Source organism: Pinus tabuliformis, chromosome 1_1 (assembly GCF_031772625.1).
Source record: "Pinus tabuliformis cultivar Carrire ecotype Pingquan chromosome 1_1, CPIR1, whole genome shotgun sequence".
In the NCBI taxonomy this organism is placed as follows: domain Eukaryota; kingdom Viridiplantae; phylum Streptophyta; class Pinopsida; order Pinales; family Pinaceae; genus Pinus; species Pinus tabuliformis.
This window is the reverse complement of record NC_142297.1, coordinates 748729006-748801094: the sequence shown is the minus strand read 5'-3', so window position 1 is coordinate 748801094 and position 72089 is coordinate 748729006. Positions and strand designations below refer to the sequence as shown.

At 34.9% G+C, this 72089-nt stretch overlaps 1 pseudogene; it reads right to left on the bottom strand.

The window, feature by feature from the left end:
* Positions 1 to 21689: 21689 nt before the first annotated feature.
* Positions 21690 to 38869, bottom strand: LOC149216164 (uncharacterized; annotated as a pseudogene).
* Positions 38870 to 72089: the final 33220 nt, after the last annotated feature.

Here is a 72089-nt window from a genome sequence, read left to right as displayed (position 1 = left end):
GTTGGCATGGTTACTTGGGGAGATGTCAGAGGAGGGTGTTACAGAGTAATATCAGAGCATGGTTCAACTCTCATACTAGATGGGTGGTATGTGTTGGTCATGCATGCATGTCAATTTCATGTGTGTCTCTTACACTTACATTCCATGTGCTGGTTGCATTGGGTTAATGATTTATTATTGTTGTAGTATGGTTGTTATGGAGAATTTGATATTGATTTCGTGAAATCTAATTGTCATGAGTATTTGACTGGTTGCATATGGTTACATGTCGCTTACATGTTGTTTTATGTCGCATACTTACATCCTTGTATGTTAGGTTACATTATTTAATATTTTTCTTACATGTATTAGTCTTTTAGGTTGATTACAAGAATTGATCACTTATGTTCAACCACATGTGTTTATGCATATGTGTAGTTAATTAGGCATTGCATATGCATGTTGTTGGTTGAATGTGGCAATGTCTACAATGGAGTAATGGTTATTGTTATTCATGAGGTCATAACATGCATTGTTGATATGGCCTTGCATTGATAATTGGACCCTAACTAGATTGATGTTTATTTGTAGATACATTTATTTGTGTATGTCAACTGTATGTTGTTATGATTATGTTATACATGTATCATGCTGATTTGGTGATCTTTCAAGTAAGGTATCCTCCCCGAGCTATACTAAGGTATGTTGATTTATTTATATTAGGTTTATCTAACATATTATGCATTGCAGGAAGAAATATCAAATGGCTAGCAAGATGGTTAACTACAAAGAGTCTCCTTATGAATCCGAAGAGAAATAAGATGTTGGGAATCCTTTTGAATTGGTAGTTACATTGAGAAGCTTTAAGGAAGAGATAAGGAGTTGTAAGGGATTTAATGACTGGATCATATAAGAACAAGAGAAACAAGCAAAGGTTAATACTGTACTTCTTCAGATTTTGTCATACTTGCAACGACAAGGGCCACTTTGGACTATCTATGGACATGAGGATGGAACTAATGGGGCATATGGCAGTAGGTCTCCTGGTAGATGCAAGTCAGATAGACATGACACAGTGAGAGATGGTAGGTTATTGGACACTCCGGATAAGAGGGGTGATCAGTACAGGTATTATTATATTTTTGGTTCTGATGGACATCATGATCATCATCGTTATTATCCTTATAGGATGAATGATAGGGGATACTTGCTAGATGAATTCAAGAAAGAAAAAACACCTTCTTTTGATGGATATGTGAAGAATCTGGAATATACTGAGGCTTGGATAGTTGGGATCAACAAATAATTTGTGTTGCATGAGTACAGAGATAACATGAAGGCCATAATAGCTATCTTCAGCTTGAAAGGTGAAGAATACCTATGATGGGAAGTTGTTAATCTGGTCATATACATCAGGATAGATGACTTGAGTTGGTGGGAATTCTAGAGGCTTTTCAGGAAGAAATACTTATCAGGGAGGTGCTACGACACTAAGGCTAAAGAATTCTACCAGTTAAAGATGGGATCAATGACAGATGAAGAGTACACGACCAATTTTTTGGAGCTATTGAGGTATGTATCATATCCTACCGATGAGAAGGCTAAACTTCAAATATTTATCAATGGTTTCCATTAGAATTTATAGATCAGACTCAATATGATGAGCCTTAGTCAGTTGACAATGTCACTAGGAAATTGAAGCATTTCTATGAGTAGTCAAAGTGTAAGAATGAATCTCGGCATGGATGGAACTAAAAAGACAAAGTTTGAGGTAAACGGTGGCCTAAGAGGACAAGGCCTCAATGCAAATGGGAAAGAATATGCCACCGCAAAAGAGATTTAATGTTGCTAGACAGGGACATGGGTCACAACAGTAACAACAACATAGAGGGGAGGGAATTGGTCAGTTGGAGTGTTGGACATGTGATGAGGAACACCTTAGGAGATATTTTTGACAACATCAAGGTGGAAGGCGTAAGATATACAATGCACATGAGGTGCAGATTGGTGGGGATGTTGGCTAGAGTATTCCATGTATTCGTGTAGTAGTGGAGAACAGGCATGCTGAACACCATGCATCTATCATTGAGATGGAAGGTAAGATTTGTGATCAAGCTATTTGAATTTTGATTGACCCTAGATCTAATTATAGTTATGTTAGTCCTAACTTTGCGGATAAGTGTATTTTGAATAAGGAATTGCATGCAGAGTCTTGGTTAGTGTAGTTGGCTACAGGTACAAAGAAGTGATTTCATCATTAAGTAAAATCTTTTGAATTTGACCTTAATTGTATGACTACAAAAACACATGTAAATGTACTACTGTTGGGATCATACAATATGTTATTAGGCATGGATTGTTTGTATCTTCATAGAACCAAGATAGATTGTTGTCATGTGTTGATGACAATGGGGAACCAAGAGTGTTGCAGGATAGGAATAAATACACATCAGTTAGGATGGTGACAACTATGAAAGGAAAGCGTGGTCGCAGGAAGGGATGAAAGATATTTGTAGTACACATTTCTAGTGATAGGGGTAAGGAGGCTGAGGATGCAAATGTCTTGAAAATGCACCTATTTTTATAGTAGTTTGAGGATGTATTTCCTAAGGACATTATATAGTTGCCACCACATAGGGATGTAGACATTTCTATTTATCTAGTGCCAGGGACAACTCCAGCATTGAAAGCACCGTACAGGATGAGCTCACTTGAGTTGGTTGAGTTAAATTTACAATTGAGGAAAATTTTGGCGAAGGGATATATTAGGCCAAGTGTATCACCTTGGGGCCCAGTGGTCTTGTTTGTGAGGAAGAAATATGGTACTCTCAGATTATGCATTAATTACAGGTGGTTGAACAAAGTGACTATCAAGAATAGGTACCCTTTGGCGAGGATTGATGACTTGTTTGATCAGCTGAAGGGAGCAGTAGTGTTTTCGAATATTGACATGAGATTCAGATACCATCATGTATGCATCAAAGAGGACATTTACAAGACTACATTCAGGACAAGGTATGGGCATTATAAGTTTGTTACTTTTTCATTTGGCTTAACTAATGCTCTAGATACCTTCATGTGTTTGATGAATAATGTGTTGCATCCATATTTGTATAATTTTTTTATTCTGTTCATTGATGATATACAAGTATATTGTAAAAATTAGGAAGAGCATGCCAATAACTTAGTAGTAGTATTAATATTGTTGAGGGAGCATCAATTGTATGCTAAGTCTAGTAAGTGTATTTTATTTCAGACTGGAGTACACTACTTTGGGCATGTGGTCTCCAAGTAAGGCATTGTAGTATATCAAGAGAAGATAGGGGCCATCATGGAGTGGGTAGATCCTAAGAGTGTGGATGAGGTAAGATCTTTCATGGGTCTGGTAGGCTATTATAGGAGGTTCATCAGAAACTTCTCACAAATTTCTTATCCCATTACATCATTGCAAAGGAAAGGTAAGAAGTTTGAATGGACAGAAGAGTGTGAGGCTAGATTTAAGAAACTTAAGTAGTTGTTGACACATGCACTAGTGTTAAAGATTGTAGATCTGGACAAAGAATTTGTGGTATGCACATATTCTTTCCAGAGAGGAATTGGTGGAGTCCTCATGTAGGATGGACAAGTGATATGTTATGAGTCTCATAAACTAAATGAGCATGAGTAGAGCTATCCAATAAATGATCTTGAGTTAGTAGCAATCATACATGAATTGAAGATGTGGAGGCACTATCTTCTTGCCAGGAGGTTTGTAGTTATGATTGACTCCACTGGGTTGAGCTATTTGTTTGACCAGCCAAATCTTAACACCAGGCAGGCTAGATGGTTGGAAATGATCAACGAGTTTGATTTTGAGATCGGGTACATCAAAGGTAAAGAGAACAGGGTGGAATTTTCTCTCAGCAGATGGGTATAGGTACATCATTTGGCAACTATGACCTCCTATTGGCCAGACTTATAAGATAGGATATCGCAAGTAGGTCAGCAGGATGTTAGGTATATGGATATTGTGTGTAGGTTACAACAAGATGCTAGTACAGGTGCACGTACAGGTACAAGTAGTGGTACAGGCAGAGGTAGTCATACAGGAACATGTACAGGTACAGGTAGTGGTACAAGCACAGGTACATTTACAGGTATAGGTGCAGGTGCACAGGGTATGGATTATTCTCTCATAATTGATGGATTGGTTAGCTTCTAAGAGAAGATATATGTACAAGAAAGTAGGGAGTTCAATAAGGTGATCTTGAGGGAGTTTCATTTAAAACCTTATTCAAGTCACCTAGGTTATTAGAAGACACTGGCAACAGTGAAGGGATTCTACTATTGGCCGAATTTGAAGAGGGATGTAATAGAGTTTGTGGCAAGGTGTTTCGACTGTCAGCGAGTGAAAGAAGAGTTTAAACATCCAGGTGGACTACTATAATCGATCATGATTCTAGAGTTGAAATAGGAGGTTATTTCAATGGATTTCATCACAGGGTTGCCGAAGTCAATGAAGCAATATGATTCCATCATGGTCATTGTGGATAGGTTAAGAATGGTTTCACACTTCATTCCAATCAAGTCTACGTTCTCGGATAATGATGTGGCACAAGTATTCTTGAGAGATGTGGTTAGACTGCATGGTGTTCCAAAGAATAATGTGTCAAACAGGGATGTGAAGTTCACTTCCAAGTTTTTGAAGGTGTTATTCTCATGTTTGGGCATAGAGTTCACCTTTAGCAAAACTTATGATCCACAGACAAATGGATAGATACAGAGGGTCAACGGGATATCAGAGGACATGTTGAGGTTGTATGTGATGCATCAGCAATGGAAATGGGAAGATTATCTCCCCTTGGTTGTCTAGTTCTCGTATAACAACGGTTATCAGGAATCATCGAGGGTGAGTCCTTTGGAGGCATTATATGGGAAGAGTTGTAATAATCCCATCAGTTGGAGTGATCCGGTTGGTAGGGTATTATTTGGACTAGATATGTTGGCAGACATGGAAGATGAGATGCAAGTGATCAACAAGAATATAAAGGTAGCACAACATAGGTAGAAGATTTATGTAGATAGGAACATGTTGTTCAAGGAGTTCTAGGTTGGGCAGCAAGTGTACTTGTGCATCAAACCTAAGAAGACCTCCTTGCAAATTGGATCATGTGCTAAGTTGGCACCACAATTTTGTGGACCCTTCAGTATCATTGAGAGGATTGGTCCAGTGTCCTATCGATTTGCATTGCCTCTGACAGTGAAATTCCATGATGTATTCCAATTATCTTTGCTTAATAATTATGTTGATGATGTTTATCATGTGATTGGATGGTCTGTATTGTAGGTGGAACCAGATGGAGAATTCCAGCCGAAGCCTCAATGTATATTGCAGAAAAAGGTGCTCATGCTCCAGAACTGAGCAATCAAGCAAGTAAAAGTGTAATGGAATCATTTTGGGCTCGATGAAGCTACATGGGAGATGACAGATCAGATGTGGGCTATGTATCCTTCCTTTCTTTCCAGTTGAGGAAAAGAAACTTCCATATGCTAGTTTGGTATATGCTTTATGGTGGTTGGTATATGATTTATGGTGGTTTGCTATGTGATTTATAGTGGTTTGGTATATGCTTTATGGTGGTTTGATATATGCTATATTATTTTTTAATATATGTTTAGATATGGTGTTTATTATGTGTTTTGATATATTCTTTGGTATATGTTTTCGTATATATTTTTGGTAATATTTCTATATATACATATGTGTATGGATGTAAATACCGCCATTCACTATGTTATAAACCTACACTATGTAGTATAGATCTTATGTCATTATAATTGTGTTTTCATGTTATTATGCTATCATATTGTTGTGTATCATAATGTTATGATGTTATGTGGGTTGGTACTTAGCAGGATGATCATTGTAAATACCATAATGAGCTGTGTTATAAATCTCCACTATGCAGTATGTTGTCATGTTGTCATAATGTTTTGTCTTGAGTAGGTCTTTCATTGTAAATATTGCATTGAGCTATGTTATAAAGGTCCATAATGAGCATGCCTTCTTTAATAAGGTTGAGGTATATGTGTGATTGAACACTGAGGACAGTGTCCCCCAAGGGGGAGGGTTCTCTAATAGCCCTGGTGAAAATTCCATGTAATAAAAATTAAAAACAATAAGCATGATAGATGAGACACATTCCAAGTTGAATGTTGGGCCAGACATCCTAGGCAGAATTCATTTGGTTGTTTATGGCTAAGGAAATGGCTAAAGATTTGGAAAGGCAAAATGTTATTTTTGGCACATTTTTTTGTGAAAATAATGGAAATTAGGAGAAAAAGGAGGTGAAAGGTCAGATGTTGCATGTGAGGAGGAAAATGAAGGAAAATAATGGAAAATGACGAAAATAGAGGCCTCGATCATAAAAAGTCTTCTAAGGATAAGTTGGTAACCTTATTCTCAGTTGAGTTTTGGAGATCTCTTATTACTCTCTCTCTCTCTCTCTGTCTCACTCTGGACATTTAAAGTTTCTTGGATAAATTCAGCATTGGAGAAAGAAAGGAAAAGAAGGCAATAGGAAGAAACTATCAAGTAGGAAAAGGCAAGATCAAGGAGCTAAAATAGGCTTCATTGCATGTATCGACTTCCATGTATATTTTCCTTGCTAGAATTGGCATGCAAGGGATTGCATGTGCTTATTTTCTCCCATGTCATGGGTTTTTCTAGGGGTCATAGTATTTTGAGCCTAGCCTTGCCATTTTCTTATAGTTTTTATGAGATGGGTTCTCTCATACGATTTATGTGGGATGGCTGGATTGGATTCAAAGATGAGTGTGGTGGATCCCCAAATTGAGAAACACTTGGTCTGAGTGGCCCATGAACTAGATTGAGGATCATGAAGCCACTGTCCTAGTAACCCCTAAACCAGACTGTGGGTTATGGTAAAGCCACATTGTGTGCCTCGATGGGCCTAGGAATTCTTGTTGGTGAATGGATGGATATACGGTAAAGTTAAGAGGTGGATTTTGTCTCCGTTGTGCCTACTGACCCTGAGATGGGATGCACAGTAAATCATGGAGATTATGTCTCAATGTAGGACCTAATGATCCTTGGATCGAATGGTGGATGCACGGTAAAGCGTAAGAGACAAGGAGGCACTCAAATTCCTCACGGTGTAGGCAAAGAACTCCAGTGGCATCCACATTGATTGGTGTTTTTGATGTTTTCTATGAGTCCCGATTCTTGCTTGGAATATGGCTCGGGGGTGATTGGCTAAAGAGAGACTTTTCTTAGCCAATCTATGGTCCGGTGGAACATGGTAGTCCCATCTCTAGTTCTTCATGGCATTCATTAATGAGAAGTTAATCCCCTTTATTTTCATCTGTAAATATATTGATGTATATGTGGATTTTGATGGTTGATATTTCTATGGTAGTTATGTTTCTATTACGCTAGTTATATGTATATTTTATGACAACAACTATGTATGTCTCTTAGCATGCTTTTACTTGTATATGAATGGATAATGTGTATACGACCTTTTTGGGGAAATTATATGTGTTATAATTCCAAAATTAAGTTATCAATCTGGGACTTGTAAGCTTTTAGGCACAAGCGTGGGTAACATGGGATCAGAGAATCTAATCTAAACTAAAATCATGAAACTTGAAATATATTCCTAGATTAAGTATGGAATTTCTATTCCTACTTTGAAACTAATTTACTGATGCAAATGAATAACTTCAATAAAATAATGAATTAATTAAAACTTACTGAGAAATTAGGGAAAATAATGAATGATCTGTTCAAATCACTGCTACTTGATTCAAAACAACTCGACATGTAAAAGATAAAATTTATGCCTAAAGTTAATTGTTCACACAACAAAATTTCTTAATGAATGGTCATTAATTACATAGACTCCAAAATAAACAAATGATTAACTATGATAATTACTCTATTGAAATCACAAAACTCACGCTTTCAAACTAGATTTTTCTAATTAACTAAATCAGAGCAATTCTGAGTACATAATGTAGCTAAGTACAAAACGTGACCTAAGAATAGAATGCGGCCTGAGTACATAATGAAGTAGAGTATAGAATGTGGCAGAGTGCAAAATTCAACCAAGTACAGAATGTGGTTGAGTACAGAATACAATCGAGTGCTTACTCCACAACCTGCAAAGTGAAACCAATAGAAATGCACTCACTGCCCTCTACTCAAATTGTTTCCCTCTACTCAAATCTACAAAACATAAATGAATCTAGAATACAAATTGAAGTGTTGGAATTATGTAAACTATTTAGCAAAAGATTGGAAATAAAATATAAATCTATTGACTAAAAGAAAAAACACTTCCTAAAATTGTTCCTGTGATCATAGCATAAATCGAGAAGAAATTACATAATAAAATGCATAAATAAATTGTAGAAATAAATTGACAAAAACATTATATCTAATTCAATTCATCTGCAAGAAATTCAATATAAAAAGGAAATAAACACACTTATAGAATCTATGTTAACCCTGCAAACATGATGGGCTCAGGAGGCCTTTCTTGTCCATGTGTTACAGGTCTAAAATCAATTCATAAGATGGACACCAAAGCTACAACAAATTCATCATCCTTTATTCATCCAAAAAAAAATATTAATATACAATAACCAACAAATGTAATTGTGCTTCCTCTCCTATGTAACTCCTTTTAACTCTTTTTGTAACTCCCTATCTCTGAATGACTGAAATGTATACTAAGATTTTACAATCTAAGATCCCAAGCTCAAGGATTTGATCTTAGCAAAATGATAACAAAATTACAAAAATCCATTTCAAATGATGTTTTTGGAATTGGTTATGGCAAATTTGTCTTGGGAAATCTCATGATCCATGCATAGCATGGTTTCGATATAGAATATCTGATTGCAGCTCCATATATCTTGAAAAAGTAGAAAAATATATATTCAACCCGAAATATATGGAATTGTGGCTAATCCAAAATCGTCAAACCCAACGAATCTGTACTTAACTCAGATTTTTGGCACCGAATTTGTACTTAACTTTCAATCGAATATTTCCCTGACGATAACTTCTTCTTAATGACGAATTTTCCCAAACGATTTCTGGGTTACCTAAATGATGTTGCTCTAAACAAAAAATGTCTATTGAAATTTCAAGATTATTCTTCATTTGATCACAAATTGAGATTCTAATCTACAACCTTTCTGTACTTAACCTGTAGAAACTAGTTTAATTGACTTATGAAGAATTTTGGCAATGAATCCCTGAAGTAAATAGACATGGGAAAAACATCATTAGTAAATCATGACAAAATCATCTCTAATCACTGAAAATTCAAGAAAACTAATGATAATCAAGCACAAAGTGCAGGATATGAATTAAAAACAAAGTGTGGAATGAGAGTCTAAATTGATTTAAAAACATAGGAATTTGGGGTATAAATAATGGTATTTGTACGAGGTAAAAATGGGAATATTCGAGGCCCCATAGACCCAATGGATGATAGTGTAGCAAATGACATGAGTAAAAAATGGTCCATAGTGATTCCGAGATAAATATGAGGTCCCTACACTTAATTCTATTGTTTACACTTGTAGGTTACATGTTGATGATATGTTTGACAAAATGCCTAACATGGATAGTAGGGGTTTGATTGTGGTCTTGTTAATTTTCTTGATTTTGCATCATTGTTTCCTTGTACATTTACTGGTTTGAAGCTATCAGTCCATTCTGGATAGTGGCCTGGGCTCTTGGCCTAAAAAAGTGGCTTAAATCCCAGGGTCACTGGCACATAATTGGATGTTTTGGTCTCTAGTCACTGGCAGGTAAGCCTGTGAGAGAGACTTTAGGTTTTTGGTTGCTCCCTTTCCAATAACATGAGAGTGACTATGGCCTAAGAGATCCAGAAAAATAGTGTGACTGAGGGACAAACTATCTGAGTGGTTGACGTCTCTCCTGAGGGTTTTTTTGATGATGTTGGATGATTGTGTCTGATGTTCCATCGATTCCACTTCATTAAGGTCACATAGGAGGTCGAATATGATCATAGTAGCCTCTTGTCTCATGCTTACCTTGGTTGGTCTGGTTCATTTGGTGAATGTGGGAGGAGGGTGTTACAGAAAGAAAATGTTTCAACTTACAACTAGTTTAATGGGTCATGGCATGGAGGGTGGTAGAATAAAGGTGATGTTATAGGATGGTTGCAATATTGGAAATGTGGCAAGGAGTATATTAAGAGGTATTGTCTACAAAATTAGGGTTGTAGGCCTCATATTTATAGTGAACTGGAAGTGCAGAAAATTGGGGATGTTGGGCACAACATTCCATGGGTTTGTAAATTGTTGGATAGGAAGCAAGAAAATCACCAGGAAACTGCTATCGATATTGACAGTAAGATATTAGATCACTTTTTTTTCATTTTGATTGAACCTAGATCTAATTATAGTTGAGTTAGTCCTAACCTGGTGGATAAATGTGGTTTGAATAAAGAAGTTCATGTAGAATCCCAGTTAGCGGAGTTGTCTACAGGTACAAAGAAGAGAGTGTATCACTAGGTAAGAGATTGTGCATTCGAGTTGAATGGTATGCATGCTTCAACACATTTGATTGTATTATCATTGGGATCATGTACTATGATTTTGGGTATGGACTGGTTGTATCTTCATAAGACGAAAGTGGATTTTTATGACTAGCATAGATGCATCTTAAATATTGATATAACATGAGCCGAGACGGATACAATTTCTTCACGTGTAAATTTTTTTATGAACCGACATTATTTATGTATTTTGTATAGTTATTTAGTTTTTCTTCTTTTGGTCCAAATTTCAACTTTGATGATGGACAAACAAAGTTACACATTATATTGGAATGTAGAATGAGTCTCTCGGCTCAACAAGGCCATTGAGTGCTTGGATGATAATGGAGAACAAAGGAGCTTGTAGGGTAACAAGAAAGCAACATAAGTTAGAATGGTGACAACTACGCAAACAAAGCACAGCCACAGAAAAGGGTGTGTGATATTTGTAGTGCATATTTCTAGTGATAAAGGTAAGGATGTTGAGCATGCGAAGGTGTTGAGAAGGTACCCGATCTTGAAGCAATTTCAATATTTGTTTCCTATAGAGATTTCAAAGTTTCCACCTCACAAAGAAGTGGAATTTCCCATTGAGTTAGTACCATGGGTATCACCAGCATCAAAGGAACCATACACGATGAGCACACCAGAGTTAGTAGAGCTAAAGTTACAATTGAAGGAAATTGTTTATAAAGGATACATTAGGCCAATTGTATCAACTTGGGGTGCACCATTATTGTTTGTAAAGAAGAAGTATGGTACTCTCAAGTTATGCATTGATTACAAACAGTTGAACAATGTCACCATTAAGAATAGGTACCTATTGCCGAGGATTGATGACTTGTTCAATCCATTAAAGGGAGAAGCAGTGGTCTTGAAGATTGATATGAGATTCGGATATCATCAAGTACACATCAAGGACGAGGACATTTACAAGATAAATTTCAAGACCATGTATGGGAATTATGAGTTTTTTGTCGTTCCATTTGGTTTGACTGATCCTCCAACTAGTTTTATGTGCTTGATGAATAGTGTATTGCGTCCTTATTTAGACATGTTTGGTATCATATTCATTGATGACATCTTGATATATTCAAAAAATGAGGAAGAGCATGTTGAGCACTTAACAACAATGTTGAGATTACTAAGAGAACATGAGTTGTATGCCAAGCTTAGAAAATGTAGTTTCTTTCAAGAAAAGGTACAGTACTTAGGACATGTTGTTTCCAAGGAAGACATAGCAGTGGATCCATAAAAATTAAGTGAAATCATGGAATGGACAGATGTTAGAAACGTGGATGAGGTAAGATCATTTATGGGGATAGAAGATTATTATAGGACGTTCATCAGGAACTTCTCTCACATTGCAGATACTATTACGTCATTGTAGAGGAAAGGTAAGAAATTTGAATGGACAGAGGAGTGTGTAGCCAGTTTTGAATAGTTGAAGTAGTTGTTGATGAATGCTCTGGAGTTAAATATTGCATATCTGGATAAAGAGTTGGCGGTGTGAATAGATGCTTGTAAGAGAGGACTTGGTGGATTCCTTATGTAGGAAGGACATGTAGTATGCTATGAGTCACAGAAACTGAATGAGCATAAGAAAAATTATCCAATCCATGCTTTCAATATGTGGAGACACTATCTTTTGGGAAGGAGATTCATCTTGATGAGTGATCATAGTGGATTGAGGTATCTATTTGACCAAACGAATATTAATGCCATGAAAGCTAGATAGTTGGCCATGATTAGTGAGTTTGACTGTGAGATCAGGAACATCAAGGGTAAGGAGAATAAGGTTGCAGATGCCTTTAACGGGAAAGTAGAGGTGAACCATATAGAAACTATGAGTTCTTATGGGATAGACTTACATGATCAGATCTTATAGGAAGAACAACATGATAGCAGGTAAATGGAGCTTATGCATAGGTTACAATAGAGTAGAGGTGATCAAGATGTGGACTATCATCTCACAGGAGATGGCTTGGTTAGATTTAGGGACAGGATATATGTGCCAAATGACAGTGAATTCAAAAAGCTTATCTTGATGGAATTTCATGCTAAGCCATATTTAGGTCACCCTGGATACCAAATGACATTGACAATAGTAAAAAAGTTCTATCATTGGTCAAACCTGAAGAAGGACGTGGCAGAGTTTATGGTTAGGTGTTTGGACTATCAACAGTTGAAGAAAAATGTAAGCATATATATGGACTACTATAATCGATTATGATTCCTGATTGGAAGTGGGAGGTCATATCCATGAATTTCATCACAGGTTTTCAAAGGACATATAAACAACATGATTCCATCATGGTTGTCATGGAGAATTTGACTAAGGTAGCACACTTCATTCTAGTGAAGTCTACTTATTCAGCTAGTGATGTGGCACAAGTATTCATCATGGATGTAGTGAGGCTACATGGTGTTCCAAGGAATATTGTGCCATATAGGGATGTTAAGTTCACTTCCAAGTTTTGGAAGGAGTTGTTTGGAGGTTTGGGGACAATGTTGGCCTTCAACACAACTTATCATCCATAGAAAGATGGACAAACAAAGAGGGTCAACAGGATATTGGAGGACATGTTGAGGATGTATGTGATACATCAGCAGAGGAGATGGGAGGAGTACCTTCCATTGGTTGAGTTTTCTTATAAAAATGGGTATCAGGAGTCACTAAGGATGAGACTGTTTGAAGCATTATATGGGTAGAGTTGTAATACTCCCATTGGTTGGAGTGATCCAATGAACAGGGTTTTGATTGGACCAAATATGTTGGCAAAGATAGAACAGGAAATGTAGGTAATCAAGAGGAATCTGAAAGTATCACAGGATATGAAGAAACGTTATGCAGATCAGAATGAGTTGTTTAAGGAGTTTTAGGTTGGGGAACAAGTGTATTTATGCATCAATCCCAAGAAGAGATCATTGAGGATTGGATCGTGTGCCATGTTGGCACCTTGGTTTTGTGGACCTTCAATATTCTTGAAAGTATTGGACTAATAGCTTATTGACTTACACTACCTCTCATAGTGAAAGTCCATGATGTTTTCCATGTGTCATTACCTAGCAAGTATCCTAAAGATGTTGATCATGTCATTCAATGGTCGGTATTGCAGGTGGAGTGAGCTAAAGAATTCCAGCTTGAACCTCAATGTATATTGTAGAGAAAGATGTTCATGCTCCATAATCGAGCAATCGAGCAGGTTAAAGTGTATTGGAAGCACTTTGGGATCGATGAAGCCACATGTGAGATGGCAGGTCAAATTCAATCTATGTATCATTCTGTATTCACTGGTTGAGCAAATGTTTTTGGTATATGTTTTGGTGTGATCTTTTTTGTATATGTGCATACATATATGGATGTAAATATTATCATGAACTGTGTTATAAAGCTCCAATAAGTGGTATGAGTGTAACGTCACTATGGTTGTCATGTTGTCATGATTTCGTGTTGGTTTGCTTCTTAGCAGGTTGATCATTATAAATACTCATCAAGATAAGTTTTAAAGCTCCATGGGTAGTATGTTTTTCTTTCAATAGTTTTGTTTTTTTGTAGGTTTCATTGAACACGAAGGATGGTGTTCCCCCAAGGGGGAGGGTTCTTTAACAACCTTGGTCAAAATTCCATGTAATAAAGTTAATAAAGGAAAAATAATAACTAAGGTCGTGGGACACGTATTCAAAGCTGAGTGTTGGGAAAAACATCCTAGCGTGGGTGGTCATTTGGTTTATTATGGCTAAGGAAATTGGCAAAGGAAATGGCAAAGGCTTTGGAAAGGAAAATTTGCATTAATTGACATTTTATTTATGAAAATAATGGAAATTATGAGAAAAGGATGGTGAAGGGTCACACGTTTCATGTGAGGAGGAAATTGAAGGAAAATAATGGAAAATTGAAGAAAATAGAGGCCTCATTAATGAAAAGGCTTCTAAGGATCAGTTGATACCTTTTGTTAGTTCATTTTTAGAGCTCTCTCTCTCTATTCTCTCTCTCACTCTCACTCTTGGATGGTTAGAGAATTCTTGGAGCACTCTAGCATTGGATCAATGAAAGTGAAGGAAGGGCTATGAAGGCAAAGGAAATCAAAGATCAAGCAAGGAAGAGCATCATCTATTATCGACAGCGGGATTATTTGCAGGTATCAAATTGCATGTGAGATTTCCTTCCTAGCTTTGGCATACGTGGTAAATGCATGTTTATATTTGATTCTCTTGCTATCATTGGCATGGGATTCGCTAGGTGTGATATTTTTATTCAAGCTTGCCTCGCCATTTCTAGAAAACCATAGTGTGATGTATTCTCTTTTATTTTGTTAAGGTGGATTGCCAAATGGTCTCAAAATAGAGCAACGTGGTCTCTGAAAGAAAGAACAAAAGGCCTACAAATTCATGGACTGGATTGGAATTGTGGTAAAGGAAAATTTTGTGTGCCTCGATGTCCCTACGAATCCTCAACTAGTGAATGGCAGGATATATAGTAAATCCTAAAGGTGTGTGCCCTCAATCAGGCCTAGGAATCTTTGACTGGTGAATAACAAAATATATGGTAAATCCTGGAGGGTGGAGCCTTGATCATGGCTAGGAATACTCAATCATTGTATGACAAGATATACAATAAGACCTAGAGACCAATAGATAAGAAAATTCCTCACGGTGTAGGTGGAGAAATCTGGCGGCATCCATGCTTGTGTTAGGGCCTAGTGATCTGGTGGGGATTGTGGTAAATACTGAGGAAACCTATTTTGTTTTTGTTTTGAGTCCCACATTCATGCTTGGAACATGCCTTGGGGGTGTTTAGATGAAAGAAAGATTTGGTTCAACAAGTATATGGTAGGGTGTTTCATGGAAGTCTCAAACTTGTTTGGCTTGCATTCATTAATGATAACTTCTTCTTCTTGGTATTTCATTTGTAAATGTATTGGGTTACATCCTTGTTATTTATGTTGGTTATATGTTGGTTATGAGTATTGTTTTATGATAGACTTGATGTATGTCTCTCATCATGTTTTGATTTGTAAATAGATGTACAATGAATATATGATCTAATAGATGATAATTAAGCTATTGTGATATGGGAAAATTTATTCTTTACGAATCTCAGATATGTATGAGACCCTTATGCTCAGATATGTTGTTATGACCTGTAGATTTTATATTTGTGACATGTTTGATGAAATGTCTATCATGGCTAGTAAGATTCTTGTCAAGTCATTGAAGTGTTTTTTTTCACCTTTTTTCTAATGTCATTTATCATTTTTGAAAGTTTCATGAAGTTCTGGACAGCAGTTTGAGCCTTGGCCCTAAAAAGTGACAAATAATATGGGGTCGTAGGCTTAGAACTAGGTGGAAAAGTCAACAATCCCTGGCATGTCCTTACTGTGGGAGTGACTGGAAGGCCTCAGTCACATCCATGGCTTGTCATTGGAGTAGCTAGGGGTCCATATTAGTGAAATGTCAAGTTGCCTCAGGGGTTGGTCACCTAGAAGGGTTGGTTGGCTCCTAAAGGTTTTGTAGCATGCATGAAAGGTCAGATTGATTTGGTTTTGTCGGTTTCACTTCCTTAAATGTGCATGGGGAGTAGAATCACATCATAGTAGCCTCTCGTCGCATGTTTACCCCATCAGACCGGTTAAATTGGGTAAATGTTGGAGGAGGGTGTTACAATAGCTATACCTTAAAATCCATGTTCAATCACAGTCAAGCATAGGTGACCATAGTTAACCATTGTCAAATAAGCTAAGTGATAGGAAAACACACTCAATATGTCAAGATGGACAACAAATTCAACCATGGTCAAACCATCTAAAATATAATCAAGCTTGGTAACCATGGCCACGGATACAATGCTTGGTCAGCCATGGTTAGCCATATTTGATGATGGCTTAAGAGGTCAAAATTTTCATCCATTATCAACTATAAATATCCATAAACAACATGGTCAACCATGATGAACTCGTTTAAAGGATGTTTGGGCATAGTTAATGTGGCCAACATAGTCAATCATGGACAACCATGTTCAACCATAGCCCACATGGTCAATTATGAACATTAATGTTACATTGTTATATTAATGCCACATAAATACATTGTTATATTCATGGTTAACCAAGATAAACCAAGGTCAACCATTTATTTACGGTTGACCATAGTGAACCATGCTCAAATATGTTCACTAATGGGAGAAAATTTCCACCATGGTGAATCATAGACAACAAGTTCAACCATGGTCAAAGCATGTTAACTATAGTTAAGTATGGTCGCTATGGTTGTACATACTTTACATGGTCAAACCCATCAACCATGGTAACCTCAAGTCAACCATAATCTTCTCCTTAGTCTCTCGTGAACCATGATAATCATTGTGAATCATGGTAAATTGAGGTCAACCATGGTATTCATTATTAGTCATATTCAACTCACGTTATCCATGGTCTGCCTTGTACAACATGGTTGATCCTCTTCAACCATGGTCAACCTCGTCCACTATGCTCAAGCCCATCAACAAACTTCAACCATTAATGTAACCATTTTTCTAACATTAATGTAACATAATCATTAACTTTAATGTAATATTAGCATTAACTTTATGGTAACATCAACCATGGTTAACTATGGTCCATATTAATGTAGCATTATTGTAACAATGTAACAATGGTAAAATATGGTCAACCATAATCTTTCCTTTTGATCACCTGTCATCCATGGTACTCATTGTCACTCATTGTCAACTAAAGTGAACCACGATTTTCCTTGACAAACAATGATCGACTGTCTTCAGTCATGCTTAACCTCATTAACCATGGTCAACCTGTTATATACCTAGGGGGGATAATATGGGGTACCAAGGGAGGTACCCAAGGTAATAATGTAATAATGGGATGGGCCATAGTAATAAATAAGGTGGTTAACCCATATCATGTAAGGGACCACCAGTAGTTAGTAATAATGTAATGGGACCATGCTATTAGTTCGATCGTATAAGGGAACCATGGTAATGACCCATGGTATTGTATGTATGAGGCCTATATAGAGGCTAGAGACTCCACATGGAGAGATGTCAAGGAATTGTGTCAAAGAATATTGTATGAACAGGTATATGGCTTGTGGAGTGTTCTCCTTCCTTAAGGAGTGAATGTATGGTGTTGCCCTACCTTAAGGGTTTTGATCAATAAAGAAGCATTTCTATCTATTTCGATCTTTTTATTATTGGGTATATTTGTTATTTCTCATATATTCTGGGTTAGATCTATAACAAGATACCACTTTATATAGATTTAACCCGGAAATACTATAGATCTGATATGAAAATATAAAACAATGCAAATAAACCCAGAAATAATAAGATCTGAATATAGAAATAGAAATGCTTCTTTATTGATCAAACCCTTAAGGTAGGGTAACACCATACATTCACTCCTTAAGGAAGGAGAACACTCCACAAGCCATATTCCTGTTCACACAATAATCTTTCACAATATTCCTTTACCTCTCTCCATGTGGAGTCTCTAGCCTCTATATAGGCCTCATACAAACAATACCATAGATCATTACCATGGTTCCCTCATACCATTGAACTAATACCATGGGCCCATTACATTGTTACTAACTACTTGTGGTCCCTTACATGATATGGGTTAACCACCTTATTTATTACTATGGCCCATCCCATTATTACATTATTACCTTGGGTACCTCCCTTTGTACCCCATATTATCCCCCTAGGTATATAACATTCCACCCCCCTTAGCATGTTTCGTCCCCGAAACATGGGAAGAACATATATAATAAGATCTACTCAAAAGAGTAGTCCACTGGTACCATGCACGTGCATCTAGCCATCCAAGAGAAAGATGAACCCTCGATCTCACTAGTGTCGCGCTCACTTGAGATGGAAGCTGACCGTGGTAGCTCTTCGGTGTTGATGTGTAGTATGTGGATCTTCGCTCCTCTTTATCTGTCCTGCAGGGGTTGTTGTCCGTGGGGCTAATTGGTTGCCATCTTGATGGTTGTCTTGCGGGGTGATGTGGGTGATGATATGTTGAAGTTTTAACCCACGATGACTTTTTCTTTAATTCACCCCTTATGGGAGCCTGACTGTTATCTGGTGCATGTTGTGGTGCCTACTGTGGTGTCTTATCTTTCAATATTACTTCAACCACTGAGCCCTCCTCTGATGTATCAGCACCTGTAACATTTTCTGTTTCTGTCTCTGTTTGTGTTTGATTATCTATCATCACTGGCTCATCATCTAATATGTCAGACCCTAGAACATCTTCTGCTTCAGCCTCCTTGGACTCCACCTTTTTATTAATGGAAATATCCTGTAATGTAATTTTCTTCTTTTTATATCAGAGCTTCAGGAATTCTTCTATACATTAATATTGATAGTACCCACTGATTCCATCCAAGGGTATCCCAAAACAACATCCATGTTATCCATATATGAAGCATAAAAATCACCATGCAACACATACTTATCCATAGAAATCTTCAAATCCTTGTACACTTGAGCATCCTCATCATCCACTTGTGTGTTTTCAATGTGTTTTGCTAGAATTTGAATTTTTTTTTGCCAAGTTGACATTTATGAGATTTTTCTTGCAACTCGGATTTATAGACACAATGATTTTCTCCTTCTGAGTAAATCCATGAACCTACAATAAGGAGATACCAACAGAAAATAACCCTTTAGATTCCTTAGTTTCCTTCTTTCCTGTAAAAATAAAATCCTTGCTAGGCTGTGTGTCTGTGTGTGTGAGCTTATCCACAAGATTAGCTTTGCAGTCAAAGTGGTCCATAAGAGATTTTGTGAATGTGTCCCAAGTCAAGGCCCTTCGATAGCAACGTTGATGCCCTTGCCACCATTTTCTTCTTTCATTGTCTAAGTACATTTTTCCCACACTCAGCTGAGTCTCATCATCCATGATGTAATGCAATCTAAAAAATTTCTCCATTCGTGCTAGCCATTTGGTTGGATGAGAGCCATCAAATTTATACAAGTCCCTCAAATTCTGATCTGGGCCCGCCATCACAAAAAAAATTGGCGAAAATTTGAAATGGTCACAATTCCGTCAATATTGCTCGGAATGCCTATTATGACTTATTTTTGGAAATGGAAAATCCATTTTGCATTTGCCCATATGATAGAAATCCTAATCAAGGCACTAGAATTTCAGATCTGCGCTGCTACTCTCCCGTTGTCACTAAAGTTTCTGAAAAAAACGTTGATTTTAAATTAGCGATATCTCCCTCATACGGGCTCCGATTTGATTGATTTTTTTTTTTGAAATTGAGTATTTTTTCACAAAGAATCCAGATCTACAATTAGATTTTGTAGATCTTGCACCAAGACATCTAGATCTATGTGGCAAATTTGCTGCCCCGAAAAATTGTCTGCAACCCCACTGATTTTTAAATCTGCAATATCTCCTTCATCCAGACTCCGATTCGACCTTTTGAAATCGGGTATTTTTTCACATAAAATACAAATATACAATTATATTTTGTAGATCTTACACCAAAATGTACAAATCTGATTTCCAAACTCGCCGCCCCCAAAATCCTGCAAAAAAAAAAAAATCTCCACTTTTTTGCCCAAGAAAGTGCTCTGATACCACTTGTTATAGATCTAACCTAGAATATATGAGAAATAACAAATATACTCAATAATGACAAGATTGAAATATATAGAAATACTTTTTTATTGATCAAAACCCTTAAGGTAGGGAAACACCATACATTCACTCCTTAAGGAAGGAGAATACTCCACAAGCCATATGCCTATTCATACAATATTCCTTGACACAATTCATTGACATCTCTCCATGTGGAGTCTCTAGCCTCTATATAGGCCTCATACATACAATACCATGGGTCATTACCATGGTTCCCTCATACCATCAAACTAATACCATGGGCCCATTACATTATTACTAACTACTTGTGGTCCCTTACATGATATGGGTTAACCACCTTATTTATTATTATGGCCCATCCTATTATTACATTATTACTTTGGGTACCTCCCTTTATACCCCATATTATCCCCCATAGGTATATAACACAACCTTGTTGATTCAGTTCAACCATTAATGCAAACATTTGTTTAACGTTAACATTAATCTAACGTCGCTCATTATCAACGATGGCTAACAATTGTCACTATGGTCAACATTAATATAATAATGTAACAATGGTCAACATTAATGTAAAATTATTAGATTAATCGCACATTAATACATTGTTACATTAATAGTTGACAAACCTAGCAGACCATGATAAAAAATTATCAAAGTTGGTCACATATGTTCAACGGCAATGAACCTTATCAATCATGATGAAATTCATCAACCCTCTTCAACCATGGTCAACTTATCAATTCTTTTTACACATTGTCAACTATGGTCAATTATAATCAACAAATCCACTTCACACATCAACTCTCAACTAACCATTCTAATTCACACATCAACTCTCAACTAACAATACTAATACCGTTGATATACTCCCATACATCTTTTATATATCAATTAAGATATATAAAGCACATTTATTAAAATGATTGTGCTAATCACGTTGCTTTTCAGCAAAGTTTATATCCTATGCAGATTGTTTTACGAACTCATTCTGTCATGATCACTCACGACAGAATATTCTATATTCAAAATAGAGCCATCGTTATAGGATATTATAATTCCAAACGATACAACCTAACTTCGTTCGTAAAGCACATTTATTAAAATGATTGTGCTCATCACGTTGGTTTTCAGCAAAGTTTATATCCTATGCAGATTGGTTTACGAACTCATTCTGTCATGATCACTCACGACAGAATATTCTATATTCAAAATAGAGCCATCGTTATAGGATATTATAATTCCAAACGATACAACCTAACATCGTTCGTTCCGTTCACATGATGGGTACAAGCAGCAATAACAACTTACCATAAGGACTACTGGTTATCGGTGGTTTTTAGTTAATGCTTGATTAGGATACGCTTTAATATGTATTAAGGAAACTTAATACGATTATAAACGTCCAATGAAATATCAAAAAATAACATCCCATAAATAATCATTACTAGAAAAAGATGGGATACAAGGCTATATAGACATGGACACCGAACTACCACGCTATTAACTTCAAAATCACACCGTCTGGTTTTATTACGCTTTCCAAATTTGAAGCAGCCAACGGAAATGTGGGTGCCTGAACCTGAATATTTAACACACGCCAAACAAAAACAGAGTTCGCTACAATTATCTTAATCTTTTTTCACCTCTTCGCGAGAAACTATCTGAACTCCTCGTTCTAAAAGAGTTGACGTATTCAGTGTCTACTGGTAACTTATCCCGATTGCAGGTTCTTGGAATCGGCTTAGGTGGACCGCTCGGGCCCACCTCTAGGCCTCCGTTTACATAGACGGACGTTGTGGGAAATTGTTTGTGGTCGGAAACTTTGACTGCCGGGAATCCTGCGGTAACTTTTAGATGGTACGGGTGGTACCAGATCGAGGAGAAGGTAGCAGGCACGGAGCTATCCACTGTAGAGTCATTAAGACTCTGTCATCGAATAGTTAATTAAAATCAAGGACATCCATGACATATGGTCATCCACCAACGTTTCATTTTCAAACTCAAAAGTTCTGTGGACCACAATGTAGTTGCCTCCTCCCCCTTAAAAAAAAATGAAACGCTATGAATCTAGCATAAGCATGAGCCAACCTTTGCACCTCCACTAAGCGACTCAGCTTAGGGAAAATGTAGAGTTTTCGTTTTGTTATCTTTGGATATTTTTAAAGGTTCTTTTTTTTCAATTTAAATGCTATCGATTGATTTTTCTGTTTGAAATGTCTCTTACGGGTTGGAATGGATGGATGTATTCGAGGATAATTAAACTTTTACTTTTTATAATTTATTTTAAAAATGTATATATTTTTAGATGAAAAAAAAAAATACATGCAAGTTTCATCAATGCAAAGAATAGGTGATTATCTTACTACAAAATCCTATCTAAATGTTTAAAATGGAGGGTAATTTTTTAACGTATTAGAAACTAAGTTACTTTAAGGGTTTTGGAATAGGATCTCATCAAGAAAGGTTATTGTTCATTATCTTGGTTTTATGGTTCCACTTTTTCTCATATTACTTTAACAATTTTACCAATCTCGATGAATATTGATCATAGAGTAATTGTTTGGATTTTAACTTATGGGTTGAATCTCTAAACTTCTTGTCTCATATTACTTTAACAATTTTACCAATCTCGATGAACATTAACCATATAGTCTCAGCTATCAACCAAATTTAACAGGAAAGAAATGGCTGGTAACATCAACATTTTTACAATTTCACTAAACCCAATTTTTCATGGAAGAAATGCCCAACAAATGTGGAACATACATCAATTTTCTTGACCATTTCAAGAAGGTGCATTTAAATGTCCCAATTTTGAGATAAGGTTGGTGTGGTTATGATGTGTTGTAATAGGTACTCTTTTGAATAGTCACATTTAGTCTATCTACATATTTTCAATATATTTAATAACAATTTTTTTGAAGGTTGGTGTGGTTATGATGTGTTGTAATAGGTACTCTTTTGAATAGTCACATTTAGTCTATCTACATATTTTCAATATATTTAATAACAATTTTTTTGAAGTAACTAGTGGATTTCAAAAAATCTCTTAGAGAAGCAATTTTAATTATAACTAAAAACATGAGTATCAATGAAGATCATTAAAAAAACGCTACCTTCAAATAAAAAATAAAAAGAATAGTCTCTTATAAATGTATCTTTTAAAATTATTTGATAAAAAATAAAAAGAATAGTCTCTTATAAATGTATCTTTTAAAATTATTTGAGTAATTAACAGATATTATTATATACCATTAAAGTATTTTATGGTTAAAGCAATATTTTTTTATACTTTGAAGTTTTTTATGATTTATGACTAGAGCTTGATAATCATTATCTTATTGCTAACCATTATCATGCTTGTTTGAGCTTCTATATTGTGCATGCAATGCAATATTTAATATCTATTCTAAGTCTTTTATGTGAAGCTTTTAAATTAACCATTTATCCTACTTGTATGGGACCAATATAATTGTGAATTTTTTCATATACATTTTGTTACTTTCTAATATATTTTACTAACTTTGAATTATATTAATGTTTTGAAAATGATGCTAAAAAAAATTGGGTGTTTTTATTTCATTTTTTTTTAAATAAAAATAGCTTTTTAATTATTTTTTTATGGAAAAATGTTAATTATCATCCACAATGAGATGTATCTTGGTAAATTTAATTCCCCCAAAATAGCTTTCATCCTCCATCTTCCCATAAACTAGCCAAGACTACATCACATACTAACCAATTAAACTACACCTAAAAAATATATCATATATCACCATTAATCTATATGAGAATATTCCACAAACTAATAATATATGTTTTGTTCAATGCATAATACATAAATATTTCATATTTTGTATATTTATTATATTATAAATATTTTAATTTTTAATGTATTTTTTATTAATTTCAAAATTATTTAAACATTTAAGATTGTATTTTTAATTTAAATGAATATTATTTTTGAAATATTATTTAAACTTTAAAAATTTATTTAAATTTTAATATATTTAAAATTTTGATTTGCATTTTTATTAAGAAGGTTGAAAATTTTGTTTTATTTATAATGTTATATAAATATTATGATTTATTTTCTATATGTTATTATTCCAAAAATCAAAATAAGAAAGGTAAAAAAAATTATAAAACTAACAAAATTAATATAATAATTATATTATTAGTTTAAAAAAATAAATTATTTAAATTAGTTTTATTGTTTTTTTAAATTGAATTATTGTTTCTAATAAATTGACTGTTCATTTGCAATTTTAAAATTTATATTTATAATAATTTTGGTTTATAAAATTAAAATTTTGATGTTGATTTAGTATAAATACATATTAACTATTATTATTATTATATGGGGTATTTTTTTATGTAACTATTAAATATGAATTTTTATTCTATAAATATATTGATGCTTAAAATTTATTATTATGGTATTTATTTAATTTGAAAACTGTCAAAAACCTCTCTCTCGGTTCTTTCTGCACCTAATTTCATAAAAAAACTAAGAAAGCTATGCTTGTTACAAGTTTTTCCCAATTTTCATAGCTAGACATCCTAAAATTCGGCCCAAACCTCGCTTGAGCACCCCAAACCCGGAACCAACATGTAAACCTCGCGTACAATCCCGCTCGTCGAGTGAAATTTTCACAGAGTTAAATTGTCCATTAACCCCCCAATTCCAAAATATATGGTCATATGGGAACCACATGCCCAGGGGTCGAGGCTAACCACCTACCCCCACTAGCTAGGCCCCCAACACATTGCATCATGGTTTTATGCGCCCATAAAGCCTGGGCTTGGTGCCCACCTGGTGCGTGCGCCGAAACTCTGTAGATTGTGGTCATGTGACGAGTTATATGACCTAGGGTCGGCGCGGCTGCAAGAACCTAGGGCTAATCCCCCTTCTACTCTGTGTTGGTGGTCATATTAGCTACATTTGGCCTGGGGTTGGCCCCCTCTGCTCTCCGCCTGCGATTTTGTGCTATGGCTCTAGTGTGGTTTCATGGTTTGAACATTGGGACTGTGGTCCAGGGCTAAGCCCTAGCCTTAGGCTCCCTCCGCCATGGTCCTATGGTGTGGTGTGTGGAAGTGGGCTAGGGCTTAGCCCTGGCACCTTCCCCCATTACATTGTGCTACCACTATAAATATAACCCATGAACAATATGGGTAAGAAACAAATGAATAGTGCGGTAGTATGGCTTGTTGTTGCTAGGTGGTAGGTCATGAGTTTGATTCCCATGGGGTGCTTAGACCCCATACTAAATTTAACTGCACATTTCAGAGTCCATGTGGAAGCCAACCATTGGCCCATGTGGCCCTCCATCATTGAACCACATCAACGAACCCACAACCAATCAAAAAGTAAGAAATTTCGACCAACCAGATTGAGATACATGGTGAAAAACCATTGGCCCACAAACACACAATCAATTTCCGAGTCACCTGCCTAGTCAGCATACATACTACTGACTAGTTGTACCTGCAACCAATATTACAAATATTTCAGTTGTTTGAAAAATCGATTAGAACGCGATATTGGGAGCATACTATATCGGTTTTGAGTGAAACAAGTTATGTCGGATTCAAGACAACGAGATATTCGCTTTGGCACCAATTTTGAGAACTTTTGAACACTCTGAATTTTGAGAATTTTAATGATCCCCTGGATCATGATGACAAATAATAGTGGAGAGTTCTGCAAGAAGGAATTCAAAAGTGTTTTAAATTAAGTATGGTATAGCATGGTCAAATATTACTCCATACATGCCTCAATAAAATGGAGTTACAGAAAGGATGAATAGGATGTTGATTGAAAATGAAAGAAGCATTCTTAGTGGCATTGGATTAGGGTAGGAGTTCTAGGTAGAGGAAGTGGATACCACATGCTACTTGTTTAACAGGTCACCTTCATCAGCGTTGGAGGATAAGACGCCACATGAAGTGTGGACTCGTAAGAAATCCTCTCTTTCACACATCAATGTGTTTGGTTGTAATGCATATGTACATGTTACACAGGAGAAAAGAACCAAGTTGAATAGTAAATCTGAAAGGTGCATATTTATCCCATATTTATTTTGTGTAAAGATGGTTTAAAAGGTTACATGCTTTGGAATCCAGAAACAAGGAAGATTTGTACTATCATAATGTGGTACTTACAGAGGTGAAGGATGTTATCAAATAGGAAGTCCTATCAAAGGAAAATGAATGATAGAAGTATAGTTTGAACTAAATGAGGAAGAATCAAACTCTACAAGAGAATATGAATCAGAAGAGGAAGAACCACACACTGCGGTTTTCAGGAGATTAGTTTAAGAAAGAAGGAAGCTAGAGAGGTATAGTCCATCTAATTTTTCAATTTTTTTATTTACGTTTTACTGATGATGATCCTAGAACTATCGGGAAGGTAGTGGATTCAAAGGTTGGAAAACTCTAGAAGAAGGTCATGATGGAAGAAATAGTAGCCCCAAACAAGAATGATATGTGAGATCTGGTAGAACTACTAGTTGGAAGAAAACCGATTGGAAGAAAATGGTTGTTTAAGAAGAAGATGAATTTTGAAGGAAAAGTGGAGAAGTAAAAAGCTTGATTAGTAGTGAAATTTTATTCATAGGTGTCCTGAATTGATTTTGGTGATATTTTCTCTCATGTTACCATGTTAGCTTCTATTATATTACGTTTATCTGTTTCTACTACTCTATATTTTGAGGCAGAACAAATGAATGTGAATACAACATTCCTACATGGGGATATGGAAGAAGAGATATTCATGAAGCAACCAGAAGGATTTTCATTGAAGGGTAAGAAAGAATGGGTATGTAGGTTAAATAAGTCTTTCTATGGGTTAAAGTAATCACCAAGGATGTTATATTAGAAATTTGATACATATATGCAAGGACTTGGTTTCACAAGGAGCAAAGTGAGTAACTTTGTGTATTTTAAAATAGTTGGTGATAGTGTTATTTATTTGGTCAGGTACATGTGGATGATATACTGCTAGTTATAAATGATAAATAAACTATCTAGGATGTGAAGACCTAGTTGTTCTCTAGATTTGTCATGAAGGATCTTGGTGCTACAAACTTAACATTGGGCATGGAAATTAAACGAGATCAATAAATGAGGAATCTCTGGTTAAAATAGAGGAATTATGTCGAGAAAATTTTGCAAAATTATAATATGCAGGATAACAAACTAGTGAAGGTTCCTATTCATGTAGGTGTACAACTATCTGCAGAACAATGTCCCAAGACACATGAAGAGGAAGGGGACATGTCCATGTTTCATATGCAAGTGTAGTTGGTAGTTTGATGTATGCAATGGTATGTACCAAACGAGACATTACACATGCAATGGGAGTATTGAGCAGGTATATGTCAAAACTAGGGAATGATCATTGGACAATAGTAAAGCAAGGCGTGGCACTAGTGATTATGGTCTATGCTACCAAGTACGACTAGAATTGGACAGAGTGTTGGACATATGTAGCTTTATTTATGCATCCTGGGTTGGAGATTTGGATCAAACAAGATTTGCAAGTGAGTATGTGTTTAACCTACTTAGAGGAGCAGTCAGTTAGATGAGAAAGAGACAATATGTAGTGGCACTTCAAACTATAGAGGTTGAATACATGGCAGCCACTCTTGCAAGCCTGGAAACAATTTGGTTGTAGATATTTGTGTTTAGGTATGGGTTTGGTACAACAAGCTATAAGGATATATTGCGACAGCCAAAGTGAATTGTTCTTAGAAATAAACCATGCTTATCATTCGAAGACAAAGCATATTGGTGTCCAGTATCACTTTGTGAGGGATATGGTTGAAGACAAAAGGGTGTTGCTATTAAAGGTGGAAACATTGAAGAATATTGCAAATGCATTTACAATTTTTGTGAGCACTGAGAATTTTTCTTGGTGTAGAGAAATAATGGGCATTACAACCCTGGACTGATTACTTATGTACTCTTGCGACCCCTTGTGTGCAAAGAAGACAATAAGAGGGAGACTATTGGGTATTGTGTTATATCCTTTGCATGACTAGCACCAGGTGTTTTCATGGTGTGCAGGGTCTAGTGGGGGAGTCGTAAGGGATTTGGAAGAGCCCCATGCTAGGGGGATTACAAGGGGGCAACAAATCCCCTTTCCAAGGTGTTCGTCCAAAAAAAAAATTATGCAGGCCTCAGGATGGTTGGGTGGACCAAGGATGACAGTGGACCCAAGGATGGGAGCAGACCTAAGGATGGTGTGTGGACCCACCCATGGTTTTATGCATGGTTTTGGATATAATGGTTTTTCCCATGACATTTTGTAGATCTGGTCAAGGGAACTATGATTATGTTCCAATCCATGGTTAATGGATTGGGGGTTTATGAATGATTTGACATGTATATAATGTATTTTAACATTGAAAGGAATATAATGAAAAATAAATATGGTTTTCCCATTTTTGGGTTTTGGGAGGAAAATCTTTGTGTGTATTTTATTTTCTTGCCATTGTATATTTTTCTTTCTTTAAGAATTCATTTGTAGGTAGTTTTTGTACAAGGGTTAAAACCATCAATTCCTTTTTCTTTCATAGATTCAAAGGCCATATTTCCCTTGTTAATGAGGAACTTTGACTAATGAGAACTTTATTTGGAAAGAACCATGACCACAAGAACAATGACGTGGCAACTTTGACTATGCATGGAAATATTACATTTCTTCGTCAATCATAATTCTAGGGAATAATTCCTTTGTCACCTAGGCACCTTGACTCGTAGGAAGTATGACCAATGTTTATTATTATTATTTATAGGGAATTTATCGATCATGAACTTTGATAAATGAACTATTATGACCATTTACCTATAATCATCTTATCCATTCATTGATCAAAGTTCTTGCCACTTAGAGTCACTACAATAATATTTCCCATTGGATATAGTTACTATGGGTTACAGTTCCTATTGGCTAGAGTTCTTAAAATCATAGTTCTTGTCAAATTGATTCCAACGTCTATTTTTTCAATGTATCCATTATTTAATAAAAAAAATTTGAGATGGTTAATTTCATGTTTTGGTTATTCCTTATCTAAAAGCATTATAGCTCGAATGGTTAGAGTATTTATTAATTTAACCTTTGTTTGGTCATCAATCAAGAACTTTAAGAACTGTGGCCAAAAGAAATATGATGAAGGAATGTTTACAAACAAAGGAACTATGACCTTCACTTGTTGGTCATAGTTCTCGGGAATAGTACATATCAATCGAAGTTGAGATCATAATTGGAGGGTGGAGAGAGGGAGAAAGAGAAAGAGAGAGTGATGGGGGGAGGGAGAGAGAGGGAGGTGAGAGAGAGGGAAAGAGAGGGAGGTGAGAGAGAGAGAAAGAGAGGAAGGGAGAGAGAGAGAGGAGAGAGGGAGGTGAGAGTGAGAGGGAGAGAAAGGGAGAGAGAGAAAGAAAGAGAGAGATGGGGGGATAGAGAGAGAGAAGGAGAGAGGGAGAGACATATATATGGAGTTGGAGGGGGAGAGAGTGGGAGGAAATAACAAAGAAATAGAGAGATAGAGGTGGAGAGAGAGTGAGGGAGAGAGGAGAGGAGAGGAGAGAGATAGGGAGAGAAGGAGAAGAGGGAGATAGGGAGACACATAGATGGAAGGGAGAGAGAGTGAGAAGGAGAGAGGGAGGGAGATAGTGACAAATTCGGAGGGAAAAGAGAGGGAGAGAGTGATGGGGGTGGAGACAGAGGGAGGTGGGAGAGAAAGGGAAAGAGATAGGGATGAATAGAGAGTAGGAGAGGGAGAGAGGCAGAGAGGGAGAGAGAGTGAGTTGGAGGGGGGGAGAGGGAGGAAAGAAGAAAGGCATAGAATGAGAAAGGTGGAGAGAGAGAGAGAGGGAGTGACAAGGGAGATATGGAGAGAGAATGAGGGAGAGAGGAGAGCAAGAGGGAAGAGAGAGAGAGGGCGAGATGGGAAGAGATAGAGGGAAAGGAAGAGGGAGTGAGAGAGAGATATATAGATATGAAGAGAGAGCATGTATATTTGGGGGGTGAGATAGAGAGAGGGAATAAGAAAGAGATACATAGATACAAATATAGATAATATATGACTAGCCTAGCTCCATCTTAACCTTGGATCTATAAAGCACCAAGAGGGATATAACATCTCAAGGTGAGAACCTTTCGTCAAGTTTTGCACTCAAAAAAGAGGTTTGCACCTCGAGAGATTTGATCCCTCTCACTGCTTGATAGATCGGGATTAAGATGGATTTAGGATGGTTTATCTAAAGATGTGTTTGTAATTTTATTAATAAAAACAAACTTTCTATATAAAAAATTTGAATTTATAAAATATTTATGTCTAACATCTAACATTTAACTCCTACATATCTATTGATTAAATAAAATATTGAAACAAAATTAAAAGAGGAAAAAAGTTACTTATAACTAATATATTTTTATATGAGATTTATTTTATTTCTATTTTATTAAATTTGTAATGTCTTTCTATGATATTTGTTAAATATATAATTCAGTGAAATGGTTTAAAAACAAAATTTTGAAGTTAGATAATTACACATTCCACAATTTGGAAGAATGATTAAAATGAATTCAAACATTCCATAAGAAGTTCAAAAAAGTAAGACATGTAACAAATTAATACATAAGAAGTTAATATTTTCATATGAAATTTTTGTTAAATACTTTTACATTTATCTTTTTTGTGATTTTTTTTTCTTTATAAATAATAATTTTACTATTGTGGACTAAGTTATGATGAGGATCATTTGGTTATTGATAAATGTGTATAACCATTCAAAAAAAAAGGGTAAATTGAAATTATATATCTTCATGAATATGAGTAACTTTATGTGAATATAAAGGTTTATTATTACATTTTAGATATAATGAGGTTTATATAGTTATTTAAGGGAGGATAAAGGAATTTGGAACCTTACTTAGTGCTACAAGGGAGAGGGAATATAGATACGACGAATAAATAGTTGTAATGTGTGGGAAAATAAATTTTAATAATTATTTTATGAACTAATTGTCTTTTCTACTTGTCCTCATATTAGAATATTTTTATTCTATTAATGAAAGTAACAACCTAGCGATCATGGCATAGTTTGAAAATGCAATTCCATTTGATATGAATGATGGGTTGAAATAAAAAATGAATTCAAGATAGTTGTTGAGCTTGACTCCTAATTAATGATTATTGGATTGCATTTCTTTGAGGATGTTTAATTTTGAAGATGGGAATAATGGCAATAAAAACCTAACCATGGACATCAACAAAAGAACATCAAAGATAAAGTAACATACAGTCACATAATATGTTAAACTGGTTGTCATAACATGTGGTAGTAAAGAAGACACTAGTTGTTTAGGCAAGATGTGGAGATAATCAGTAAATTGTCATGGTTATTCCATTGGAACAATTCACCATAATAGATATGATAAAATATTGAAATTTTTAATGTAAATGTTAATTCCTTTTAGATCTCGAATTCTTTATTTATTGTTTGTATGCTTAAATATAAATTCGCTAAAATTCAAGAAATATAAACTGAAAATACATACAAACACTAACCACAATAGGCACAATTTTTCCCTAGGAAACCCTTACGGGAGAAACCTAGCTAAAAGGTGAGGTTTCATTGATATCTATTCTCTAGTATGGAAAAATGTGTAGATAAAAAGAAAGAGGTACTCTCTATAGAGTTTCCTAAGACCTATAGCTTGTAAAGCTGCTACAAAATCTTAATCCCCTTTTTCTTTCTCTCTGACATCCCACTCCTAATTGCTTTGCTCAAATATGGAATAAAATATAATACCATGAAATGGAACCCTTACTCCTCTAAGTGGCCTAATATTTAACATAACCCCATATCTAATTATATGAAAGGTTTGACTCCCTCAACCCTCAATTAGAGTTATAATTTTGTACCTTCTAGAGTCTTTTTGAAATTCCATACATGGTTATCCCAATATGCATGAGTAATAGTGATTAATGTCACATTGACTTGTACCATGGCAGTAAATATGGTAGATCAACTTGTGAGAGGCATAGATTTTATATACAAACTTCGAGTATCAAATGGTCTCACACAAGAGATAATTTTTTTACCCCAAAAAAAATTGTTTAATGCGTCAAAATGGTTATGGAAGATTTCATACCCAAAATTTTCAAATTGGGACCCATTGATAAAAAAGACCCTACAAGCTCATTCAAGTAATTCTTCCACTCTGAAAGCATTGAGATAGATAAAGAACAATATAATAATTCAATATGAATCAAGAGAAACTGTAGATGATAAATAGTATCACAATTCCCTAAATTACATACAAATGAAGTCAAAATTGGAAGAAAATTACCCCTCAAAGAATACAAAACCTATGAATAGAGAGAAAAAATAAGTATAAAGAAATGGGGGTTTTAAGAAATGAGCAATGATAACCTATTGTAGTGCTCATAACCATGATCAATCTAGAATGATGATATGAACATAAAAGAGTAATAAATGGATACATAAAGTTATATATGTGAAATTTTCTCAAACAAGTGTAAGAAATGAACCAGAACATTATGGAGGCTTTTGTAATTAGGGAATAGTAATGATGAAATAAATTAGCACTCTACTCGTATATTGTAAATAAGTGTGTGGCAAGTGGTTGTGGAATCACATATGTTTGGCAATGACTTCATATGTGGAAAAAGAAATAAACTATGTAGACTAATGAGAAAACACCTAGCTTGAAGTGTATGAAGGAATGTTGTGAGAAATTCTATAATGAGACCTTGAGAAGGATCATGCATAATTGAAAAGACTAGTGAGAATTAAATAAGGGAACTTGCACAAGAATGATGACCCCAGAAGTGCAAATGGGGCTATCATGAGGAACACATGTTGTCCTTAGGAATGCACACGCGGTCCTAGTTGTCTAGGCTCTGTAAGGCCCAAACTAGGCTACCTCCTTAGCATGGCTCAAAAGTGTACGTGCATTATTAGGAAATATCATTATGAAATTTGAAAACCTTAACTTTATGCACTATGAAAAACCTAGCTTTGAGGAATTTGAAAACCCTATCAATGTGAAATGTGGAAACTCCAATATAGTGAGTTCAAATTTGAGTGCATAATTATACAATGTAAGTAAAAAAACAACATTTACCTTGTATCACAAGTTGGTGACGTTTGTGAATGTATATTGAATTGAAATTTGAAGACCTTAATTTTGTGCAATTTGAAAACCCTACTTTTATGGAATTTGAGAATACTAGTATTGTAGAATTTGATGGAATGGAATTGTATGGATGTAATTGTTGTTTATACCATTATGACTAATTTATTCACAACACTCTATATCTCTCTATTTCCATTTACACATTTTCTACTCTCTCTCTCTATTTTTATTTCCCTCCCTCCCTCATTGTCCAACAAGCACTTCATCGATTCCCATTGAAGAAATTTTATGAGCTTTCTTATCATTGGAATCTCTAACCAATAGAAAATACGACCCATGATAAATATGACCATAGTAACTATGACATTCAAGAATTATGAACTTGAGAAATTTTACCGTTATGAACTATGATGCATAATAACTGTGACCTCGAGAAGTTTGATCCTCATGAATTATGACCTTAGGAATCATTCCTTTGTTGTTCATAGTTCCCTTGTCAATTAGGAACTTTTAATTTATTTTACAAGAATCATGACCACAAGAATTATGATGTGGGAGCTTTGACAATGAAATTAAACTACGACCCTTTTTCCAGTCATAGTTCTAGGGAATAATTCCTTTGTTAGTTAGGAACCTTGACTCACAATAACTATAATCAATGTTTATTAGTCATAGCTATAGGAAATTTCTTGATCAGATAACTATTATGACCAACCACCTATAATCATCTTATTCATTCATTGATCAAAGTTCTTGTCATATAGAGTAATTGTGGTAATAGTTCTCACCGGTTATATTTACTATCGGTTATAGTTCCCATTGGATAGAGTTATAAAGGTCATAGTTTTTCTTGAATTGATTCCAAAATATATATTTTCAATGTATCCATTATTTAATGATGAGTAGTGGGAGAAATGTATCCATTATGTGGGAGAACAATGAGAATTATCCACCTGGATGAAGAGACCTTAGGATTATGTTATCTATATGTATGCATGTATGATATTGATAATCTTGGCACTTTTATAGCATCCTCTTCCTCCCATATTTTGGTCATCCATTTTCTGTCAATCACTTCATCTTAAGTAATCTTCGTTAGGATCACTGTTACAGCGTCCGAATGGTTGAGTAAGTGATATGGTGAGTTGAAAAGGTAGTTTAAATATTAAATGTGATGGGGCAGTTTTTTTTGAGTTTTAAAATTAAATTCAAAATCTTAAAGTTGCAATATACCACCTCCCATTTGTCTTGGAGACTATTTCAAAAACACTTTTTTAGTTCGAACCGATGAAGGGATATGGAAGAAAGTAGAGCCAAGACATAAGCAAGAGGCTCCATAATGGACATTTATGTTTTGTGTCTTTTTCATTGTTGGAAGCAATCTTAAAATAATATCTTGAACATTCTATGGTCTCTACATTTTCTATTCACGATCTTCTCTAACAACAATTTTACATGGGGTATTTCAGACAATGAGTCTTTCATTGGCAGTTTGGACTAATCTTTGAGTACTCTACAATTATCAATCTTAGATATAAAGCGACCCAAAGTTTGGATAACTAGTTATGGCATCTAATTACTTGTTTTCCCATTCTTTTCCCTTTTCTGAATTCCAGCAAATAAGTGTATTCAAATATTCTACATTACAATTAATAGGTCGATTGTTGAGTTACTACTTCCAGAAAGCATCCATTTGAAGTAAATTAAGCCAACTTGCAAAACTATAATGATGAAATTTTCTAACAAAGAAAGCCAAATGTTTGTAGCAGAATTGCACAGGAACCAAATGGAATCTTTGTATACACAACTAGAATCTCCATTGTTGCTACACCACTATTTATACAGATAGACGCTTCATCAATTCCTATAAGATGTCGTCCTTTGATAAGGGAAACGATGTGCACACCTAAGAGACCCTCAATGAGAAACCAACATTGCAATCAAAAGTAGACGAAATCTACATCTTATCATATGGGTCATTAGTATAAGATAATCTATAGAATCCATCTCCATGAATAGGAACCCACACATAGAGACATAGAGAATAGTAGGTAAAAACCAAAAAGAAACTCTTATATCTTTATTAAATACTTAATTGATAAGTTATCTTTATTTTGTAACACATTTATTAGATTATTTAAATTTATATGCTTTTTTGTTACTTTCTTAATTATTTTACTTCTTATCCTATGTTTTCAACAAGAAAGTGTGTTGGTATCTGAGCTTTTTACTAATTTGAATTACTATAGAGGTTTTTAAAAATTTTAAACCCATCAATTAAAGCAATTATAGTTCACAATTTTTTTTGAACAATATGAGAGACATGATTCAAATACTTCACTATTTTAAATACCATTCAACGCGAAAAGTTTGTAATTACAAGAGAAGAGCTTTTCATTCCATCACCACATAGAACCTTACCATAAAACAATGTATTAACAAGTTTTTGTTGTTTCCTTGAATTTATGCCTTCTTACTGAAGTCAAACTGACAAAAATAAATTGAGTACTATAGAATGACTTAGCATATTACAATTAGAAATCCATAAATATTTTACCTTCTTTTAATAGTTGAAATATTTTTCCATTTATCTTATTTATTGAAAATAATTGTCTAATATATTCTTTTGAATAAGCATATTGTGAGGCTAAACAAATAACTTAAAATGTAATAATTTCAAGTAACTATTTCAAAATAATACATTTTACATCCTATTCTTAGGATCATGTTATACCGCGCTGAAATTTGTTGTTCTGCTTCAAGATACAAAGATCCCCAGATAACTAATCTATAAAAAGCCTTGGCAATCATAACCCATACCTCTAGGCTGTGCATAGGAGAGGTGGCTGTGTCCTGAAGTGATAGATCATCATGCTCATCTTTTTTCAGCGTTCTCATTTCGTTATTCCTTGGAGCCACATCCGCCAACGAGCAAGATGCAATGCATACCGAATCCCCATCTTTATTGGCATGAACATCAGGTTTTCTTATAGCAACCGACGAATATGTACCAGTCGTCCGCCGCCCTTTCTCATACTCATATCCTGCACGGGCAGAGGAAGTTTCGGGGGACCAGACGAAGCATCGGAAACCACCGAAGACTCCTCCTCCCTTCCTGTAATGCTTGATGCACGACAGTCATAAATTCGATATCTTTTTGCATCCTCTGTAAACGTCGAACTTTTCTTTGGCTTCTCCTCAATATCGTCATCGATGGTCCTATACTTATCGCTCCAACTATACATACTGATCCAAATACATTGTCCACCCGGACTCGGACATCTCAGTTTCCATAGCCTCTGCGTCCTCACTTTGCAAATATTGGCACTGAGCTGCAGAAGCAGGTCTCATTTTTTCAATTGTAGGAGAGATTAACGGTCCCTGCAAATTGCTGTCCATGTTATTACTCGACATATAGGCAAAGGATTGGTTCTCAATACTTCCCAACTCAGAACCTAACATAATATTGGAGTTGACATGAACAAGTCATGTGCCCAAATTGTAGCAGAGCACCTAACACCAGATTGGAATTCATATGAACAGGCCATGTGCCAAACATGTAGCCCGCTGCTTTGCCACCAGTGTCATCATTAATTAACATTAAAAAAATCCAGGTTTAACGGTCTATCTCTTAAAAATAGTGCCGAGTTTAACCACCTATACCTCAGTTTCCTTGAGGCCTTGCATTGGATTCATTTGTTTCTTATGGATAATTCAGAGCACCCCTAAGTTTTTGCCAGCTTTCAATTCCATTAAACTCCTCTGTTTCAGGGAGACACAAAATAAGGACACTTCATGAGTTACTACGGGATATACCGTCCACGCGGGGGTGTTCTTCTAGACATTAAAATAAGCTGTAGTCTTTAACGCGGCTTTTTGAAAGTCTTTCCGGCAATTTTTTCCGGTGAAAATCCGGCAGTAATTTATTGAAATCCAAGTTTGATAACTAGTTTCTGCACAATGAAAGCGTCCCAGGGGTTTTTCAGGGTGCTGAATCCGAATATGCAGTTAAAAAACCATTTTAACTGCAACAAATCATGATTTCATCTCAATTTCTTCCGCCGGATTCCGTCACCGGAATCTCAAAACGTCTCATTATAGACAACTCCTTAAAATAATTATTTCTTTAAACGTTGAAACTGTTTGTACTGCTTTTTCCATTAAACGTTGACACTCTTTGTACTACTTTTTCCAGGTTATTTTTTATTTTTATTAATATTGTGTAAACTTTACACATCATTCCCAGTAATTTCATTATTCCTTTATTTATAAATATATAATTCATATCATTTATCATTAATTTTATTATTTTTTTCTAAAAAATTTGACATAATTTAATTGTCAGATCAGCAATATAAATACTCATAACAGACTAACGGTTTATAAATAAAAGACTTTAACCATTACTATATACTTCTAATTTTTAAATTATTAACCTATTTTCTTATATCTAAAAAAATACAAACTCTCAAATAAAAAACTTTTAATACATACCTAAACCCTTAATAAATATATATATATATATATATATATATATATATATATATATATATATATATATTCATAATTTGTTAAAGGATTTTAATACATACTTGAGCCTGTCGTTCATATATATTCATGATTTGTTTTCCGTTGAACATTGAAAACATTGTTTCCCATTGTACCTGTGAATATTACATTTGTCCACATTATCTATTTAGATTTTATTAATTTAATTTTAAACCTTCTTTCTTTTCTAAACGCAGGAATTTTTCATCAACTAAAACCAAATTGAAAAGTTATCATTAAATCATTTTTATTTTTTAATAAAAAATTTAGAATTTTAAACTAATTATTAATAATTATTAAGTAAAAATTAAATATTTTATTTTTATGAAATATTTTCTTATTAAATATATAATATTTTATTTCACAATTATAAAATATTCTAGAATATTCTTTATAGTATTAATATATTAAAAGTTAAAAATTATTTCAAAAATAATTATGTCTTTTTTATTTTTTAATTGAATTGATTAATTAAAAACAAAATCATATAATCACTTGATTTTATTTTCTATTTGTTTTTGGATCGTGTCTTCAAGAGATGCAAATTTATTTTCCAGCATGGCTTCTAACTCTTTTTGTAGCTTGGCTTCTCTTTCTTCTCTACGTTTCTCTAAAGACTGTATATACTCATAAAGGCCTTGTAGAGTAACTATGTTAGGTCTTCCCTTGGTAATCTTTGGTAACTGTGGTGAAATATTCATACTTGAAATTATATGAGCAAATATGTATTGGAAAAAGAAAAATATAAGGAACGTGTGCACCTGATATCATAAAACCTGACTGCAGATCGCCTGTCTGCCCTTGGTAATTTTTGGTAACTGACTGCAGAGCGCCCGTGTCCACCGCAACCCGCAGACTCTTTCATCGAGCCTCAGAACACTTTCACCCTGCCCTTGGTAATTTTTGGTAACTGACTGCAGATCGCCCGTGCCCACCGCAACCCGCATACTCTTTCATCGAGCCTCAGAATACTTTCACCGAAGAGTATGTTTTTAACTCTTTCACCAGAAATCTTTCACCGAAGAATATATGCGAAGAATATATAGAGTAAGAATATATGCCAAGAATATATAGAGTATGTTTTTAACTTTTTCACCGAGCCTCAGAACACTTTTACCGAAGAATATATGAGAAGAATATATAGAGTAAGAATATATGCCAAGAATATATAGAGTATGTTTTTAACTCTTTCACCGAGCCTCGGAACTCTTTCACCGAAGTATATATAGAGTACGTGTTTAACTTTTTCATCGAGCCTCAGAACACTTTCACCGAAGAATATATGCGAAGAATATATAGAGTAAGAATATATGAATATATAGAGTATGTTTTTAACTCTTTCACCGAGCCTGAGAACTCTTTCACCGAAGTATATATAGAGTACGTGTTTAACTTTTTCACCGAGCCTCAGAACAATTTCACCGAAGAATATATGCAAAGAATATATAGAGTAAGAATATATGCCAAGAATATATAGAGTCTATTTTTAACTCTTTCACCGAGCCTCAGAACTCTTTCACCGAAGTATATATAGAGTACGTGTTTAACTTTTTCACCGAGCCTCAGAACACTTTCACTGAAGAATATATGCGAAGAATATATAGAGTAAAAATATATGCCAAGAATATATAGAGTATGTTTTTAACTCTTTCACCGAGCCTCAGAACTCTTTCACCGAAGTATATATAGAGTACGTGTTTAGCTTTTTCACCGAGCCTCAGAACACTTTCACTGAAGAATATATGCAAAGAATATATAGAGTAAGAGTATATGCCAAGAATATATAGAGTATGTTTTTAACTCTTTCACCGAGAACTCTTTCTCCGAAGTATATATAGAGTACGTGTTTAACTTTTTCACGGAGCCTCAGAGCACTTTCACCGAAGAATATATGCGAAGAATATATAGAGTAAGAATATATGCCAAGAATATATAGAGTATGCTTTTAACTCTTTCACCGAGCCTCAGAACTCTTTCACCGAAGTATATATAGAGTACATGTTTAACTTTTTCACCGAGTCTCAGAACACTTTCACCGAAGAATATATGCGAAGAATATATAGAGTAAAAATATATGCCAAGAATATATAGAGTATGTTTTTAACTCTTTCACCGAGCCTGAGAACTCTTTCACCCAAAATATGAGTAATGGTTTTTATGTTTATATAACATTACTAAAATTACTATAACAAAGTCAACTTAAAAATTAAAAATTTAACTGATAAAATGAAGTAAATAATTAAAAAATTTGTTAAATGTGTACTATATATATAATAAACAACTTCCATGTAAAATAAAAATATATTTAGTTAATTTTTATAAAATTATTTTTAATCTTAATAAATTTAAAATCCATAATAAAATTAATGTTTAGATATTTATTGAATTCCCCCTGATTTAATTTAGATGGCTATTTTAGTATTTGATATTTTATGTATAAATATTAATAAAAAAATATTTACTCAATTATATTCATATTTTTATTTTTAGGAATAAATACATAAAATTTTATTAATATGAAATAGATTCCTTTCACGTATATTAATGGGTGGCCAAGTGTTTTATTGGAACACATTTTATATAAAAGTTACGGCTTTAAACATCAATTTACCAATGAGCTGAAATAACCCTAGTAGGAATATAAAACCAACGTAGGAACTCATTATCCTAATCACCCTCTCACAAGAATAATAATAATAAGCTAATATATATTATATAATAATAGATTTTCAGTGAAATTAAATATTTCACAGTAAAAATATAATAAAATGTTATTTAACTACAATTATATTTCAACCTAGTATTTATTTACATATATTATTAAAAAATAATAATCATTTCAAACATTACTTTTTTAGCAAGATGGTATTTCACATTCATATATAATTTTAATGATTTTTTAATAATGATGATGGTGGTGGTTAATGTCACTAAATTTTGGTCTATCGGACATAAGAAATGAATTATTTATTTTGATTTAATATTTTATTCTTATGCTTAAAAATCTTGGAGAGAGGCCTCCCAAGCTCACTATAATATTGACATCGTAAAAGGCTAGGAAGGTCAGTGTTGTAACAAATATTATGACACTGAGATCTAATGTGGTTGTATGCAGGGCACTCTAAGAGGACGCCATTTTCATCCTCGATGTTCATATTCTCATAGAGATGGAAAATCCTTCCATCCATGGTGTTTTAGGAACTGACCAACGACCCATTTCACTATGGATCTCATGAGATTTCATTCTAATCTTGGCTATATTAATTTTCTTCTTTGAGCTAGTTGAAAAAGAGAGATACTTTTGATATTCTAGGGTGGGGTTGATGACCTACTTATAATATCTTAATTTTCTTTTAGCTGCTAAATCTTTCTCACACCACATTTTTTCTTTGAACTTAAAAGTAACAATATTTTTAATGTTATTAATGTTTTGCAATGGAACATTCTCGTTGATCTCCCAATGGTTTAACCAAGCCCTGGTGTCTTTATACCAACCTCATTTGAGCCTTAAGTGGTTTTGGCTAGAATTTAAAGCTAACTTAGGAAGTTGATGGTCTCCTATGTTATTGAGTTTGTGCTTGTACAACAGAAGCCTAGTCATACCTAGACTCTCGATAGGGGAAGACCCACTTCTACAAGGAGAATATGGTAGGGTGTATTGGTTTTAATTTTGAGGTTATACATTATAAAATGCTTCTGGATTTGTTCAATCTTTCTCCAGGATTCTCTAAAGATGTGTCAACCCCAAACCTCACATCCATATAAGATTATATGAGCGATTAAAGTTTCAAAGAGGAACTTCTTTCTATCCCACATTACGAGGTTTTGATTTTACAATGAAGACCAAAATAAGCTTTCCACCTCCCATTAATCACTTTCCCAATGCTATAGTTCCAGTTGAGCTTGTGATGAATATCAATTCCTAGGTACTTGTAAGAAGACACTTCCTCCAAGTTACTATTGGCATACATAAAATTAGCATAAGTGTCTTTCTTGGATTTGATAATCATAACTTTTATTTTGTCAATGTTAACATTCATACCCATGGTAGAGTAGAAATCCTTAAGAAGTCTAAGTTGCTTATCGAGATCAGATGGGCACCTTGTGAGAAGAACAATATCGTTAGCATAGAGAAGAAGGATGATGACTATCCCAACTAAGATCGTTCGAGCACAACCTACTTCCTCCAAACAACCTTCTAGCTTGTCAATGTAAATGCCAAATAGGGTAGGGGAGAGGGGGCAACCTTGTTTAACTCTGATATTACACTTAACATATTTCAACCACCCCTCATTTTTTTTTACTTAGCAATTACATTCTCATATAACCTTATAGCGAGAGCTCTCAACTCGAAAGGAACATGTAGCTCTTCTAATCCATTCCATAGGTTGTTTCTAGGAACCGTATCGAAAGCCTTTCTAAAGTCTACAAAGAAAAAAAAGAGATTGGATTTATCATTGCGGAATTCCTCCACAATGATCCTAAGCGTAACAAGGTGGTCCGTTATTGAGTGCTACCTTCTAAAACCACTTGTCCTTTAGCCCGCTTACCTTCACTTTCAAGCCATATGCTCAACTTCTTTTCCAAAATAATACCAATACCATATAACTTGCCCAAGAGAGGGTTGATCATAATTTTATAATAATTAGAGGGGTTATTTGTATCCCCACTTTTAAAAATAGGGATAATTAAGCTCTGAGTCCATGGTTTAGGGAACCTTTTGTTGACCGCTTGATTGAAAATCTTGTGGATGTGGGGGATGAGGATGATGACAAGACCTCCAATTTTTAATATTTCCACTTGGTAACCCTCAATGTCCTTAGATTTCCCATTTGTCAAGCGTTTATCCCCAAAATCAATGTCTTGTAATGAGAAAACTTCTTATGTTGTGAGCAGGGTTTCAAATTTACCCATGACATTTGGAGATTCATAAAGCTTTTTAAGATAGGAATTCCGGTCATGGAAAGCAATTTTATTATTATCTTTAATTTTCCTAGTTAGAATCTTCCTCCATAATTTCTTAGGAGCTACCTTAGAGAGGTGTAAGAGATTCTCGTGTCTTTTACGAATATACTACCTTTTTTTCCTTTTAGTTAGAGCTTTGTGTATTTTTATCTTGCCAATTTTAAGAGATTCATCAATATTTTCCTTAATTTCTCTCCTCACACTTTTACAATATTTGTCATACCATGGGTTGGTTTTGTTATTTTTTTTATTTCTTGAAACTTCAAATGAGAACTTGTTAATATAATATGAGAGGGTTGTAGTAAAATTATGATAAAGGTCTTCTATGTTGTCTATACTAGATAAAGGAAGAAAATTAGTTTTTAATTCATTCAGAAAGAGATCGTTTTCATTTCTATCAAAGATTAAGTTCTTTTGGCTATAAGGATTATCTTTTATGGGATCTTTATGCATGACAAAAGTGAGAGTTACAAGTAAAGGCCTATGATTAGAGTTAGGCTTGTGGTTGTTTAAGATGTCAAAATTTAGTATTTTGTTGTATAAAGGGAGATCAGAAATAACATAGCATACCACGCTACTACCAAGCCCGTGGATGCAGGTCATCTAACTAGAATTGTGCCACTTCTTTAGACCATTGCAAATTATGAGTCCTGAGCATTACAGAGCTTGACTAGGTCCAACCCAAACAAATTCTCCCTGAGGTCTTCAGAGCTCCTTTTGTACCGACTAGTCAGAATAAAATCTTCATCTAACCAAAAAAGATTATGGTTGGAATGATTGAAATTTGAGCATTAAAAACCCCATTAAAAAAATATTGCCTCCATTCCTTAAGCTAGAAATACATGTACGTAATCAATAAAAATATGTTAAAGTTTACAACTTTAAAATGAAAAAATAAAACTATTTAATTAACAAATATATCAAAACTTTTAAATATATAAAAAATTTAAAAATTATTTTATTATATATAGGTTTATGTTTTTAAACCATCTCCAATGAGAAAGAACACAAATAATATAATGCCACAAAAATATTTGAAAAATATATTTTTCAAATATATTATAAGAAATTATTTAATTATATAATTTGAATGGTTCAAACGTTTCAGAATATATACTTGGTGGCATCATATATGAGTAAAAAAGTTAGTATATATAAGTTGATTTGTAAATATAGATAAAGTGATTTTATCTTCACACCGGATTAAGAATATAAAACGAGTTGTTGATTAAGTAATATTTTTTAATTGTCATTGAAATAGCTATACGGTTCGAAATAGCTATAATTTTTATAAATATCAGGTAATTTTTTTTCATATTATGGTAATTTATTTTTAAGAAAATTAAGGGTTGTTTAGTGACATTTTTTTATGTTATGGTATTTTTTTTAAGGTGGTTCATAGATAGGAGAGGAAAATTTAGGTAGATCAATTTGAAGAGATCTACCCATCAGTCAAACTAGCAAGGCCTAACCTCAAGGGAGTTAAGGATATTTGACCCCGTCACCTCCCTATAGGCAAAGTACTTAACAATAGGAACTCCACCAATTGACCTATCCTTGGTGCTTTAATTTGATTTAAATTATATTTTTATACAGGTAATATTTTATTTTAATTATGTAATTAAGTGTGCTTACTTGTAATAGATATTTCATAATTTTAATTTAATTACTAATAATAATTTAATTTAATTTTTTTATTTTTTATTTTTTCTTGAGCAAGACTAATTCTATTAAAGATACAAAAATAATGTTACATGGAGGCACCGGCCTCTGCAGATCCTATCTCAGAGAATTTACCAAGTATTAGCAAACAATGACTGAAAAGGCGACTGCCCTTAAGGGGAAACCAGTCCAAAAAGGTGAGCTGCCCACGCAGGGGACCCAACTTATAATTTCCATGTTTGAGAGTTTTTCAGCAAAACAAGAAAAAAACCAAAAAGACTCCATGTAACAGCAAATACAACTTAAAATAACAAAGAAGACCCCAGATAGGGTGACCTGGTGTCTAAGAACCTGGAAAAAGAACCGTAGTCTGCTAGGTGTCAGCAGGTGGCAGGGGCTCCTCCACGATGAGACACTCGTAAGCATAAGGGTCATTTTCGGCTTGCAATTGTCCACTGGTCATGGAATCTCGCTGCTCTTTCCCAGTTGGAGCATTCGTCCTGTCTTCCACTTTCCCATTACCACATGGGGTGTTACTCGTTCTATTCAAGGCTTCCAGCTTAGAGCAAGCAATGTCCATCCTATTCCAAACATCACCTTGCGAGTTGTTCCACCTACTATCGCCCGTCCTATCTGAAGTGATACTAGCCGGGACAGTATTGCGTTGTGGTTCCTCCCTAAAGGTGATAGAGATAGTGGCGATTATGTAGGGGTGGTCCAAGGTGCATCTGAATTGGAATTGGGTGGAGTGAGAGGGATTCATCGTAGGCTCATAGTCAGCTTGTGGGTGCTGGGTCTCCGCATTATGTCGATGGCCAGCCCTTTGGGCTTGCCCTCTTCCACTGCGGGTGATGGGATAGCGACCCCTGCTATGAGCCACAGTTGAAGGTGAGGAGGAGTCCACCTGAGTCGATTCAGATGGGGAAAGCGAGGGAGGGTGAATTGCTCTCCCTCGACTGCTTCCCCTGTGGCTTCTCATTCTGTGCCTCAGGCGGGGCATATTAGCTTGGTGAATATCGGTACGCTGGGTGCTTGGAGGAGCTGGAGAAGGGATGGAGTGGCTTGTGGAGGCAGGGGAGTGAGGAATACGATTTCCTGAGGTGAAATTGAGGGCCAAAACAGCAATTCTATAATAGCAAAGCGGGTTGTGAGAGAAATGAGCACCGTCAATTATCTCAATGCAGCAGAGAAGTTGACATCTTCTCCTCGTGGTTGTTCTAGAGCTCAGCTGTGCCGCTGCGGGAAGGCAAATGCAGGCGAGAGGAGACAGAGCAGGGGGGGACGCAGAGCATTCTCCATCTTAAGGACCAGAACCAGAAGTAGGTGGCCTCGACTCTCTCCCTCCATTAATGTTTTTTGGTTTTTAGGCTTCATTGAAATGCCATAAGTTATGGTGGTGGGCGTCTCGATAGAAGTGCGGGTGGCCATGTGGCAACACCATTTGCTCTTCTGGATGATCAGTGTTGTACCGACACCATTAATCATCCACATCCGGGAAATCACTAATAATTATTAAGTTTTTGATAGGGATTTAATTTCCACAAAAGAGATATTTGAATATACTTAGTAGCATACATAAATGAAATATTGAATTTTATCTCCAAAGTGATTATGTACTTTTTCTCTTTTAAATAAATTGATCACTTAAAACAATTTCATATAAGCATGTTTCATGTCAATATGAGTTGTGGTTTTCTAGGCATGTGATGTTCACAAGCCTAACAAAGTCTATTTACATGTTGAAAATGTACATGGTAAAGTTGGTAAATCACTATGGTTAAAATTCTCACTACTTTGTTTTTAAATGTATATATTTTAACTGATATAATAATAATAATAATAATAATAATAATAATAATAATAATAATAATACTTTAAAATAGAATAATAAGAATGGAAATTGACAGCTAATTTCGATTAAATATCCGGGAGATCGCTGAGCATGCGCGCTAGGGTTTACAGCTCTGAGCATCGCTGACGAAGGCTGCAGGTAGAGGCCTGACGAAGGTAAGAGCGGACAGATCCGTGAGCACAGCGGTCTCTGGCCTGCTATCACGGGGAATCTCGGGAATACCAGCCGAAAACGGGAACCTAAACCACAGATTATGCCCTACGCGGAATGGGGGAGCCAAGGGGTGGGGAGAGATCCCCTCCTTCAAAAACGTGGTAATGGGCGAGACTAGCAAAGGAGGAGGAGAACAGCAAACGGAGAAGGAAGGTTATGCCCCAGTAATGGGTAATCTGTGGCAAAGAAGAATGAGAGGTAAGTGCCTACCCCGGGCTCAAAAACAACCAAGGTATGTAGTCCCCCATAACAAACTGGAAGAGTATAACAGCTATATGAAAGACCATGCCATTATATGCCGCTTTGTTGGGTACTGGCCGTCTGAGCGAGAGCTCCACAGATGGATTGATCTACGATGGCGACCAAAGGGACAGATAGATCTCAAACTCGGAGCCCAAGGTTTCTTCACAGCAATCTTCTCCAACCTGGAAGATAAGGACCGGATTTTTGAGGAGGGACCATATTTCTTGAATAATGCTGGTCTATTCATGAAATACTGGGAAGAGAGGTACAACCCAGAAAAAGAAAGAATGCTTGCGGCACCCGTCTGGGTCAGATTGTTTGGGCTTCCTGATGAGTTCTGGGACCCCGAAACTTTGGAGGGAATAGGAAATACGATTGGGAGCTTCGTCAAAATTGCTGAAGCCACGAAACGAGGTAAGTACAATGCTTATGCGAGAATCTGTGTTTATATAAATTTAGCAGAGCCCCTCCCAGAAACTGTAGAAGTAGAGTACCACGATGAAATCTGGAAGCAGCCAGTCGATTACGAGCATATACCCTTCCGCTGCCGCATCTGCCACGAATATGGCCATTTGTACAGACAATGTCCCTTGAACATAGAGAAAGAATCTAAGAAAACCCAGGCGGATCATCAAAAAAAGGCTGAGGAAGGTTTTCAACAGGTAGTAAGGAAGAAACGACAGAACAGAGAAGCATCAAGAACGCAAATCCAGGAAAAACCGAGCAAAACAAATAACCAAAACAAATTCCAAGCCCTTCAGAGTGAAGATGAAGATTATGAAGTAAACCTAGAAGATGACGAAGACCCAGAAAATACCCCCATGGAAATAGCGGGAGAGGAGAAAGGAAAGAGAAATGAAACAAAAATGAACAAAGAAAGCAGAGAAAAACCAGAGGAGGTGCCAACTGAAACAGAACAGGAATCCAAGATGGAAGTGGAAATCCCGTCTGAAAACGAAGCAGAGGAAGAAAAAATTATGAGAAGATTGCTACAGGAATGGAAACACTTGGATAGCAGGTTCATACCTGAAAAACAAAAACAAGTATATAAGGAAGCTTTCAAAAAATACAAAGAGAAAAAAGGAGAGCCCCCGGACAACCTCACCATGTCGGAAAGTGACCAAGGGAATGAGGACAAAGAAATGACCAATTCTGGTAAAAATAGCAGGAAAAGAGGCCGAAAACCAATGAGCGAGACCATCCAGACAGTGGGGGAAATATTGATAAATTCCGGAAAAGTGATACCTCTCTCAGAGGTATTCTTCCCCTCTTACAAAAGGTTTTAAATGATAGTGCTCAGCTGGAATATCAGAGGTTTGCATAGCAAAGGCAAACAGAGGTATCTAAAGGAAAAATTGAAGAAAGAGAGACCTAGTGTTATGATATTACAGGAAACAAAGATGTTGAACCAACAAATCGAAGAAATAATAGGAAAAGGCAAGTTACAGTATCAAGTAATGGGACAAGATGCAATTGGGTCTGCTGGAGGCATTGCAGTCCTGTGGAACCCAAATGAAATCATCATAGAAAACTGGTCAAGTATGAGCGGCATCCTCACTGGGCTAGGCAGAATAGTAGGAACCAGTCATCAGGTGGTAATCTCAGGCGTCTATGGCCCCCCGTCCCCTGGGAAAAAGAAGCAGTTTATAAACAGTTTCAATTCGATCCGCAGACTGTACCCTGGTGCTGCTTGGATCATTGGGGGAGACTTTAATCTAATCAGATCCCTGGAAGAAAAGAAAGGAGGGACGAGGAAGTGGGATCCCCTCATGGACAACTTCAATGATATGATAGCTGATCTTAGGCTTGTTGATGTTCAGACCATTAACGGGGTCCACACGTGGAATAACAGAAGGGGAGGGAAGAATCAAATTGCATCCAGATTAGATAGATTTCTAATTTCGGAGGACATTATGAATAAAGATGTTTTTGTGGAAGCCAAAATCATCCCATCTCTGGGATCAGATCATTGGCCTATTAGATTAGAGATGGATATCAAAAAGATTCAGGGGAAGCGACCTTTCAGATTCGAATCCTTTTGGCTGAGGGATCCTGATTTCATCAAGAAAATGGAGGAATGGTGGAAGCAATGTACCAGTAAGGGTAGATGTAGAATGCACACCTTCCAGCTTAAACTGAAAGAACTAAAAGACAAAATAAAAAAATGGAACAAAGAGGAATTTGGCAATATATTAGAAGATAAACAAAAACTGGAAGAGGAAATGGCAGAGCTGCAACAGAAGATTATTCTGGAAGGCAGAACCGAAGACAGCATTAATCAGGAAGGAGTAATCCTTGGAAAATTGGAAGAAAGACGAAAACAAGAAGAGATCCTATGGCGCCAGAAATCTAGGATAAAATGGTTAAGAGAGGGAGAGAAAAATACAAAATTCTTCCACCAATCAATGATCAAACACAGGCAAGGAAATAGAATCCTTTCGATCAAGGATAAGACCGCGAAAAGGGTGGTAGAGCAGAAGGAAATAGAACAGGTCTTAATAGATTACCACAAAGAGATGCTAACCGAACCGCAAGTGGATAGATCGAGGGCCATCCAAGAGATCTGTTCTGCCATTCCTAACCTGGTCACCGAGGATCAAAACAAAGCCCTCATGAGGGCCGTGACCCTAGAAGAGCTGGAAGAGGTTGTGAAGAGTATGAAAAAAGGGACTGCTCCTGGACCGGACGGTTTCACAGTGGACTTCTACCAAGCAAGCTGGCATTTCCTGGGGAACGAGATTCTGGAGATAGTGGAAGAGTCAAGAATAAATCAAAAGGTATGGCAGGCTCTTAACTCAACCTTCTTCACCCTCATTCCTAAGGGTGACAACCTAGAAGAAGCGAGTGGCTTCAGGCCTATAGCACTCTGTAATGTCATCTACAAAATGATAACTTCTCTGATTGCCAAAAGACTTAAACCTCTCTTAGACAATCTTATCTCGGCTGAACAAACTGGTTTCGTGGAAGGACGGCAAATTCTTGATGGGCTGGTGGTAACTCAGGAGGTGCTCCACTCCCTAAAGGTGAAAAAACAAAAAGGGATGCTGATTAAATTGGACTTATCCAAAGCATATGATAGGCTTAATTGGAATTATTTAGAAACAGTTCTGGAGAAATTTGGCTTCCACCAAAGATGGATTGCATGGATTCATAATCTGATCTCCACCCCCCTTTTTTCTATTCTGGTTAATGGAAGCCCCTCAAAAACCTTTAATGCTTCCAGAGGCATCCGCCAGGGTGATCCTTTGTCCCCTTTCCTTTTCATTCTAGCCGCGGAAGGACTTGGCAGATTTATTAAACAAGAAAGAGCAGCAGATAGACTAAAAGGGCTGAAACTCTGGGGGAACAACCTTCCTTTAACTCACCAACAATTTGTTGATGACATTATGTTATATGGGGAACCAACGGTAAGAGAAGTTCGGCATCTTAAGAGGATCCTAGACTTATTTACTGAGGCATCTGGGTTAGAAATTAACAGGGACAAGTCTTGCATTTTCATTTTCAATACAATGGAACAGATCAAATCTCACCTTATTGGAATTCTTGGATTCAAGAAAGGAGAGTTACCTACCAAATATTTAGGTAATATTCTGGACCTTACATCAAAAAAGGTAAAGAACTGGCAAGGCATCCTTGACAAGCTAAACAAAAAAATCTCAAATTGGGCTTTTAGAGTTCTGAATATCGCTGGCAGAGTTGTTCTTGCCAAGTCAGTCCTTCAGGCAATCCCGATCTACCCTTTAGCAAGTATGGCTGCACCAGCTGGGGTTTGTGCCAAAATTAGGGAAATAATAAGGAAATTTATCTGGAGTGGTTCTGATCAGAAGAAAAAATGGGCCCTGGTCTCGTGGAAGCAGCTGACAGAGAGAAAGGATAAAGGTGGTTTAGGTCTAAGGGACCCGGAAGTTCTTAATAAGGTGTTGGGAGCCAAATTATGGTGGAGATGGCTCAGTGGCGGAAATGACTTATGGAAAACAATATGGAGGACTAAGTATAGAATGCCAAACTCCCCAGCTGTCATCTTAAGACAACAGGAATTTCCCAAAGGCTCCTCTATTTGGGATCTTGCCTCCCAAAACAGAGATCTAATTAGCAAACATACTTTCTGGGAAATTAGAGGAGGCAATGAAGCCAACTTCTGGGAAGATAGGTGGCAACAGCGAGAGAAATTAATGAATAACCAAGACCTCTTGCAGATACGGGGTAGAATTGAAAGAAACAGACCCAGTGTTAAAGACTATTGGAGAATAAATGAAATGGTAGAGGGATGGAGAGTCTGGGAAGACCCAACAGAGTGGGATCGGGAACTTTCCCCCGAGCTTCAGGATCATTACAAAAAAGAAATGAGCTCAAGGAAAATCAGAGAACGAGATGGGAAAGATATCCTTCGCTGGGGATACACTATGAAAGGGATATTCACAACGAAAGAGGCCTACTTCTTAACGGATGTTCAAGACAGAGTTGACAGGACCACGGATTGGAAAACCATCTGGGAAAGCCACTGGTGGCCTAAGGTATCCATCTTTGTCTGGCTAGCTTCCAAAAACAAAATTCTGACATGGGATCGAATTCAAAAGAAAGGATTCATTGGCCCTTCTCGTTGCTATCTCTGCCAAAAAGATACTGAGACTAGGGACCATCTGCTGATCAACTGTTCCTACACAGAGCATCTCTGGAGGAGGACTAAACGACTCTTCAACAAAACAGGGTTTCATACCAGAGATTTCACCGAATTGGTTTTCCAGTGGGGCAAGGAAACATTTCAGTGCAGAGTTGTCCAGAGGGCTTGGAACCTCATCTCGCCCTTTATTCTATGGATGATCTGGAAAGAGCGAAACAGGAGGGTGTTTCAGAACTCTGGGAAGAATCCAGAGGATATTTGGAATCGGGTTATTGAAAGTATGCGCGAGACTATCCTGGTCGAAAAATGGGAAAATGAGGACTGGAAAACAAACTCGGAAGAACAAGAGATTTTAAACAAGTTAAATCTTAAAGTGGAAATGGTACATTTCAAATGTTCGACCTCCCATGACATGCGAACTCAAAGTCCAGACAAATTCAGGTACCCGCGTGATCAGTTTATCAAGCTCAACTTCGACGGGGCCTCGAAGGGGAACCCGGGCGAAGCTGGCTTTGGGGGAATATTCAGAGATTGCAACCACCAGGTAAGATGGATCTTTGCGGATTGGGGAGGACAGATGACTAATAATGAGGCAGAGTTCTGGGCCCTGCACCAAGGTCTATGCATAGCCATTAGGAATGGCTATAGCAACCTGGAAATTTCTGGAGACTCGAAGATGGCGGTTGACATGCTGAGGAGGCTCAGTAACGGGCAGGCATGGGAGAAAGTGGCCAAAAGCTGGCGCACTGCGGGCATTATTCAAGAAATTGCAGGCCTCATCAAACGCATCAACTATAGACTCATCAGCCATGTTCGGCGCAAAGGCAATCAGCCTGCGGATTGGCTAGCCAATTGGGGCTGTCGAGGACGTGGCAATACCATAGATAGCCAATGGAGAGCGGTGGAAGGTAATCAGGATTGGGAAGAGCTGGCAAACCTAATCAAATCCGATCATGACCATGCCACAAATGATAATGAATGAATTAGTGAGCTGGACTAATACGGGGAGGTGGAGGCCTCGAGTAAAGGGACGAAATCTGTTGGGGCATGGAAAAATCATCATGAAAGGATGCAGAGCGAAGGATCGAGACCTCGACTATAGTACAGTGACGACGGATGGAGGGGGTGGGCGGAAGTACACCCCAGGTGAGGTAATTAATGGCCGAACGATGAGAGGTGCAGGCTGCGGCTCGCCTGACCTCACAGCAGAAGGGAGGAATACCGATATGATGACAGAGAACAAAGATTTACAGGTGTGCTACGGCCGGCACAGGACAACCGGATCAAACGGTTTCTCGAAGGAAAGAAGCCGGATATATCCCCGAAATCGGCTGAATGAAAAACCATCATGCATATTTCTAAATTGGGTTAAGGGGGAGGTTCCCGTCAAGCATTATCAGAGCGCTGAGACTGTTCAGAGGAACCAGAGAATAAGGAACGTCCACCAGTTGTTTACCATGGAAACTAGACAGCAGCGTAGGCAGGTGGGGGAAAACCAGAGTGTCGGGGTTGACAGCCGAAGCCGTAAAGACAAATTCATTATGCAGCAGGACCCTCCTTTTACTGTTCTGGAAATTGAGGATGATTCGGGCGACGACCCAGCTCCAGATACTGGCAACGATCGCAGATTCCACGGAAATAACTCGCCGGGGGAAAGAAAGGAGCACCGGGAAGCGGATTTGAATAGTTTACAAGGCTCGAAGGTCCGGCGCTATGGCATGAGGAAGCGCAGCCCGCCAACTGATAAGGACCCTGACCGAGACGGCAAACGGATGAAAAGCCAGAAGGGTAAAGGTAAGATGGAGGGGGAGACCTCCAGTGGGGATCAGGGGAAAAAACGGAAGAAAAAAGAAACCGTCACCCACCGTATTCGCAGGGCGGAAAAGGCTTTTAACCGGAACGCTAAACCTGCTGTCCGCAAGCTCATGCAGCACCTGGAAGAAGATTCGATCCAGGAGCAATCTGATGAGGAGATGGGAGACTGGGAATTTCTTATCCCTGACCCGGGGCATACGCGTGGGCGCATGTCCTTATTCAAACAATCGCTCCACATCTACTGGGTTATGAAGGGCCTCCTGGCTAAAGCGCTGGAGCAGGTGGCGAGAGAAATGGTCAATCTGGCTAAAGGGGGTCCTGATATCCGCTGTGAGCTTGCATTCCTGCGTGTAGCAATGACTAAACAGGATGAAAAGCTGGAAGCTATACAGCAGCAACTGAATCGCCTCATCCCAGCCCCAGCAGATGAAGCAGCTCAGCAACCTCCTGGCGGCAACGAATAATCTGAGATATGTTTAAGAAATATAGAAATTTTTGTGGTTTTAGCTTTGCACCTGGTATAGATAGTAGAAAGTATGAAGTTCAGAACAGTAGTTTTAGGCGTAGCTCTAGTAAGGCTCATGATTGCATAGTTTATCTAGCTCAGACTAACAGACTGAGAGCCTTTTATTTTTGGGCTGCTTTCAAAAACTATCGATGGCACTCGGGCCCGGTTTCCCCTAGTGGGCGGGCAAAGACTGATTATGATATGATGTAATGTTTTTTGAACGAGTAATAGAATGAGAAACACCTTAGCTTACAAAAAAAAAAAAAAAATACTTTAAAATAAAATTATAATTTAGTTAAATTTTAATATTTTTTTTTCTTCTTTATTTATTTATTTAATATAATTTTGGTTATGTGAGATGTATTGTGAAGTGTTTTGATGTCTATCAACAATTATCAATCACTTAATTTATATGGATATGTTAGTTAAATTTTTGTAACGATATCTAAACACATACAAATAGGATTGATAGTCATGTTATGATGGAATTTAATCATGTGTGTAAAATAACACATTTTATATAACCATTGTAATGCTACATAAGAGAAGAAGTGTTTTTCTTTTCATAATTTAAATATTTTTTAAATAACAATATTTCATAATTTTATAATTTAATAGAAAAATAATATAATTTTGAATAAAACAAATTCCCCATTATATTTACACATTTGCTAGCATAAAATTTTCTATATAAATATAAATTTCCATTTTTCTTTTATTTAACTATCCACTTTTCTAAAATAACAATGTAACGTTTTCTTGTAAACATCGCCTAAAATTCCATAGGATTAGAGATTTTTTACAAAATTTATTAGCATGTAATATCCTCAATAATTTATTACATATTCCTTAACTAACCATTACATAAATCATCATAATTCCATAAGGTAGCTATAGAAATTGAATAACAAGTCACATAATGTAACAACCGTTGTTGCAGCATATTAACATAAATCCCCGTGTTATAACTTTACATCATTATCATTGCCAATTTAACTAGGTTAGTTAATCACATATTTGACGATTTAAGTATCAATGGCATATAAAGAAGCAATATCATTATATTGACATAATAGGAAAACACATCAATGGACACCAATATACCTTGGATAACCTGTAGGGAAAATCAAGAAAATGTTTATTTTATTAAATATTTTGAGAGGGTTTTAACCCCACTCGATAGATACAAGGGAGTCCATCACTTCAACATTGCTAAAAAATTTACATAGAATATCGTCTTAAATTCAAACATAACTAGCTAGAGGTCATTACATTAATCATAATATTATTTACCCCACAATTCCTCGATCATTGTGTCTTTGGGGTCTAGTTGTTCCCTGTAGTGGATTATCCCGCATTTGACGATCCCTCATCTACATGGGTCATTAGTTCATTTCTTACCATATTGCTAAGTATAATCCATGCTTCGAGTAAGTAATAATCAATTACTTCAATTACTAATGTCACAAAATTTGACATCATTCATCATATAAAATGTTCATTAATCAAACATAAGAAATCATTCCTTACTAGTTATTTTATAAACATATTTTCATGTCCCCCTTTATTTCACATGGATAATAATGTTGAAATATTTCTTTCATATTTTCTTTTACCTGCCTCCTCAAGTGCACTACTTCTTTATGACACATCCCTAAATAAAATGTAGGAAGAGTATCGAGTCATGCCTTTTATTGACACACACATGCATTAATCAAAAGCTCATGATTACAAAATAAATCTATGTATCCATGCATCTGTATGGTTATGAAGTATGTCTAACCATCCAAATCCCACATGCATAACGTAAAGTGTGTAAACATCGCAAAGGCGTGCTCATTTATCCCTACTTCATATATATAATGGGAAATGGAATTAGTTACATTCTACTTCTCCCCATAAGAATACAATAATATTTACAAGAATCACCATGGCTATCACTATCTCTTCGCACAAGAATAAGAAAAGATTTCCAAAATATAAACACCATAACAACTATTATTTCATTGCACAAGAACACATTCATTTCCAAAATAAAAGCCATTGCAACTAACCATATTTTTAAAGGAAAAGTAAAAGATTAGCTATGATCTTTGTTCATGTAAATACACATTCCTTCTCCAAAATAACTTAGCCCAACAAATATTATATTAGTGCATATAAACCCATATTATTGTAGCAAAATATCTATTCTTTTTGTACATAAAAATACATGTCTCTTTTCTAAAAAATCTAACACAATAGATTTTCTTTAATACTTGCAAATACATATTTAATTTCCAAGAAACCTAATGCAATAGCTATTCTTTTTGTACATATGAAAATACATATTTGCTTTCCAGGAAATGTAACACAATATGTATTCTTCTTGTAAATTCAAATACATAGTTCTTTTACAAGAAACTCAACCACAATAATTGTTCTCTTTGTGTATGTAAATACATTCCTTTTCCAAAAAATTAACACAATAACTAGTATCTATGTACATTTAAGCACATATTCTTTTCCCGAAGAAAATTGTTATAATATTTCTTATTTTTATGCATATAAGCATGAATTATTTTCCAACATTCTAATAATATGAAACCATGAAAATATTAATAAAATAATCTAGCTTTCCACTCATAATTCCCTACAATCTTTTTCAATGACATGATTTCTTTATACATTTATGTGCAAAGTTCACATGCATTTTTTTTTCAAAGAAAATATTATGAATTCGTTATTTTTTTTTATGTGTAGGGTTCAAATGTGTTCTTTTTGAATCAAAGATAATGACTTCTTTATCTTTTTATGTGTAATGTTCACATGCACCCTTTTCCAATAAAATTTGGAAAACTAAACACATAAATCCCTGCAATATTTGAGAGATTCTAATTCATAAGAAGCATTAAAATATTTTCAAGGAAGATAACATATTTAACTCATCTTTATTCTGAACATTCTGGCCATTATTCCCTCAACTTCCACTAACACAACTAAAATCTTTACTTTGGCTTGTAGTGGATTGATTCCCCCAAAAATCATGTTGTCTTCTCCACTAATGCACGATGGTGGCTCACAACTAATTGCACACAAAGAATGACCATGTCTCGGGTCTCAAAAAACATTCAAACCCTTACTGACATCTCTACACTCAAAGCCATGTCTGCTACAAAGGTAGTATCTCAAAGCCATGGCCTTCTTTCATGCTGGGATCACTAGAACAATGAATCCTACAACACAAGAGTCACTCTTGTGAAAAAATTTAAATAGTGATTGTGAAAACAACACAGTGAATGTCTTTCTTATGGTATCCATTTTTTCTCCTTTTAAAATAAAGAAACTCTTGTTCCCTCCTTTTTTTGAATGAATGGTAGTCTTTATATTTCCATTGGCATCGTATCGACCAAGAAAATAGTGAAATGATAAGGTAAGTCGTATGGTGGTTTGTAACCACTCAGAAACCTAGCTACTTCTTGATGTCTAAATTTTGTTAAGCATATAATAAATTAATAATATTTTATGAAAATTGAATGTACATATATAGTTAGAGGGATATTACATACTCCCCACATTAAATATAACATCATCCTTAGTGTTTACCTTGTTATCATTATATGTTCTCCTAGTCTTTTAACTTTCACAATCTCCTTTTTATTGATCTTTTACTCATGGAATTTATCTTCAGTCATGATTGCTATGTAGCTAGAAAAACCAAAAGGGGACCACTCCCCTTCAAAATTAATGATTTTATTTTCAAGAAATACCAATAAGTAAAACAAATAATGTTTTATCAATAATAATTAATATTTACAACTACAAAAATATTCAAATTTTACTTTCAATCATTTAGCGGTTGTTCAATTTTATAGCAAACAAAAACAAAGTATTTGTAGCAACTTATTATTACTTTCTAATTACTCATATAGATCATGGCCACTTCATGCAAAAATTTTAATTACAAATGGTTTATCAGTTGTGTCAAGCACTTTATGAGTAGCTTATTAGGCTAACAACAAGCACCTTGTGTCATTTAACGACCTTTGTGGAAAGCGCCCCATAGCATAAGACTAAAAAATCCAAAATAATCACATTAATCATAATATTTTTTATGAAATGATATTCACTATTTTTTAAATATAAATCATTTATCATCGTACCTTTCTAGGTACTAAGATAGCACCTAACTCTCTAATCATCAAAATTATGAAAATTATCGTAACGACAAAAACTGCATACTGTCATAGACCCTCCTAAATACATCCACAAGACTAGAAATACAATAGAGGGAACTACACTTCTAGTAGTTCCTTCCCTAGCTCTAAGCTCTTTTCCTATCAATATGTACAAAAAAAAAATTAAAAAATCATACAAAAAAACATTTTAACACATGACTTACTTGGTTAGTTAACTTGGTTTGCAACGAAAACCACAATGGGAAAAAGAGTGCTCCTCCTAGGCAATGATAACTTGTTTCCGTTAACCATATTGAGCAATTTCACATTTAAGGAAATTCCCTCATAGTGACCACACTTTGCCTAACACACGATAACTCTTAGCAACATCTTTCCTATTTCTGTGACAACATCCTATCTTTAGGAATTTTAGCTCAAAAACAAACTCTTTTGGGCCTCCCCCAACAAGCTCCAAAACCAAAAATGTTACCTTAGGAATTTCCTCTCTCTCCATTTTGCCTAACCCTTTCCCCTTACTGAGATTATCTATCTCTAGGGAGAGGAAATCTAGGCAGGGAACTGCGTCTACCCATGGACCTCCTCAGAGCTTTCATAACTATCCTATAACTATCTAGGATTTGAAATTCTATTTTAGTTCTTTTCTCCACTATCCTTTACAAAATTTACCATATTCACATTAACATTGAAGTAGAAGGAACATTTATCTACATCATGTGTTTATACTTAACCCTCAGCATGGGCCCCATACTCTATAAAAGTAAATTTGAGAGGAAAGCATCACTGACATCACATGTCATACAAGTGGTATTCATTTCAAATTTTCCACATAATAATGAACATGAAATTTAGAAAAACATTATTGTATCTTCTATGCACGAATCTTGCATGTCATAAGAGTAAACATTATACTTTCACATTTGTAGTTGCAAATGACATTGCAACGTTCCATCATTCACTGGTTGTTATATTCAATCTCCCTGGAATCTTGGTGACAACACTATGATGCCATTAATCTAACCATACTTAATCAAACTAGCAATATTAGTCATAAATGATTTTGATAAAACCATATCTTCTACAAAATATCTTGTCAATTTTACTTTGCACATACATTAATGTTCTCACTATTTCAACAATGTAAAAAGGTGTTGGTCTTTTTTATTTTTCATACACCATTGCATTCATTAGGAGTAACCATAGAGAATTATAATACCTCTTCCATACTATATATAAGAAAATTAAAATCAAGTTTCGATGAGGTTGTTTTCCACGACAACAATTAAGGAAACATGACCTTATAAAAAGTATATATCCATTCTAGTTCAATCATTGATATTCACCATGGTTCTAATTCATTTAATTTACACATATGGATCTAATTAACAATAATTATGAAACATTTACAAATTCAAATTAATCACCCATACTTTTCTTGTTTATATAAATTAGTAATGTTAATGGATTCAAAATTCCATCCATATTTTTGTTTAGTGGTGACAATGAAGACACCACATTTTAACGCATAATGGAATTAACTGATTAGATTTAAAATGTAGTGTCACAATAATATTCACATGCACTAAATGAATTTATTACAGATGAAATTAACATATTTATTAGATATATGATGCATACCAACTAACAACATCATTCAGTCATCAACTTGTAGAGTTTTGAAGTTTGAACAACAATGTAGTCAACAACATCTGATTATTACTAGTTCTAACACTAAGTTGGTAGATCATACACAATCTATTCTGTCTTATGAATTTCAATACATTATTAAACTATCAAATAATCTTGGCTACTCTCATCATTCGAATTATCATGTATGTATGTTCATTTGCAAATCTAAAACCCTTTTTCAATTTATTTTTATTATTGATATAACAACGTGTTTCAATTGAATCAGTTACTTAAGAAATTTTTGTTAACACAATTTTAGTTCTTTATAATCAAGAACTTATATTTATAGAATACTAAATCATTAAAGATAGTGCAATATACTAAATAATCAATGCTACCAACTATCATAAATTTAATCAAGATTCCAAAATAAGACACAATCGACAATTACCTATTACAGTTGAGATCTACCACTTGACTCTTTGTTTATTCTCAACATTCAAAGGATTTCTTTCAAATAATATGCATGTAAAGGTTGGTAGTTATTTCACACTATCAATGATTACACTATGGGTATTCAAAATTGTTCATGATTTAGCTACAAACAATGAAACAAAATTTCGTATTGTCATTTATACAAATAAATACTCAGATGTCATGAGCACAATTATTATTTAAAATAGACATTACACTTATCATTATTTGATGTTGTTATTAACACCATCATGCATCTTATATCAAATGTAGTCTACTTCATACCTTTCCATGAAACTTTTGTTACTGTCATACCTAAAATTATATCCATTAGCATCATACATCTACTTTTCATCCTTACAGAACCCAAAAGGCACCAATGTTGCAACCTTTTGCTGTCATACCACTTGTAACATTCCCCGGTAAACCTCGTGTAAAAGACATGGGATTAGAATTTCTTTTATGGAATTTAATAGCATCTAATATTCCCAATAACTAATTCCATATTCCTTAACTAACCGTTAATTTAAATCATCGTCATTACGTAAAGTAACTTTATAAATGTATTAGAAAGTTGCATAACCTAATAATAATTCTTGTAACATATTAACATAAACCTCCATGTTGTAACCTTACATCATTATAATTGTTAATTATGCTACTTAATCACATATTTTATGATGTAAGTGTTAATTTCATCAAAAGTGGTAACACCATTAGATTGACATAATATGAAAACACATCAATAGACACTGATTTAACCTGGAATCCCTTTAGCAAAAAACTAAAAAACATTTATTTTATTAAAGTTTTCATGAGCATGTTCACCCCTCACTCAATGGTTGTAATGGAGTCCATTCATTAACCATTTTTAATAATTTTATAGAGAATATTTTCTTAATTCAAACATAACTACAGGCCATTACATTAGTCATGATATCATTTACCCCATAATTCCTCAAGCAGTATGTCTTTGGGGCTTTATTATTCCTTGCACTAGATTATCTTGCATTTGATGATCCCTCAATATTTAAGAGCCACTAGTTCATTTCCTACCATAACTTTAAATATAATACCTCCAACGAATAGGTCATAACCCTTTCCTTCAATTACTACCATTAACAAACTCTGACATCATGGATTATATAAAATGTCCTTTAATCAAAATCAAATAATTAGTCTTTACTAGTTATGCTTTTATGCTTTTCACCTCTTTTCATGTTCCTCTTTATTGCACATGCATAATAAAATTAAAACATTTCTTTGATATTTTCTTTCACTCGCATCCTCAAGTGCACAACTAGTTTCCCAAACATGCACAAATAAAATGTATGAAGAGTATCAAGACATGCACTTTATTGACACCACACTTGCATTAGTCAAAAGCACGTAATTACAAAACATTTGTTTATACATGCATGTGTTGACTATGAATCATTTCTAACCATCAAATTCCTACCTGCATAGAATAAAATGCATAAAAGTCACCAAGGCATGCTCATTTATCCATACTTCACACATATCAAAGGAAAGATAAATAATTACATTCTATTTATACCCATAAGAACATCATAATATTTACAATAATCACCATGGTTATCACTCTTTCTCCGTACAAGAAAAGGGAAATATTTCCAATTTATAAAAACCACAAAAACTATTTTTTCTTTGCACAAGAACACATTCATTTCCAAAATAAAAACACCATAACTACCCATATTTTTAAAGGTAAATGAACACAATAGCTATTATCTTTGTGCTTCTAAATACATATCATTTTTCTAAAATAACTTAACCCAACAACTATAGTTTTAGCTCATCTAAACACATATTCGTTTAACATAATAATCATTCTTTTTGTACATGCAAATGAGAATTTCTTCCTTGACAAATTTAACACAATAACTATTTTTTTGTATATGAAAATACATACTTATTTTCCAAGAAATCTAACACAATATATATTATTTTTCTACATAAAAATATGTATATATTTTCTCACAAATCTAACATAATAGCTATTATTTTTGTACATGCAAATACACATTTCTTTTCCAAGAAATCTAACACAATAAATATTATTTTTTACAACCACTACATTTTTATTTTACAAGAAATTCTAACACAATAGTTGTGGTTTCTATGTATGTAAACACATTCTTTTTCTAGAAAATTAACACGATAGCTATTATCCATGTGTATTTAAGCTCATATTCTTTTCCTCAAGAAAACTATCATAATAGATTTTATTTTTATTCATATAAGTGTATTTGTTTCAAGGGTCTAATGTATACAAACCATGTGAATATTAATAAAATAATGTAGCTTTCCACATATAATTCCTTGTAATATTTTTCAATAACATGGTTTCTTTATCCTTTTATATGAAATGTTCACATACATTTTTAAAAAGTAAATATCATTATTTCTTTATATTTTTATGTGCAAGGTTCATATACATTCTTTTTCAACAAAATATCATCACTTCTTTATATTTTTATGTGCAAGGTTCACACACATTCTTTCCCAATAAAATTCGGCAAAATAGACACATAAATATTTTAGAGAGTCTAACGCATAAGAGCCATGCAAATATTTCTATGGAAATTAGCACACTTAACTTATTTTTCTTTTGAAATGTTGGTCCCTTAGATTCCCCCAACACAAATGAACTTTTTACTTTGACTTATATTTAATTAAATTATAATTTTATTTTAAGAAGTAGTAGTAGTTGTTGTTGTTGTTTATAGAGAGAAATAACATATCAATTATACTTAATATAAGAGTTATATATATCTATATATATATATAAACAAACATGTCACATGATTTTTAATGATGAAGATTCATCATTATTTTTTAATAGATATTTTTAACATATAAACAGATATTGCTACAATAAGATATTGCTACAATATCATAGACGTTTACCATGACTTACTATCTACAAAACAACAAATCACGTTCATATGGCAATTTATTTTTTAATTAATCAATTTAATTAAAATATGGAAAGGACATAACTATTTTTAGAAAAGCTCTCAACCTTTAATATGTAACCAATATTAAAAATATTCTATAAAAATTATACCCCTACTATCCATCTAATAATTATGAATAATAAAAATGAAATTTTAAATCAAATATAAATACTTGGTATAAATATAACATATATTTTGTAAAAAAACAAATCATGTCATTTAAATGTTGTATTTTATTGAAAAAATTAATGTTATATACAATTATTATCCAATTAAATTTGAAATTAATTATTAAATTAAGTTTGTCAACTAAAGTTTACAAAGTAATTAATTATTCAACCATTACAACATTTATAATTTAAACGGTATACTTAAAAATGATGAAGAGAATATTGTACGCATCTCCATACTAACTGCATTTCAACATTGTTGTCAAAACGACTTAGTCCTTCGCAACATAATTCCTACATAAAATGCTGAAAACAAATGCTGAAAACAGTCAATACAAAGGATAGGAACCCTTAATAATTTAAATTATTATTTTTCCAAATATAGAGAACTAGAAAAGGAGTTGAAGCCTATATAATTTTTTAAAATGTAATTTTTGTTTTTAAATTTTTAGAATATTGTAGAAATAAATTTAATTTATATGAAAAGGTTGATTATAACTAAAAGTATATATAATATTTATTTTCAAAACATGATCATTGTTGTTTTATAAGTTGTCTATTTATATGGAGGAATTGCTCTCACGACTAAAAGTGGCCAGAATCTGAGAAAAAAACTCAAAAAATCTTATAGAAACAATGTTTGAATCATGTTTTTGATGGTGGAAATGGATTCAACACCATCAAAAATATTCACGGCACCTAATATTTTGAATTTTAACAACTATAACTTAGGTTTACAAAAATCCTTGCCAGATTTTCTCTAAATATGACCGGAATTTCCATAACTTTCCGGACAATTCCTCTGGCTAAATAGACTACGACATTGTTTTATTGTTGTTTTAAGAAGTGTATCCTACAATTTAGTATTGGACTTATTTTTTATTTTGTCTATTTTTTTAATGTGAAGTTGACACATATCTCTTTTAAAACAAAATTAAAATATTTTATAAATAACACACACACACACATATATATTGTTGGCATGAAGGAGATGTGGTAAAATTACTCCACTCTAACGTTTAACCATAAATAGAATATTTCGATGTCAATGTGAAGTAATAGCTTTATATTAATTTTAGAGATATAAAATAACTAAAAGCAAAAAAGCTTATTATTTTAGTTTTTGAGTGTGAAGAAGATATAATTCTTATAGTTTTTGAAAATATTTTAATTTTAGTATTTTCCATAACCAAATATCTCAATGTACACAGAGTAACTAATATAAAGGAAAAAAAATAAAAGATTCCTAATAAAACTAATAAAAATGAGACATGTAATTCATTTAATTCTTAATATAAAATTATTATATGACACTTTAAAAATACGACTAATGATAAATGAATAAAATATAGGTTATAGATTATAGATAAAATATTTCAATGTTAATATCTCTCTATATATATAGTTCCTCAAAAATAACACCAAAGGACACTACTCACAAACAAATCACAGATCAATACACCAGTATTTTTGACGTGGTTAAAACCCTCAAAGAGGGAAACAGTCCACGGCTTGAGCCAACGCGGACACTTCAGGCAATTTATTAATAAAAGAATGAAATTTTACATAAGCTTCTCTCATGAACAATTCACCTACAAATGACCCTCCATGCTTTTTAAATAGAGATCATGGACCAATCGGGCATTAAGCCATGGATCTAGTGTCGGTAATACCGAGGAGAGAATGAACTATCAAATCACTACATATCGTGACCATCGAATTGTAAGTTACAAAAGTACATAGTAAAGGAACACACTTTCCCTAACTCTACAGTAGACCAAGTTATACTTAACTACTTCCTATGTGTCGGAATATCCTAACATCCCCCCCTTAAGAACAACTTGGGATAGGATTGAAGGATGGACAAATATGACACAATAGGAGAAGGAAGGAGGCACTAGAGCCTATCCCCCCTTAGTGACAACTTCCTGAACTCCAGCCATAAATCGTAGTTTAGTAAACTTCGCCTTTGTGAGAGCCTTTGTAAAGATGTCTACAACTTGATCATCAGTTGAAAAATATTGCACTTCAAGAACATGGTCATGCATGAGATTTCTGATGAAGTACATGTGTAGTTCAATGTGTTTGTTGTGCTGATGTTGGACTGGATCTTTACATAGTTGAACGACACTTTGATTATCACACCAGAGTGTAGTCGGATGCTGCTGCCTAAAGCCAAACTCTGACAGGATCTGACGAAGCCACAAGGCTTCCTTACTAGCTTCTATGGCACCACGATACTCTGCTTCTGCTGAAGAAAGAGAAATGGCACTTGTTTGTTGATAGCCCATGTAATACGTCTTGAACCAAGAGTGAACACATAACCTGCTGTAGACTTTCGATCATCAGGGTCAGTAGCCCAATCGAAATCAGTGAAACCAACCAATAGAGGAGCTGCTTCGGCACTGTAATGAATCCCAAACTGAACTATACCTCGAACATAACAAAGTATTCTTTTAGCTGCTTTCCAATGACTTTCATGTGGGTTTTGCATAAACCGAGCAACAAGGCCAACAACAAAGGAAAGGTTAGGACGAGTATGGGTTAGATACAAATGTTTTCCTACAAGTTGATGGTATAAGGTAGCATCAACTTCAGGGGAAGTACAAGTGACTAAAATTTTGACTCCAGATTGAAAGGGAGAAGGGGTTGGCTTACAGTCTTCCATGTGAAAATGGCATAGAATATCACAGGCATACTTGGACTGGGAAAGGGAAAGACCTTCCTTGGATTGCAAGACTTGAAGACCAAGAAAATAATGTAAGTGTCCTAAGTCTGTCATTTCAAACTTCCTTTTAAGGCTCGACTTCACATGGTGTATAAGGTTGGGATCACTACCAATCAGGATAAGATCATAAACATAAAGAACAAGAATGATAAGAGACTTGCCCACTTTCTTGGTGTAGACAGTATTGTCAGAATGACACCTAGAAAAGCCAATTTCTAAAAGAAAGTTATCCATTTTGGCATACCAAACTTGAGGAGCTTGCTTGAGACAATAAAGGGATTTCTTAAGCCGACATACAAGGTGGGAGTCTGTTTGTATAAAGCTAGTAGGTTGTTCCATATAGATTTCTTCATACAAGTCCCCATGCAAGAAGGCAAATTTAACATCCATCTGATGGACTTCCCATTTGAAAGAGGCAGCAAGGGAAAGAACAAGGCGGATAGAGTTCATTTTTGCAACAGGGGAGAATTTTTCAGTATATTCAATTCCTTCAACTTGTGAAAAACCCTTAGTAACAAGACGAGATTTATGTTTATCAACATTCCCATCAGGTCCATACTTGGTTCCGTAAACCCATTTGCATCTAACAAGTTTTCGTCCCTTTGGTAGAGGAACAAGATCCCATGTATCATTTGCCAATAATGAACAATATTCTTCATTCATAGCTGTGTCCCAATTTGGATGGCCTGAAGCTTCTGCAAAGGTGTCAGGATCATAATTCGATGAAGCTTGAGCTAGTAAAGAAGAGACTCTATTGAACTGAGAATGTGTACATCACTGATCTGTAGGATCACCGATAAGATCACCTACTGCATCCCGAGTAGCATGGACCCATTTTGGAAGCTAAGGAATAGAAGGAGGATCCTGAGAAGGTGGGGGAGGATTTTCATCCTCGCTTTCATCATCTGAAGAAGAAATATTTTCAAAAGTAGAAGAGATAGGGAGAGGTGGCACATCCGTCGAACTAGGCTCGTAGTCCGATATATTTTCAGCAACCTTTACCTCTCTTCTAATGATAACATTCTTGGAATTAAGTGGAATAAGTCTATATCCTTTGACATCTTCAGAATATCCAACAAAAATACATTTTTCACTCTTAGGTTCTAAAGCTTTGTGTTTCTCATCTGGAATATGGGCCCATGCTTCACTTCCAAAAACACGAAAGTGACTTACATCTAGTTTAATTGAGCTCCATGCTTCTTCTGTAGTGATATTCTTTAAAACCTTAGTAGGAGTGTGATTTATTATGTAATTTTCACAGTTAATTGCTTCTGCCCAAAAATTAATACCAAGTCCTTTAGATAGAAGCATACAATTAGCCATTTCCTTTAAGGTGTGGTTCTTCCTTTTAGCTACACCATTTTTTTGTGGAGTATAGGGAACAATATGTTGCATTTGAATTCCATTATGAGTGCAAAAGTTGATGAATTTGTTGTTAACATATTCTCTACCATTATCAGATCTTAGCTTAAGAATTTGATGTCTAGATTATTTTTCAACAAAGGCCTTAAAGGCCAAGAACATGTTAAATAATTCACTCTTGAGTTTTAAGAAGTATACCCAAGTGCATCTCGAGAAATCATCAATGAAAGTTAAGAAATACTTGTAGCGAGAGAATGAAAGAACTGGAAGTGGACCACATAAATCACTATTCACAAGCTGTAAAGGGGCTGAGGCGTACCAAGAGGCATGTTTTTCAAAACTATCCTAATGACGTTTTCCGAGTACACATCCGGAAAAAACACCATCTCTGCAAGATACCATTGGAAGACCTGTCACCATATTTTCTTTACATAGATTTTGAAGGGAGCAATAGTTTAAGTGACCAAATCACTCATGCGAAAGTTTTCTCACTTCATCATTATGAGCAACAAATACCAAGCGAAGATTTGATGACCCAAAGTTGTGAAACTTATACAAGCTTGTAGGATCATCAGCAATACCATTAGCTAAAATCTGTGTAAGATCTCTTAGGTCCTTAATTACAACATCATGAGGTGAAAAATCAATGATTTTACCTTCACTTGAATGAGTTATCTGATATACAGATAGAAGGTTGCAAGATAAGGTTGGAACACATAATACATCATTAAATTGACCATTGTCTATATGAACAGTTCCAGTCCCTACAACACTAAAAGATCTATCATCACCAACATATATATTTTTGGTGTTACAATCATTTAAAGAAGAAAACATGGCTTTGTTTTTGGCCATGTGATAAGAAGCTCCAGAATCAATGAGCCACTCATGAGAATGAGAAGAGGAAGATACATTTAGTGCATAGCCAGACCGAGATGCTTGACAACCACATGCAGAAAGTTCTATTACTGAAGATGAAGTTGAAGTTGAAGAGTGCTTCAAATGGATGTTTTGCTTCTTCATTGCTGCTTCCAAGGCTTCCATATTCTCAAAGCATTTGGATTCTAAGTGGCCATCTCGATTACAAAAGTTGCAATGTCTATCAATATTTTTCCCTTTGTTTCTATTTGTCTTATCATTTTGATGAAATGATTTTTCATTTTGAGGCTGAAATTGCTTAGGACCCTTGTTTGGTTTAGGACCATTCCTTTTGGGATACAACTTCTTATGATTCTTTGAATTTGGTTGCTGCTGGGCGGTTAACGCTTTCGTAGAAGAGTTTCCAAGATTAAGAAGACCAAGGTTTAAGAGTTTTTCTTGTTCTCTTATTAAAGAATAACAAAAGGAATCGAAGGAAGGGGACTTGTAGGCTTATCCTTGAGAAATGAACGCTTCTCTTGTAGAATGGAAGGTGGAAACAAACACAGAGTAGGGTAGTTCCAACTTAGTAAGAATGGAATAGATAAGGTTACTATCTTCTTTCTTAACCTGAACACCTTCCAAGAGAAGTCTAAGGGTCTTGAACTTGGACAAAAAATATTCAATGCAATAAAAGTTATTGGGGTCCAATGTAAGCAACTCATTTTTGAGTTGATGGGCTTTAAGATAATTTTTAATTCCAAAAGCTTTAGTAAACTGTTTCATTGCTTCATCAAGAGTATCAAGTTCTGCAATATGGAATCTAAGATCTGGAGAAATAGACATCCCTATCAACCCTTGTGCTTGATCTTGCCTATTTTCCCATTTGGCTGCCTTATCTTCATCTTTCGGTTTGGTTTCTTGGCCTGAGGCTATTATGTAGAGACCTTTACTTCTAAGTAAATCCACAATGTAGGACCACCATTGGAAGTAGTTGGTGCTCTCAAGAATAACTTGGCATGGACTTTCCATTTTAACAGAAACTAAAGCTATATATGCTGAAACTAAGTGTTCTAATGGAAAGATCTCAAAAAATTAGGCTGGTTCAAAAAAAACGGCTTTGAAAACGGCTTCCAGATGAAGAAGTTATGGTTTTTTGAAGAAAAGTTGATGAAGATGCCGACGAAGTGCGGGAATGTGCGGAAATGAATGATAATGTTGAAAAAAATCCACCCCCTTTCCAAACATAATCTAATTATCTCAACAAAAAGAAGACTTGAACTCAAGACCTCTACTCTCATAAAGTAGCTTTGGACCAAGTGAGCTAAACTAAAAGTTTAGTAATTTTTGGAAACGAGGAAGGGGGGGTTTTGTTTTTTTTGTTTTTAGTCGTTGAAGCTTTGGGCTACATGCTTACTTGAGAAAGATATTTTTCCCTACAAAATACAAAAACCCAACACGGACATACAATGAAAACAAACCTTACGGCTCGAAGTTAGCTTTAGCCAGAAACTAAATATTTTCGTCAATGTTTCTGATTTTCTAAGATCACACTAAGGCACGACAGAAAAGAGCATACGCATGAGAAAAATCCTTCCTTTCTGTTTCTGATTTGCCCAGATTGCACAGAATCACGGGGAAAAGAGCATACACAAAAATCAAAGGTATATATCTGGTGATAAAAAACAAAAATCTAAATAAACCGAAACTGAAATAAACAGAGAGAAAATAATTGTAAACTGCAAATAAACACTGTATACCTCCAGATCTTAAAAATGACGTAGCTAGGGCTACTGGAAACCTTTTCGCGTGAACCGAAAGGGGTTCTTCACTGGAACAGATGCTCCGAACACAATAGAGCAGTCCTCTCGGCCTGAAAGTAGTCAAAAATAGTAGATCTAGGAAACGACAGTCGGATGCAGTTCTACCGGCTTCAGATTTGGATCACCAATGAACACGGCCCTCAAATAGCTCTGATACCATGTAGGAATTTACAGGGTAAGTTCCTCAGACAGAACACCAAAGGACACTACTAACAAACAGATCACAAATCAATACACCAGTATTTTTGACGTGGTTAAAACCCCCAAAGAGGGAAACAGTCCATGGCCTAAGCCAACACGACCACTTCAGGCAATTTATTAATAAAAGAATGAAATGAACACTTCACCTACAAATGACCCTCCATGCTCTTTAAATAGAGATCATGGACCAATCGGGTGTTAACCCACGGATCAAGTGTCGGTAATACTGAGGAGAGAATGAACCGTCAGTTCACTACATATCGTGACCGTCAGATTGTAAGTTACAAAATTACATAGTAAAGAAACACACTTTACCTAACTCTACACTAGACCAAGTTATATTTAACTACTTCCTATGTGTCAGAATATCCTTACATAACCGTATACAATAATACTAATTTATAGTTAAAACATTTCAAGCAGTCTCACTATTCTACATCTTAGCTCATTTTCACATATATATTTTGAGTCATTTTGTATGAAATCTAACAATAAAAGCTTAAGTAATGTAGTATACAAAATCCAAGTGGCCAAAGATATTCCCAATGTATGAATCTTTTTATGCGTAAACTATATATATATATATATATATATATATATATATTCACCTACGTCTAATCTTATTTCAAGTTTTTCACTCTAAAAAAAATTGCAGTTCAAAAGATTTAATCTGTCTTAGTGTTTGCTAGATCCATGATTAAGACACCTTTCACATATATTATTTGGTCACTTTGCATGAAGTCCAACAATAAAAACTTAGGCTATGTAGTCCACACAATCCAAGCAACCAAAGTACATATATCCTTTGTCACTTTGTATGAAATTCAACAATAAAAACCTAATCTATGTTGTCTACACTATCGAAGTGCCCAAATATATTTTCAAAGTGCGACTCCTTTAATTGTATAAGAAATTCAATTTCAACCATGAAAATTATATATATATTTATATTTATATATAAGGGTAAGGAGCACCAAATCAGTCCAAGTGAAATTCTTTTTCAAGTTTTGCAGTGTAAAAAAATGTGTATCTTGAAAGATTTCAAATTTGAGTCCTCTTCGAACCTCATAGATCCGTTATTAAAATGAATCTATATTTTTTTAAATCACATAAAGGGTGTCTAATAACTTCTTGTAATAAATGTTACACTAAGTATGAATTATATTATAATGCAATAAGGTCATAACCACCATATTTCTATTAAGCTATGTAGTTGAATTTACTAATTTGGTCATTTGTTTGGTATATTTTATTATTTCGATAGGTATATCTATTTTGAAATCCAAATTTTTAGAATTTTAATTTAATTAAAAATAATTATCATTTGGATGGTATGGATTTAACTTGAATAAAATATTTTAAAATAGTCTTGATAATATACAAAATTAAAGGCTGAAAATTATTTCTAAAGTAGTTGTTTCGTTTTGCCCTTTTAATTAAATTCATTAATTAAAAAAATTGTTAAATTCGCAAGTGTGACATTAAATGACTTACAGGTTAAGAACATATAGTATTGATAAACTCTCATACTAGAACAAAACTTATTTATAAATCAACCTGGATCCATCTTAATACCAAATCTATCAAGCGCCGACAGGGATCAAATCTCTTGAAGTGCAGACCTTTTTCTTGAGTGCAAAACTTTAGGAAATGTTTTCACCTAGAGATATTTGATCCCTCTCGGAGCTTGATAGGTCTGGAGTTAAGATGGATCTAAGTTGGTTTCAATCATGTGCGTCCAAAGAAAATCTAAGAAAGATATGATTAATTTTCTCAATAATATGTAAATTCATCTAATATTAATATAATCATTTTAAATATGCTAAATATGTCTCACATAGTCTGGTCATTTTAATTTTAAATTTTCTTAGTTACCTCAATTTGTTG